At 33.8% G+C, this 55,368-nt stretch overlaps 6 protein-coding genes and 1 non-coding gene across 12 annotated transcripts; 4 read left to right on the top strand and 3 right to left on the bottom strand.

Annotated features, from left to right (window-relative positions):
* Nucleotides 1-4,125: 4,125 nt before the first annotated feature.
* Nucleotides 4,126-7,670, top strand: LOC7457347 (bifunctional L-3-cyanoalanine synthase/cysteine synthase 1, mitochondrial). Its single transcript, XM_002301326.4, has 10 exons — nt 4,126-4,477; nt 5,058-5,167; nt 5,247-5,304; nt 5,407-5,670; nt 5,825-5,962; nt 6,074-6,125; nt 6,421-6,500; nt 6,616-6,675; nt 6,946-7,026; nt 7,292-7,670. Exons 1-10 carry the CDS (start codon nt 4,292-4,294, stop codon nt 7,388-7,390), a joined length of 1,128 nt encoding a protein of 375 aa, XP_002301362.1. The 5' UTR covers nt 4,126-4,291; the 3' UTR covers nt 7,391-7,670.
* A 471-nt stretch (nt 7,671-8,141) lies between these two features.
* Nucleotides 8,142-8,229, top strand: TRNAY-GUA (transfer RNA tyrosine (anticodon GUA)). Its single transcript is given in 2 exon segments — nt 8,142-8,178; nt 8,194-8,229. It is a non-coding gene; the product is annotated as a tRNA-Tyr (tRNA).
* A 4,924-nt stretch (nt 8,230-13,153) lies between these two features.
* On the top strand, nt 13,154-25,579 carry LOC7497210 (ATP-dependent helicase BRM). Of its 3 annotated transcripts, XM_024594481.2 has the most exons (15): nt 13,154-13,525; nt 13,643-13,837; nt 14,700-16,007; nt 16,126-17,457; nt 17,674-17,786; nt 18,041-18,131; nt 18,263-18,349; nt 19,201-19,293; nt 19,372-19,455; nt 19,542-19,745; nt 21,036-21,278; nt 21,385-22,941; nt 23,029-23,559; nt 23,780-24,031; nt 24,749-25,579. In XM_024594481.2, the coding sequence occupies exons 2-15, from the start codon at nt 13,664-13,666 to the stop codon at nt 25,391-25,393; spliced, it is 6,714 nt and encodes a 2,237-aa protein (XP_024450249.1). In that variant the 5' UTR covers nt 13,154-13,525; nt 13,643-13,663; the 3' UTR covers nt 25,394-25,579. The 3 variants fall into 3 exon arrangements, with proteins under 3 accessions (XP_024450249.1, XP_024450248.1, XP_024450250.1); XM_024594480.2 differs by having other exon boundaries at nt 13,154-13,837; XM_024594482.2 differs by having other exon boundaries at nt 13,155-13,837; nt 18,044-18,131.
* A 165-nt stretch (nt 25,580-25,744) lies between these two features.
* On the bottom strand, nt 25,745-28,282 carry LOC7457348 (ubiquitin-conjugating enzyme E2 4). The gene is made up of 6 exons (XM_002302556.4): nt 28,062-28,282; nt 27,890-27,969; nt 27,220-27,334; nt 27,046-27,098; nt 26,808-26,936; nt 25,745-26,036 (listed from the first exon to the last, which is right to left on the bottom strand). The coding sequence occupies exons 1-6, from the start codon at nt 28,103-28,105 to the stop codon at nt 25,906-25,908; spliced, it is 552 nt and encodes a 183-aa protein (XP_002302592.2). The 5' UTR covers nt 28,106-28,282; the 3' UTR covers nt 25,745-25,905.
* Nucleotides 28,283-30,819: 2,537 nt separating this feature from the next.
* Nucleotides 30,820-37,224, bottom strand: LOC7457349 (AT-rich interactive domain-containing protein 2). Of its 4 annotated transcripts, none has more exons than XR_008058545.1 (3): nt 35,425-36,954; nt 33,563-34,609; nt 30,820-33,456 (listed from the first exon to the last, which is right to left on the bottom strand). XR_008058545.1 is itself a non-coding variant. In XM_024595567.2 (3 exons), the coding sequence occupies exons 2-3, from the start codon at nt 36,556-36,558 to the stop codon at nt 33,776-33,778; spliced, it is 1,968 nt and encodes a 655-aa protein (XP_024451335.1). In that variant the 5' UTR covers nt 36,559-36,570; nt 36,966-37,224; the 3' UTR covers nt 30,820-33,775. The 4 variants fall into 4 exon arrangements, 2 of the variants coding, with proteins under 2 accessions (XP_024451335.1, XP_024451336.1); XM_024595567.2 differs by adding an exon at nt 36,966-37,224 and having other exon boundaries at nt 30,820-34,609; nt 35,425-36,570; XM_024595568.2 differs by adding an exon at nt 36,966-37,223 and having other exon boundaries at nt 30,820-34,609; nt 35,425-36,551.
* A 9,126-nt stretch (nt 37,225-46,350) lies between these two features.
* Nucleotides 46,351-49,935, bottom strand: LOC7497211 (protein DETOXIFICATION 34; the record flags this gene model as incomplete). Its single annotated transcript, XM_002302558.4, has 7 exons — nt 46,351-46,593; nt 46,807-46,893; nt 47,036-47,154; nt 47,567-47,805; nt 47,920-47,976; nt 48,175-48,800; nt 49,423-49,935. Coding segments are annotated over 7 exons (1,737 nt in total), but the record flags the coding sequence as incomplete, so codon positions are not given.
* A 3,392-nt stretch (nt 49,936-53,327) lies between these two features.
* Nucleotides 53,328-54,389, top strand: LOC18096358 (mavicyanin). Its single transcript, XM_006386542.3, has one exon. It carries the CDS (start codon nt 53,599-53,601, stop codon nt 54,106-54,108), a length of 510 nt encoding a protein of 169 aa, XP_006386604.2. The 5' UTR covers nt 53,328-53,598; the 3' UTR covers nt 54,109-54,389.
* Nucleotides 54,390-55,368: the final 979 nt, after the last annotated feature.

Here is a 55,368-nt window from a genome sequence, read left to right on the forward strand (position 1 = left end):
ATGAAACTCAGTGTGTGCACAGTATTTGAGCATTGTATTGATGATATAAAACCAGAAAAGAACATTATGATTAGGGCATACGTCCTATCGACCCTCATACATGCAATGCCAGAAATATAGACATGCGTAAACACTCTGATAGTAAGAGCATCTCACTAGTTTCCCTTCTACGTGTTGAAAAGCTATGGAAGGTTTCTCTGGATCACCACCTTTTTCACTGCCAAAAAAAAATTAATAAACACATACAGAAATACTGACAAAATATTTTTGTCAGTAAATTATAATAAATGTTACTAATTGAAATATTTTCTCTGTATATATTAAGAAAATTATGGTGAAAAAAAATTAAAATAAAGCCAAACATTATGATGACGTGTCATTTATACCAATAAAATTACCGATGAAATTAATTTTGTCGGTAAAATCGTTGGTAAATTGTTCACTTCTCCCTGACACTGTTCATCATCGGTATTTTCCAGAGAGTTATGCAACTGTTCACTTTCCAGTTGCACTATTAATTACTGTTCTTTATAGATAAAATCACTAACAGATTAAAAAGTTGTCGGTGATATTTGACGGTTTATGAAAATTTTATAGTAAATTAAAAATTTAAATTAAATATTACAGATGGAATTACCAACGAAATGGTTAGAAATATTAATATTTAATTATCCGTCGATAAAGCTTTGGTAAAATGCCCCAATAAATAGAATCTCTCATTTCACAACAGACGAGCCTCTTCTTCTTTTTATTTTTCTTCTTCTTCCCATTATGTAAAAAATATCAACATCCATCTCTTTTTTTCTCCTCTTCTCTTCTCTCCTCAACTCCTCTTCTTCTCTACTCTCATATATGTCTTCTTCTCGTTTCTCTTCTCAGTATTTTTAATTAACATACTTTATGAATTTATTTTTTTTTCTTCTCAGCTTCACTCGCAATTATATTAAGATGAGATTTTTCTTTCTTCTTCTTTTTTTTCATTATATTTGTTTTTTTATTTTATTTTTAAATTTTTCTGTTCTTAATAATTGTATGAATGTTGTTGTGGGATTTTTTTTTCATATGAGATCAATGTTTTTGTTGTTTTATTTTTTTGTGTTATTTACTTGTTGTAAATTTGTTTGAGTTGATTTTTTTTTCCAAGCAACTCAATTCTGAGTACTATGAAATATTGATTTATATTAATTTAATTATTTTCTAGTTTTGTTAAATAGATTTTTTAAAAATATTTTTAAATAATCACCGACAGAATTACACGCGGTATTTTTTTGGTCATATGACAATCTTCCCGAGAGAAATACCGACGGAATAAAGCGGGTAATTTTTTTTTTCATGTTTTTTTTGTTAGTAAATTCATCAGTAATAATATTTTTTTATTATCGGCAAACAAAAATTATCGACAAACAATTTATTAACAGAGCATTTTTATCTGTAATTCTATCAATAAATTAATTACTAACAGAATAATAATATAAATATCAACAAATATTTTCATAAGTAAATATAAAAATTTCGATAGTATCTTTAGCTGAAAAGACAATGGCACGGGGCATCACTCGGTTCCTTCATGTTATTGAACAAATGTGGTTTCCAAAATCCTCTCACGTACGCACGTTTCTCCATGCTTGTCAACAGCAGGAGTATATAACTATTATGATAAGCATCTAGTTGGTGTTTACTGGTAAGAATTTGGGATCAAGAGATTTATTTTTTCTGTAGTTTCGGATTCGAGCACTGTGGTTACTTATATAATGGCCACTGGAGGTTTATATGGTCATTAACTTTAGGGCATATGGGATTAGTCGAGGTGCGCGTAAACTGGCCCGGACAACCACGTTAAACTAAAAAAATATATATATATATATATATATATATATATATATATATATATATATTATGGATCACTCACCGCTTGGCCACGTACACTGAATCAGACAGTCTCCTTAGGTTTGCATTTCCATATTTTTAATGAAGTTAAGACCACTACGTACTCTATGGGGTCATGTCTTCAATATAATTGGCACGCTGTCTTTGTAAGAATATTAATGCATAAGTCAAAAGTTAGATTTTCTCTTCGCGACTCAACTAACCATGCATGAAACTTTACATGTTTATAATACTAAAAAATCAATAAAAAAAAGTTTAATTATTTATAAAATTATTATTATTATATATTCTATTTAATAACTAAAGAATTCCTGGGGCGTCAAAATAGCAAAAATATCACTAAAGAAAAAAATGAAAATATTTCTCGTTTGCACTCGAATCGGAGACCCTGAGGGAAGCATTTGAAGCTTTGCAGCAGTCATAGATCATGTGTTTTTGTTGCCCTCATCGAAGTCTGTTTTGGCTCGGAGCATCAAGTGCTTGAATTTGCCAGGATTGGACACAAAATTGTCCTTGATAGAAACAATCTTCTGTTCTTCTTAAAACAAAGAAGACTTGAAGAGATAGAGAAGGTAAGGGAGAGAAAAGAAAAGGGAAGGGGAGAAGATTGGAAAAAGAAAGTCCTTTTTTTTTTAACAGAAATGAAATAAATCTCCCTCTCTTTTTGTTATTTTTATTAACAATGGATTCAATCCCATAACTACAAAAAGTTTTTAAGAGTTTTTTTTCTTGGTGTTGACAACGTTTATCGAAACCATCCCTGTGGGCACAACTTGATGACTAAAATTTAGGATTTTCACTTAAAAAATATTATATTAGAGGGAGAAAATCCCTCATGAGCAACTGGACACGTGTTTTTTTTTTTTATTAACATAGATATTTGAGTTAGTTTGCGTGTATTTTGAGTAATTTCACGTGCTTTGAAATTAATCATTTTTTTAATCAAAATTAATGACTGTTTTTTATTAACGTGGGTGTCCGAACCAGCTTACGTGTATTTTGACTAATTCCACGAATCCTAAAATTAACAACCATATAAATTTCTAGTAATCCCAAGGTTTATAGAAATTGAATTGATGATTTTAAAAATAAATCTAGATTTGATTGTTTTTTTATTATTAACGTGGGTGTTCGGGCTAGCTTGCGTGTATCTCGACTAATCCCCCGGACTCTGAAATTAACAACTATATAAGTCTTTAGTTGCTCTAAGATTTATGGACCCAAACCGATAATTTTTAGAAACTAAATTTAAATCCTAATTAATTAAACTATATTTCTTAATATTTAAATTTAATTATTTTTTTATTAATATGACCTTAATTAATTTTATAGATTCATTTAATCCTCATGTTACATGAGTTTCGAATTAGAAGTGTGTTTGGTATTGCGGTAGCTGTTGTGGTTGTGATTTGAAAAAAGTTGTTTTATAAAAAGTATTTTTAGTTGAGGTTGGTTTGAAAAAATAGGTGTTTGGTTAAAACTGTGGTTGAAATTGAGGTTGAAAAAAAAGTAGTTTAATGTGTTTGGTTAAGAATGTTTTTGAAATTGAGGTTATAAAATAATTTTAAATATATATATATATATATTAATATTAATAGTTTTTAATTTAAATATTATATATTTAACTACTGCTATTACATTATGAAATGAATAATACTTAATATAAAATATTTTTTATTATTCTATTAAACTATTTACAATTTCATCACGTATGAAATACATTCGACAACATCACGTATGAAAGACTACAGTTGCATTGGTTTCGTAAGTACGTAACAATATCAGGTAAAATATTGTCAAAAATAAAATTGGGATTACGATCAAATTCTATAAATATTACATCATCAAGCGATCTCCTTCTAATTTATATAGTGTTATTGAATAATGTGAAACACTAGTTTTTCGAATAAAACACAATTAAAAATAAATATTTTTTTTACTGGATCGGACCTGGTTTAATGTATTTTTATAACTTTGAACCGGCTCCGATCTTCACTGTTCACGTGAACTAAAATTCATTCTCTATAAGAGAAGAATGCAGGAGAAGAATGTGGGAGAAGCATATAAAACTTGCTTCTCATAAACTGAGTTTCGACCTCAGTTTTTAGGTGGGATCCATGTAAAAAAAAGTGTGGTTTAGAATAACCAAACACTGACCGCATTACCAAACGGGGTCTTACACTGGACTGTGATGGTGCTTTGAAAAATGGAATTACAAAATGACCATCTCTTATCTATAGAAACCAGAGTGTAGAATTCAAAAATCTTATAAAAAGGGGTCTCCCATCACTCCTCGATCTTCACACGCCACCCTTCATCCTTGTCCCTGTCATCCACTGCAACAAGTGGCTGTCACCCTAGTAACCTCCTGGGTGGGTGTTTGTTATTATTATCACCTCCATTAATGGCTGCTATAAGGAGCTTATTGAAGAAAAGTTCATCATCAATCCCAGCATGTAATGAGCTGATGATGGTTAGAAGATTGTTCTCTGCAGAAGCTGCTACTGTTGCCTCTGCTTCTTTTGCTCAAAGACTCAGAGATCTGCCAAAAGATCTTCCCGGGACGAAAATCAAGACACGAGTTTCCCAAGTATGTCCAACCCCGTTCTTCTCTTTGGATCGTTAATTTAAACCAAGAATACCTTTCATTACTTAATTCTTGTTGCATCAATACATGATAGTTTTCTACTTTGCAACCTACCATTTTGTTCAACTACAGTAGTATTCTTTTCCTGCTGTTTTTATTTTTTATTTCAATGTTTTTCTCCTCAAACCTGCTATATATATCTGTGATTTTATTTGATATAAAATTTAGTCCATTAAGAATTCTCATATTTAAACAAAAAGAAAGAAAAGGAAAATAGAAACGTCTTTCTGCGTCCACTGGATTGGCCGCTGTGCTGTCCCTTTTTTCTTCCTTGCGGCAGTTATGTCGCGCCACGTGCTGTCTGTACCTTTGCTTATTCAGCATCTGAAAAGACAGATCGTCTTAATGTTTGACGAAGACTGGTCGTCGACATAGGTCTCAGACAGTTCTACTTCTACCAAGTTGTTCGTTCGTAAGGAAAGGAGTGTGGATTTTCAGCATAAAATATTTTCTGATCTTGGATCAAGTTTTTGTCTCCAAACTAATGCTCTTTTTTTTTTTTTTTCTAATTCAAAATATTCAGCTCATTGGGAAAACTCCACTTGTGTATCTTAACAAAGTGACTGAAGGATGTGGAGCTTATATAGCTGTCAAGCAAGAGATGTTTCAGCCCACTTCTAGCATCAAAGACAGGTATCTCAGAATTCAAACTATTTCAGATGTTATCATTGACCTTAGAGATCAAATAAGAACCATAATGTTTATGTTACAGACCGGCATTGGCAATGGTTGAAGAAGCTGAAAAAAAGAACTTGATTGCTCCTGGGAAGGTTAGCTTATAGTCACAGCTCTGGAGTTTTTTGATATTATTGGTTCAATCAGATATTTTGATCTTTTGAATTTCTCCAACTTTTTTATTAATGTTGTATCAGACGACTTTGATAGAGCCGACTTCTGGTAATATGGGGATAAGTATGGCATTTATGGCAGCCATGAAAGGATACAAGATGATACTAACCATGCCTTCTTATACTAGCTTGGAGAGAAGGGTGACTATGAGAGCATTTGGAGCTGAGCTAATTTTGACTGACCCCGCTAAGGGAATGGGAGGGACAGTTAAGAAGGCATATGAACTTTTGGAATCCACACCAAATGCTTTCATGCTTCAACAGTTCTCAAATCCTGCCAATACTCAGGTGCTTAATTTCACAATAGCAACGACATTGCATAGCTTGAATGGTTTGTCGAGAGCAGTTTGCTTGAGTTATTATTAATTGATGATCGGGGGATTTAAACTCTCTTGCTTTGTAATTATTGGTTTGAATTCTGAATTTAAATGGAAAAAATCAGGTTCATTTTGAAACTACTGGCCCTGAAATATGGGAGGATACAGTAGGAAAAGTTGACATCTTTGTCATGGGAATAGGCAGTGGAGGGACTGTCTCTGGTGTCGGGCAGTATCTCAAGTCCCAAAATCCTAATGTTAAGGTATGCAATTTTAAATTCTTATTGGTGATTTCACTGCATCACTAACATGTGCCGTCATAAATTTTATTTTATTCCTCCCATAATGTTCTGTTTTTTCTTCTGTAATGGTAGATTTATGGAGTTGAGCCTGCTGAGAGTAATATACTGAATGGTGGCAAACCAGGTATGAATCTCGTTTCACTCTAGGTCTTTTTCCTTTTTCTTTTCTTCCCTTCTTAACAGGGAGAAGGAATTATGAAGTGTCAAACACTAAAACTAGACTTTTCTAAAAAAAAAAAAAGGCTAGAATATTTACTGATAAAAAGTATAATGTTGGTTCCCATATCTCTGAGCTGAAGCTGTAACTGTTAGAGGTGGCGTGAAGGAATTTAACATGATGGACGCTATGAATTTGATCTTTGTAATTTCTTGGTATAATCAGAGAAGTTGAGTCTCTAGTATCTTGTCAATTGAAATAGGTCCTCATCACATTACTGGCAATGGGGTTGGATTCAAGCCAGACATATTGGACATGGATGTAATGGAAAAGGTTCTGGAGGTAAGTACTGCTGATTTGAAGAACAGGGAAGAGGTCAAAAGAAACAAAAAGATAACAGCATTTTCAATGTCAGATTCTAATATGGAAAACTAACAGTGAAACACTTCAATGGCAGGTTAGTAGCGAAGATGCTGTGAATATGGCTAGAAAGTTGGCATTGGAGGAGGGTCTTATGGTAATAAATCTTAACGATTTTAAGTCTGTATAGTTGACACTTCAGTTGGTTTTCTGTCTTTGACAGCCTCTTTAGATGGTATACACACGCTAATGCACAGGGCAATGTTTAAATTTTTGGGATATGAATTGGATTTCTTTGAACTTTGGCTGCAATTTTTGAGTTCTTGAATTTCTAGTTTTTAAGACTTCCATTTGCTTTCGAGGTATGAGCAACAGAAGACTACTATTTGTTGTTTAAATTTTAGTTCGATATTTTTGGTTTCCATAGGTGGGAATTTCATCCGGAGCCAACACAGTTGCTGCACTTAGACTTGCTAGAATGCCTGAGAATAAAGGCAAACTTATTGTGGTAAGAACAACTTATATTCCAATTCTCAAAAACACAGAATTTAACAGTTGTGCTGGTAATTTACACTGTTTGCGGGATGGGGGCATGCCACAAGTAATGACTTCTCTACTCGAGTCATTAACCAATATATTTGGTTGTCGAAAGGGCTTAAGGTTTCATCAATTTAAGCAAATTTCCTCATCCTTGAATCGAGAATTCTTTTTTATGCAAGTAAATCAATTGAAGTATGAATGCTATGTAAGAGTTGTTACTGGTTGACTTTCAGACTGTTCATGCAAGTTTTGGGGAGCGATACTTGTCATCTGTCCTGTTTCAAGAGTTGAGGAAAGAAGCTGAAAACATGCAGCCTGTTCCTGTGGACTAATTCTTTCAGATATCTCGCACAATGAATGTCAATGGGCTCTTGTGCAATCATGTGTCTCAATGTAGTTAGTTGTTGAACCACGTGCAGCAAAACATGTCCACTCTGTCTATACACAGGGTTCAATCTCCAGAACATTTGTGGTGATAAAGTTTGCTTGTCTTTTAAATCTTGGCATCAGTTTCCAATGTCACTTGAATAGTATCATCTGTATTACGAGAAATCACAAGATACTCAAATTTTATTTGATCAGTGGAAATTAAATTATTTTCCTTTCTTCTCAGCTTGAACTGGAGGTTTTGCAGTGTTAACATTATCAATATAAATTGTATATCTTCAGCAATTCATAACCAAACCTTGTGGGGATCTTTTGAGAGTTGAATATGCTGATGTAATTCCTAGCCAACTCTTGGATACCACCTGAACATAAAATCTTATCCTGACACGAGCATAAAACTCTATTATAGAAAACGCGCTCAAGCAATTGCTCTTTGTTGCCTACACCTCTGGTTTCATGTTCGTGCCAAAACTTCTTGCAACTCAAAAATCATTCAGCTGGTCTTACCAGCATCAGTTGAATTAGTATATGTAAATCAATTAATTTTATCCCGAAAGCCTTAATTTTCTTTTATGGCTCTCTAAGACTTTAGTATTTTCAAGGCTAGGCCGAAGACTGTAAGGAATAAATTAGATAGGAAATTAGAAAACTATTGTTTTATAATATATATATTTGTTTTAACAAAGGTTATCAAATCCGACCTTAGCTCAGTTGGTAGAGCGGAGGACTGTAGTTGTAGCAATCTGTCATCCTTAGGTCGCTGGTTCGAATCCGGCAGGTCGGAATTTTTTACATTTGATTTTTCCTGCGTTTTAAATTACTTCCCCTCTGTTAAAACGCTTTCTAACTCCGTTTGCATGCTCACAATTTTACTCCTTTTACTTGTTCTCTCTCAAGAGAGAAGCCAGAGTCACAGGAAATGTGGAGTTTTTACAAGGAAAACAAAAAAAAAAAAATTCTTTATTAAATTTTCAAATATCAAAGCCCCTGGAAAATAGAAAACAAATCTTTATATTTAATTATAGAGTTAATATTAGTATACAACTAACTTTACAGAGAGGACTAGCTTATTGACTCAGGTTATGTCACTTGTCGAAATAATTTTTTTTTAATGAAAAAAAAAATAGTTATTGTTAACATGTTTCTTGAAAAAAATAAATTTTAAACATGAAATTAAAATTAATTGTATATTAAAACAAAAACAAATTATATCTACTTGGTTCATACAAAACTTGTCATCGATAGTTACAGAGCAGCAGAGAAACAAGAAATTGCCGCGTAACAACCGTTTGATGTTCAACAAATGGATCCCAACTTCCTCAGCCATTTAGCTTAAAATTACTATTCTAGGTTTTGCCCTTTCGTTGGAACAGCTCATCAGACAACTTCTATTTATCAAGGCTTTTCACTATAGGTATTGTATTATAGTTGCTTGTCTGCAGAATATAATTAATTCACAATTTATCCTTAAAAGATAGCTAAGATGGTCAATCTTGAATTTATTTTCTAATAGTCAGTAGTTGAATCTTTAAGGATCACTAAAAGCATATCCGGTTATTAATTTCAGGTCCGTAAAAATAATTAAGGTCCGTAAAAATAATTAAGGTCTATGCAAATTATTTAAATACCTATAATTAAAAAAAAAAAAAAAAACAAATGACCCTCTTGCATAAAGCTTAGTTGGCTACCAGCAAGAAAATAACTGAATCAGAGGCTCAAGAGTACGATTTTGTTGGTAGACGATTTTTACAATAACAGATATACATCGAGTGAAGGACCAAAATCTTCTAGTTAGGTCCTTTGCTAGACAGGCCGACAGTAGCTGCTGCTGCAGCTCTATCCAGTCCTTGTCCTCCTACACTACACAACGTCTCCGGTATCATACGAGGAAGTTATCCTCCATTGATCATCAAGAGAGTCTTTGAAATTGGATCCTCTGACTGGTGTCGGGACTGGACAATCGACCCAAACATTCGGGATGCTTGAAAACTTTTGTTTTTGTGTCTTGTAAGAAATATTCCTATTCAATAATGGCGCTGTAAGAAATAGCGCTACAGAAGTGAACAGAGAAATATGTTCCTCGAGAGTGGTGTGTGTGTGTTATTTACGTATTTTAGAGAAGTGAACAGATAAATATAATTGATAACAGGTATCCATGATAATAATAATAATAATTAAGAATACATTTATCGATATATTTGTGGTGTGATCCACGGCATCACTCGTACACTTTTGCACTTCCTATCTATCACTCTTTTATTGCTTGCCAAGGCAAGTATTATACCCCAGGGATAGACATGAAAAAAATAGTAAAAATCTAAAAAGGCACGGGATGCTTATTGTTGAGCCCATACCGTTCACGCACTCATAAAATAAAATAATGTGTATATATGTGTATTTTTCAATAATTTATTTTATTTCTTGAAGTTTTATTTTATATGAATTAATTCTAATTAAAAAGTAATTGCATTTGAATTCTTAGTCAAGAGTCAGATTGAAAAAAAAGTACTAGAATGAAAAAAACTTCAGACATGGATAACATGTCAAAGATTACATGAAAAATACATTTAGATGCTCGATCTTTAAAAATAACGATACGCAAACAATTTAGGTCCCTTTAAATTTTAAAAAATCAATTCTAATATACAAATTAGTTTGTGTTATTTTCCAGTCTCTAGTTAGAGAAGTAGGTGAGGGAGGGGTTGTTGAATTCCAATGATAAGAGAGGAAGTCGTCTTTCACTCAATTTTCGACCACCAAAATGGGTTTTCTTGGTATCCACGGGTTCCATGAGATGAGAGAAGCTTCATGGTGATTATCTAGAGTCTCGATGTTGCATGAAAAACCAGATTTGAGTCTACAAAGTCAAAACTAAACCGATTTGATTTCAAGTTTTGGACCATTTTTTAGGTATCTGGAGTTGGTAGAATGGTTTGTGTGTGTTATGAGAGTGTTGGTGAGGTATTTTTTAGTTGAAATCGCTTAAAGATTGGATTTTTTAGCCAAAAGACTAGGTGTTTGATTTTCCACCCACGAATGTGGCGGCTAAAATCTTAGTTTTTAGACGACACATTGCATGCTCTAGCGGGTGACATGTCACCTTTTTTTTTTTTTTTCAAAATAGGACAGTTGACAAGTCGTCAATCCATTTAAAAAAATTTAACAAGTAAAAATAAGCCAAAGCTCACAAGCGATCCCGAGCTCTTCATTTTAGTGGCCCACAATTGCACCCCCTAAAAGTTTTTATTCATTTTATTTTATATCATTTTATTTTTATTTTTTTATTGCTATTTATTTGATTTTTTATTTTGTTATTAAATGTTTTTTGTGATTTTATCCCTTGGTATTTTATTAATTACAATTTTATTAACCTCTCAAATCACGAGTTAGAGAGATTTAACCGGGCTGGCTTGAATTTTTTTTCACGTCCTTTTTTACAATTATTTTTTTTTAATTTGTTTATTATTATCATCTAATTTTTTTAATTCTATTATCAAATTAATCAAGTTTAATTCAATTATCAAATTTTTCTTATTTTATAAAAATACAAAGGTTTTCTAAACTTTTTTTTTTTGGTTGAAAAAAAAGTTTAGCTCACCACTTGCCATAACACTTGCCAGCAATCTAGTATCTATCAATTTGGGTTGGAGTTTTGAGAAGAAAGGGTAGGATTAATCCATATCACGTGACTCAAAAGCTAATTAACTATAAAAAATGAAATTTTGTCAAGTTAATCACGCCTACACACCAATAAATAAGGGCGCACCTCTGCATGGGAGAAAACATTTTCGGTTCAATTCACCTTTTAACCAAAAACAATAACTAAATCAACTTTTTTTTAAAAATAAATGAAAATCAAACTAAAACCAGTTTAAACCAATCAGTTTTGAACCAGTCCGGTTCGAACTAATCTTGCGTTAGAAATAATCTTGCGCTTGCAACAATCTTTCCCTTCATTAGACTCAATCTTTGACCTTTAAGACAAGCACAAAAAAGAAACATATTATTGCCTCTGATGCTTTCACCATCACCGCTGCTGGACCGAATCACCATCTCAAGATGGAAGATACGCTCTTGGTTTGCCCCTGCTTCGGGTGGGTCTGCCCTTGCTACCCCTCTTATATAGCAATTAGCAGTTATCCCAAGCAAATTGTAAATACTACACTGGCGTGGGCAGATCAATAACCACTGGACTCGATGGCCTCCTCGACATTCGACAGAAAAATGATATGCTAAATACACTTACAAGATACTCGCTACTAAGGTTATGAAAGAAGGCAACAAAATCAACAATAGAATATAACTCCGGATCTATGAATAGCAGCGCTCGATTACTGGAACCAAACAACACCCCTACCTTACTTATCGAGAAGGAGTACTGGGACCAATTCTTCAAAGAGAATGAAAAGACGAGGCTAGGAGAGTAAGAAAGTTGAAGAGAGAGTCTGTCTTGATGGTTGGGTGCGCGGCGACCAGGTCTGATCAGGGCGGGAAGAAAAGAAAGTTTAGGATCCCAGTCTTTTTGTCTATTTTAGAGAAACACCGTATGTTTCAAAATCACATGGAGAAATACTACACGTATAGAGAATTGTAGAGTATATATCGCTCTTCTCCTTTTTTTTAAAGCTTACATAGGTGTTTGCTACAGTTTTTGTTTCTGTTTTTATTTTGAAGTTTTTTTTTTATAAATATTCTTAACTTAAAAAATATATTAAATTAATATTTTTTTAATATTAATTATTTTGATTTTAATATACTGAAATCAAGAATAAGTAAATAAATCTAATATTTATCTTGCTTCACAATCTCAGACTCTCCTTACACGTTATTGAGTCGTGGATCCTGCTGGCAGGCTGGTAGGTTTCTCATGGAACCTTCTTGGATCGGTTTTGTAGTGGCATTGCACTATTTTTTATGCAATCAACTAACTAAGCTTTGTTTTTTCACCTGCGTGGTCGGCAGAAAAATAAAAAAAATTAATGAAACTAAAAAATTAAAAATTAAATAATAATAAAATACATTAAATCAATTAAAATATTAAAAAAAAATAATTTGGCTTTAATTCGATTTCGGAAGCTAAGGCCCAGTATGAAAACGCGGGCTAACCAACATTTCTAAAAAATTTAATTTTTTTTGTTGTTAAAAATTAATTTTTTTTATGTTTTTAAATCATTTTAATTTCCTGATATTAAAAATAATTTTAAAAAATAAAAAAAATTATTTTGATATATTTCTCAGTAAAAAACATTTTGAACAGTAACTACACTTTCAAACAGGCCCGGAGGCTCTATTTGTTTTTCTGTTTTAAAAACGCTTTTGAAAAAATTTAAATTTTTTTAATTTTTTTTCTTTAAATTAATATTTTTTTATTATTTTTAAATTATTTTGATATAATAATATTAAAAATAATTTTTTAAAAATAAAAGAATATCATTTTAATATAAAATATTTTAAAAAACAATTTAATCCGAAGAACTCCGAGAGAGCTAAACAGATATTTTGAGATCTCACGTTCCATGAACTAAAGGACCAAAATAGTAATTATAACCAGAATCAAAGGTTAAACCTCTACACTACCTTTTAGTAAACTTGTAACCGTAGTCGTCACGTGGACCCCACTCTAACAGAAGAAATAAATAAAATAGAAAAGCAGAAAAACTTCACTCATTACCAGGTACCAACCCCAATTTACTCCTTCCCGTTCAAAAAATAAAAAATAAAATAATAAAAACCCCCAAATAAAACCAATAAATCTTAGGGTTTGTTTGACTCTTAACACCCGGAAAAAAAAATTAAGACTTTCCTTTTCCTTTTTATTTTTCTCTCGAAATCCAATCGCGAGAGAGAAAACAAGTATCAGTGAGAGTGAAAAACAATCATCTGCTCTCGCTCTCTCTCTCTCTCTGGATCCATTCTTCCTCGTTTCACCGATATTCTCGCCTTTTTTGTAGTGAGAGAAAATTCGAAACCTAGAGAGAGAAAGTGGACAGACAGACTAAAAGCAAGCAAGGAAGCAAGCTTTGTTTTTTGTTTTTGTTTTTTTTTCCCTTTTCCCTCTTCTTCTAACGTTGCGATCGGAGGTAAAATCGGAGCTTTATTCAAATTCCTGGAGGGATTTTTTAACAACATTTTATCTTTCGATTTCTTTTTTGTCCGGGCATGAATTTTTTTTTTGTTTATAATTATTGATTAATTAGGGGTTTATAGAGTAAATTTGCATGCAATCCGGTGGTGGTGGAGGAGGTGGGCCCGGTCGGGTGGGACCGGCTGGGCGTGCGGGGTCCACTTCATCCGCTGCAGCATCACCTTCTTCTTCGTCTTCGTCTGCTGCTGTATGGAACCTTCAGTTGGGGTTCGATTCAGTACAGCAGCAGCAGCAGCAGCCTAGGCAGGTAAGGTTTTTTTTTTCAATTTATCAAACTTGATTAATTGATATGTGATTAGTGAATTCTAGTTGTAATTAATGTGATTGATTAATTTGAATTTTTGATTAATCATGAGTTTGGATGAGGCAAACTAGGCATGCATTTAATTTAGGAGAAGATTAGGTCATTTAAACTATTTTTAGGTGTAATTAAGCATCCATGTTTGCTTGAGGTTTTGTTTCAAGACTGAAGACTAATGACAACTAAGCGCGGGGTCGGCTACTGGGAATTTTGTATTACCATTTGGCATTCCTTATCTGGGCGATGTGTAATTTATAGTTGATCATGTCTCTTGTTTTCCTTGTTAGTTTATGTGGATATTGTGATTTTATTTTTCTACTTCTAACTTTAACAAAAATAAAGAAGACCCTTTTTTTGTTTAGGATCATGAAGTTATTCATCAGAAGTATTGTAGTTGATGTTCATGGTGGAGTCCATCTAATTTTATGGTTGCAGTTGCCTGTTGTGTTTTGTTGGCTTTCATTTTTGAGCTGCAATTTTGGATGGAGGAACTAATTTTTTTTTTCATTTTGTTTTGTTACTGAAAGTATATGGTGCATTTGACATAAAAATGGACCTGTAGATCCATCATGCATGCAGTTACAGTGCTTTCTCCTTTAGATTCTTGGCAATGTGAAGGTGCAATGGTAATTCTAATGTTCAGTTGACCATCTTTGTGCTTGTTTCTGAATCCGATTTTGTGTACTTAGTGAATTGAATGATTGTTGTCTTTAGTTCTAAGATTTCCTCATGTGCAAGGGGATTTTGAATCTTCTTTTTCAGGTGAACTTTTGGTACGTTTGTTTTATATCTCTAACTGTCCATGCAGGCATTACAGCAACAATTACTTAGAAAACCTGAAGGAAATGAAGCCCTTCTAGCTTATCAAGCTGGGGCTCTTCAAGGAGTTACGGTAGGGAACAATTTTGCTTCATCTCCAGGCTCAATGCAAACGCCTCAACAGTCCAGGCAATTTTTTGATTTGGCTCGACAACATGGTTCCTCTCAGGATGGACAGAATAGGAATCAAGGTGTTGAGCAACAGGCTTTGAACCCAATGCAACAGGCGTATCTTCAATATGCTTTCCAGGCCGCCCAACAAAAGTCGGCCTTGGCAATGCAGTCTCAGCAACAAGCTAAAATAGGAATGCTGGGCCCTACTGCTGGCAAGGATCAGGACATTCGGATGGGAAATTTGAAAATGCAGGAACTCATGTCCATGCAGGCGGCTAATCAGGCTCAGGCATCCTCTTCTAAGAACTCATCTGACCATTTTTCTCGTAGTGAAAAGCAGGTAGAACAAGGTCAGCACCTAGCCTCTGATCAGAGGAATGAGCAAAAGTCTCCACTCCAGCCTACTGCCACTGGACAACTAATGCCTGCAAATGTTACGAGGCCCATGCAGGCCCCACAAACCATCCAAAACATGGCAAACAACCATCTCGCAATGACTGCACAGTTACAAGCAATTCAAGCATGGGCACTTGAGCGCAACATTGATCTGTCACAACCTGCAAATGTCAACTTGATGGCTCAGCTTATTCCATTCATGCAGGCAAGGATGGCTGCACAACTAAAGGCAAATGAAAGTAATCCTGGTGCGCAGTCATCACATCTCCTTGTGTCAAAGCCGCAGGTTGCCTCTCCATCCATTGCAAGTGAAAGTTCTCCTCGTGCTAATTCATCCAGTGATGTCTCTGGGCAGTCTGGCACTGCGAAAGCCAGGCAAACTGTTCCATCTGGTCCCTTTGGCTCAACTTCCAGTGGAGGCATGGTGAATAACCCTAGCAACCTCGCAATGCAGCAGCAGGCTTTTCACAGCAGAGAGAACCAAGCGCCTCCTCGACAGACAGCTGTGCTTGGCAATGGAATGCCTGCTAACACAGGCCAAGGTGTGGATCAGATTTTGCCTTCAAAAAATGCATTAAACAGCTCAGAAACTTCACAGGCACGGCAATTCAGGCAACTGAATCGATCTTCTCCACAATCTGCTGGTCCTTCTACTGAAGGAGGCTCGGGCAACCGCTTCTCTTCACAAGGTGGGCCAGCTGTTCAGATGGCACAACAGCGCACCGGGTTCACTAAACAGCAGTCACATGTTCTGAAAGCACAAATTCTAGCATTTAGGCGATTGAAGGTCTGGAAATCTCTTTTCACTCGCCACTTTACATTTTTTTTTTAATGTACACGTGAAAACTTCAATTGACTCAATAAGCACTCAGCAGATCATACTTTTTTTTTTAATTGCTTGACAGAAAGGAGAAGGTACTCTTCCACAAGAGCTTCTTCGAGCTATAGCCCCACCACCCCTTGAGCTGCAACTGCAGCAGCAACTTCTTCCCGCAGGAGGAAGTAATCAGGACAGGCCAGGTGGAAAGATACCTGAAGAACAAGCAAGTCATCCGGAGTCCAATGATAAGGATTTACAAGCAATGCCATCTATGAATGGACAGAATGTTTCTAAAGAGGAAGTTTTTACTGGCGATGAGAAAGCAGCTGTCTCAACCATTAATATGCAAAAGGCACCGGCTGTGATGAAGGAACCCATGCCCTTGGTGGCTTCTGGGAAGGAAGAGCAGCAAACTGCTACATTTTCTGTCAAGTCAGACCAGGAGAGTGAGCATGGACTTCAGAAAGCTCCTGTTATAAGTGATCTTGCATCAGATAGGGGAAAGGGTGTTGCACCACAGTTTCCTGCATCTGATGCTGCGCAAGCTAAGAAACCTGCACAAGTGAGCACTGTGCCCCAGACAAAAGATTCTGGCTCCACCAGAAAGTATCACGGACCATTATTTGATTTTCCTTTTTTTACTAGGAAACATGACTCTGTTGGGTCAACTGGGATAGTTAACACGAATAATAACCTAACATTGGCCTATGATGTCAAAGATCTTCTTTTTGAGGAAGGCGTGGAAATGCTTACCAGGAAAAGGTTAGAGAATTTGAAGAAAATCAATGGTCTCCTAGCAGTAAATTTAGAGAGGAAAAGGATTAGGCCAGATCTTGTGTTGCGGTTACAGATTGAAGAGAAAAAGCTAAAGCTTCTAGATCTACAGGCGCGTTTAAGGGATGAAGTTGATCAGCAGCAACAGGAAATCATGGCAATGCCTGACAGGCTATACAGGAAGTTTGTTCGGCTATGTGAGCGTCAAAGGATGGAGCTGACGAGACAGGTACAGGCCTCTCAGAAAGCCATAAGAGAGAAGCAATTGAAATCCATCATGCAGTGGCGCAAGAAACTTCTTGAGTCTCATTGGGCCATCCGTGATTCACGCACTGCCCGTAACAGAGGAGTTGCCAAATACCATGAGAGAATGTTGAGGGAATTTTCAAAGAGAAAGGATGATGACCGAAATAAAAGGATGGAGGCATTAAAGAACAATGATGTTGAAAGGTACAGAGAAATGTTGTTGGAGCAACAAACTAGCATTTCAGGCGATGCTTCTGAGAGATATGCTGTTCTCTCATCATTCTTGACCCAGACAGAAGAATATCTTCATAAGCTGGGTGGTAAAATAACAGCTACTAAGAATCAACAGGAAGTGGAGGAGGCAGCTAATGCTGCCGCCGCAGCTGCTCGACTGCAGGCATGATTTATTCTTCTCTCCCTCTCTCTCTCTGCAACCCACCAATTAGATGTTCACATTTTCCTCGCACAATTAAGCTACATGCCTCATTTATCTTCAAACAAAAAATCCCCCTTTTTCTTTCATGATTTCTGATGCGTAAATTTCCTTTTCATATTCTTCATGTGATGTATTGTTTCAAACTGCCTTTTCATTTAGTTTTATTGTTAATTAAAGGGCCTATCAGAAGAAGAAGTACGCGCAGCTGCAGCTTGTACTAGCGAGGAAGTAATGATAAGAAACCGGTTTATGGAAATGAATGCACCCAGGGACAGTTCATCTGTTAACAAGTAAGTTATTTGTTTGAGTTATTTTTGTCATTTTTCCTACATTGAAGAGAGGAGTGAACTGGTCAAGCGATTTATTAAGTACTGATGGGGTAGTTGGCTCCAAGAGATGGAGGCTTTTATGCAATACAATATTATTCAAAATGTATCTAACAACCAATCTTCACATACATATAATTTGACTTCCATATTTTCTTCCTGCACAAAATTGGTGTTTGATTGTAATAGTTTAAAATTTTGTCATTCCCTGTTGTCAGCAGATATTACAATCTTGCCCATGCAGTGAATGAAAGGGTCATAAGGCAACCATCTATGTTACGAACAGGAACCTTACGAGACTATCAGCTTGTAGGTCACTAAAGTTTACTGTACCTTTTTATCTTATTTCTTTTTTTTTTTGCTATTTTTCAAGCCTTATTATGTTGTAAGTTTCTTAAGCTACTGATCTCTGTGTGTTTGTTTGGTCCTCCCCCCACCAGGTTGGATTGCAGTGGATGCTTTCTTTGTATAACAACAAATTAAATGGAATCTTGGCAGATGAGATGGGGCTTGGAAAGACTGTGCAGGTAAGTTTCTTGCTCAAGCTTCTTTTTTATGGAAGCTTAAGCCTTTAACCACATCCTTTTTGAAAAATGAAAAATTTGAAAACATATATGGATCCTTTGTTCTTGGAAAAACTATTAACAAGTTCACTTCTCACAAGCAACAGACCAATAAGGTCTATCGAATTTTTTGTTGATCAATAAGTTCAACTATAAATTTATTTTAAAGGATTTTATTTCTTTATATACTCTTAAAGTACCCTATGAAACTTTTCAATACCAATTGAAAATCCTAGAAATTTTCTTTACGAGGATAAAAATCTAATAAATTAAAAGATGAATCTGTTGTGTCAATGATTAAAAACATATAAATTAAATAATATCAAAGTATGTATCCTATGAAAAAGTTCACTTTTAAATAACGGGAAGTATTTAACAACCCTGGAACTTTAACTGATTATGTACAAAGGAACTTATTGCCATAACAATCTAACTCTAAAAGCCTGTTTTTAATATAAGAAAAGGAGTAACTAGATAAAATTGCAGGTTTTAACCTAAATTATAGAAGTTGAGAAAATTAACTGTGAAACCCTAAAAGCTAATGTTATACATGTCAAGAAAAGAAGAATGATGCATGTACCCATTTTTTCTTTTTAGCAAACTTGCATGTGAATGTGGGAGTAATTCTTATATATGAGGTGGTAGTTGTATAATGAACTTATTGGTCTTTTGCTTAAGAAAAGTGAACGTATTGGCACATTTCCTTCAGCTCTTTTGGCCGCTTGGTAGTCAACTAGAAAAATTTATAGATGACATAGTGAACATTTTTTCTTAATGTGGACTGGCTATTCTTTGATAATTTTGCTCCTATGCAGGTGATGGCACTGATTGCTTATCTAATGGAATTCAAAGGAAACTATGGACCGCATCTTATAATTGTTCCTAATGCTGTTTTGGTGAATTGGAAGGTTAGTTACTGTTGGTTCCACATTTAATGGTATGGTTTTTCTAGTGCTTTTTGATGTCTGACCGAGTTCACGCTGCAGAGCGAGCTGCACAGCTGGCTGCCATCTGTGTCCTGCATTTATTATGTTGGTGGAAAGGATCAGCGTGCAAAATTATTTTCCCAAGTAAGAAAACCACCATTACTTCATTTGTTTTTCGTTCTTCAGATTTATGATGAATTGTTGAACTTTCTTTTGCTGGCACTCTGTAGGAGGTTTCTGCCATGAAATTTAATGTTCTCGTGACAACTTACGAGTTTATCATGTATGATCGCACGAAACTTTCTAAACTTGATTGGAAGTACATCATAATTGACGAGGCACAGAGAATGAAGGACAGGGAATCAGTTTTAGCCCGTGATCTTGATAGATATCGCTGCCAGAGGCGCTTACTTCTCACAGGGACACCATTACAGGTCTGTTAAAGCTGTCTATTTTACAGTTACACAATATTGTTTCACAAATGCTTATCTGTGTGTCTGGGAAAACTTATCACCACAAAACAGTCTTGTAGTCTGGGCTTCCGTGGTCTGACTGCTATTTAAGTGATTGGGAGAGGATAGGTGGGAGTAAAGAGTGAAAGCAGGAAGAAAATTGGAGAAAGAATAGGTGATATTACTGCTGTTTAGAAAAGAGTGAAAAAGTGAGCCATGGAAGACAGAGACAAAATTTTCTCCTCGGGCTCATTTTCTTTCTCCAAAATGCAAGAAAATAAATCCTTTCAGTTTTTACTAGATTGATTTACATAGATACGCCTTTTTCACGTTTGATTTTATAGATCAGCATTGTTTTGCACGACAATTACATATTTAGCTGCAGTTCTTTGTTCCTTATTCACCTTTTCTTTTTTACATTTTAATTCCTTCCAAGCACAATAAGATTGTAATTTTCTGTTCTCTCCACCTTTCGTTTTGTGTTTTTATCCTGAATGCAGCCTTGATATCTTTCTTGTTAATATCGGTGTGCTGCTGTGCATTCACTGTTGTTCACAAAAAGGCTGTTGTTCTACTGAACCTTATGTTAACCAAATAATCATTCTAGCTGCATAAAACATGTTTATAAATCATGAACTACTACATGCAAGCATGGCCTTTCTAAATGACAATTCTGTTTAAACTAATTAAGAGCAGGTAAAAATGTTCCAACAGTGTACACAAGGGAAAAAATTGATGTTCAGAGATTTTTTTAATCAAACTGCCAACTTTATCTGACATGTAGCAGAGTAAATAAAAATTCATTTCAGGCTTATAGTATCCAAGCATCCCACCATTTCCTGATGCCAAGTTTTAAAAATGGAGAATTAGCAAGATTTGCAAAACCTGGCCGTGTTTGACTAGGATGTTTGTGATATACTAGTGTATCCATGTCCTTGTCTTCGCACTTCATGATTTTGTAGGAAAGCAAGGAAAAATTCCTTCCATCAGAGAACCTGTTACATCTGCTGATATGTTTCTGTTTGCACATATTATGATTCCTGGTTGGATGTCTTCTTACATTTTGGATAAGACTTGTGAAAAGGTTTCAAGGTAATGATCAAGAGATTGGAATCTCTGTGGTTTACAAATGAAAATTAGATGGTCTTGCTTTGATATGTATGAAGCTAGATTGTGATATTAAGAAAAATAATGGCTCAGAAATTCAATTTTAACTTCCTCGACAAGGTATTTGGGCAATGACTTTACATAGATTGATTTTTGTCTCTGCAGAATGACTTGAAGGAGCTATGGTCGCTACTGAATTTACTTCTACCAGAAGTTTTTGATAATCGTAAAGCATTTCATGATTGGTTCTCGAAGCCCTTTCAAAGGGAAGCCCCTGTGCATGATGGAGAGGATGACTGGCTTGAGACTGAAAAGAAGGTTATCATAATTCATCGACTTCATCAAATTTTAGAGCCTTTTATGCTCAGACGTCGTGTGGAAGATGTGGAAGGTTCACTTCCACCCAAGGTATGGCATTAATTTGTCATCATCAATCATGATGTTTTCACGTTGTGGATTCTAACATACTGCTGTGTCTTCAAGCGATGGATTCTAATATAGGGCTGCACTGCAGGTTTCCATTGTCTTGAGATGTAGAATGTCTGCTATACAGAGTACAATTTATGATTGGATCAAATCTACTGGCACTATCCGAGTTGACCCTGAGGATGAGAAGCGCAGGGTTCAAAAAAATCCAGCATACCAGGCTAAGGTGTATAGAACTTTAAATAACAGATGTATGGAGCTCCGAAAAACTTGCAATCATCCTTTGCTTAATTACCCGTATTTTAACGACTTATCCAAGGATTTCCTTGTTAAATCTTGTGGAAAACTTTGGGTTCTGGATAGGATTCTCATAAAACTTCAAAGAACAGGCCATCGGGTGCTACTCTTTAGCACCATGACAAAACTCCTTGATATATTAGAGGAATACTTGCAATGGCGCCGACTGGTGTACAGAAGGATCGATGGAACAACTAGCCTTGAAGATCGTGAATCAGCTATTGTGGACTTTAATAGCCCTGGTTCAGACTGCTTTATTTTCTTGCTTAGTATTCGTGCAGCTGGAAGGGGTCTTAATCTGCAGTCTGCTGACACAGTTGTCATATATGATCCTGATCCGAATCCTAAGAATGAGGAACAGGCAGTTGCTAGAGCCCACCGGATTGGACAGACAAGAGAAGTCAAAGTCATTTATATGGAAGCAGTTGTTAACAAAATTTCTAGCTGTCAAAAGGAGGATGAATTAAGAAGCGGAGGTACAGTTGATCTAGAAGATGACCTTGTTGGCAAGGATCGATATATGGGTTCTATTGAGAGCCTTATAAGGAACAATATCCAGCAATACAAGATTGACATGGCTGATGAGGTTATCAATGCTGGGCGTTTTGACCAAAGAACAACACACGAGGAAAGGCGGATGACTTTAGAGACATTATTGCATGACGAAGAGCGATATCAAGAAACTTTGCATGATGTTCCATCACTCCAAGAGGTAAATCGCATGATAGCCAGGAGTGAAGATGAAGTTGAGTTATTTGATCAAATGGATGAAGAATTTGATTGGATCGAGGAGATGACGAGGTATGACCAGGTACCCAAGTGGCTTCGAGCCAGTACAAAAGAAGTGGATGCTACTATTGCTGTCTTATCGAAGAAACCATCAAAAGCGATCCTTTTTGCTGATGGTATGGGTATGGCATCCGGTGAAATGGAAACTGAAAGAAAAAGGGGGCGGCCGAAAGGGAAAAAGTCTCCTAATTACAAGGAAATTGATGAAGAAACTGGAGACTATTCTGAGGCAAGTTCTGATGAGAGAAATGGTTATTCTGCACATGAAGAAGAGGGAGAAATTAGAGAATTTGAAGATGATGAATCCAGTGATGCTGTTGGGGCACCACCTGTTAATAAGGACCAATCAGAAGATGATGGTCCAGCATGTGATGGGGGCTACGAGTATCACCAAGCTGTGGAAAGCACTAGAAATGATCATGCACTAGACGAAGCTGGCTCCTCAGGGTCATCCTCTGACAGCCAAAGAATGACACGAATGATCTCTCCTGTTTCTCCTCAGAAATTCGGGTCTCTTTCTGCTTTAGAAGCTAGACCAGGTTCACTTTCCAAGAAGCTGGTATGTTTCTTCTATCTCTATACGTGTGCTTCGTTACTGACTTGGTTGATTTTGCTATCCATTTACTATTCCATTAATATTTTACAGCCAGATGAATTAGAAGAGGGGGAAATTGCGGTGTCTGGAGATTCTCACATGGATCACCAGCAATCAGGAAGTTGGATACATGATCGTGATGAAGGTGAAGATGAACAGGTTCTACAACCTAAAATAAAACGAAAACGTAGTATTCGGCTTCGACCTCGCCTCACTGTTGAAAAGCCAGAGGAGAAGTCTAGCAATGATGTGCAACGTGGAGATTCTTTTCTGTTGCCATTCCAAGTGGATAATAAATATCAAGCACAGTTGAAGAGTGATACTGAAATGAAAGCATTAGTAGAGCCCAGTGGATTCAAGCATGATCAGAGTGATTCCTCAAGAAGTAGACGAAATCTACCTTCAAGAAGAATAGCCAAAACATCTAAGTTGCGGGCTTCACCAAAATCTAGCAGATTGAATTTGCAGTCTGCTCCAGCAGAGGATGCTGCTGAACACTCTAGAGAGAGCTGGGATGGTAAAGTTCCAAGTACAAGTGGTGCTTCAACATTGGGCAAGATGTCTGATGTCATCCAGAGAAGGGTATGTACTTGGTCATTTATTATTTTAATTTATCTTGTCTTGTTAATATAATATAATTGGATAAATCATACTTGTCTAAAAGAGGGCTTGACAGGAGAAAATAAAGATCTGCTTGGCACTATATTTTTTGTATTCCTCTTTAATGTAGACTTTTTTTTTTAACTTGTCTTTCTAGTTACATCGTATTTCTGTATATTAACTGGAAGTTTCAATTGTGCAGTGTAAAAATGTTATTAGCAAGTTTCAAAGGAGAATAGACAAGGAAGGGCAACAAATTGTACCTCTTCTAGCTGATTTGTGGAAGAGGATTGAAAATCCTGGTTACATAAGTGGTGCTGGAACTAATCTTTTGGATTTACGTAAGATTGAACAGCGTGTTGACAGATTGGAGTATAGTGGAGTAATGGAGCTCGTGTTCGACGTGCAATTCATGTTAAAAGGTGCAATGCAATTTTATGGGTTCTCGCATGAGGTATGACTTCTCATCCAAACTTGCGTTTAAACATAATTCTTCTCTTCTTTTTAACATTTTCTTCTGGAAAATGCTATTGACAATATCTTGGATACCCTTTCGAAGCATGAACATGGTCATTGAAATTTTTTTATGGTATGACATTTGTCAATCATTCAGCTTGGAATTTGTGTCCAGCCATGTATCACACCAATCTCTGGAGTGCTCTGTTATCTTCAAGATCTATAAAATTTTTCCATCATAAAATTTTGGATATGTAATTTTAACATGTCCAATTATATATTTCTTGTTGGTTTTCTTTTTCTTTCACATCTACATAATGGATTGGTGCAATTGGGAAATTTATGGAAGCATCACCTCTGAATGTGGTGCAGTTCAACTTTCTATCTATTATCCCATTAAAGGAAAAGACAGAAAGGTTGGAAGCTAATGTGCTTGCAAAAAGCTTATCCTTTGGTTATGCCTACCTCATAGAATTTTCCTATGAATGAAAATTCCAAAATTCTTCCTCGCATCCATGAATAAAAATTCCCATTTTCTTTCTCGCATATCATTGAACAAATGGCTAATTGTCAGAATTATGGAATTATGCGATATTCTTCTATCTATTGCTTCAATTAGTTGCCTTAACTCCCAATCATGCCTATTGTCAAAGCTAATTCTCTTGGTCAAACTTCAAAATCATTTAGAATCTCAAGGGATGTTTACACCATGCAGGTTAGAACTGAAGCAAGAAAGGTGCATGATCTCTTTTTTGATATCTTGAAGATTGCGTTTCCAGACACAGATTTCCGAGAGGCGAGGGATACTTTCTCTTTCTCTGGTCCATCATCAACTTCCATTTCAGCTCCATCTCCAAAACAAGCTGCTCTTGGTCTAATCAAGAGACACAAGTCAATAAATGATGTAGAACCTGACAACAGCACTACCCATAAGCCAATGCAGCGAGGATCCATTCCTACTGGTGACGACACAAGGAGGGTCCATGTGCCCCAGAAGGAAACAAGGCTTGGGAGTGGAAGTGGCAGTAGTCGAGAACAATATCCGCAGGATGATTCTCCACTGCATCCAGGGGAGTTGGTTATCTGCAAGAAGAAGAGGAAAGACCGGGACAAGTCAGTTGTGAGGTCAAGAACTGGATCAAGTGGTCCAGTTTCCCCCCCTAGCATGGGCCGTAATATCACAAGTCCCATTTTGAGTTCAATCCCTAAAGATGCGAGACCGAACCAGCAGAATACCCATCAGCAAGGGTGGGTGAGTCAACCTCAACCAACAAATGGTGGTGCGGGGAGTGTTGGTTGGGCAAATCCTGTAAAGAGGTTGAGGACAGATGCTGGTAAAAGGCGGCCAAGCCATTTATGATTTTTCTCAAGCATAGTGTATAATTTAACGGAAAAATTTGTAGTCGAGTTCAGCCGCAGAGTGTACAAGTGGCCCTTCGTGGCCTGTGCCAGTGCTGTAAACCGGTGCTTTTAATATAGTTGTAGGTCATTGCTCCTCCATTGTATACTGCTCTTTGCAAGATTTTAGAAAGTCATAGTTTTTGCATGTGCGCCATGTAGTTATTGCTATGCCTCTATTTGATTGAAGTTTATCTTCATTTTGCTGATGGCTCCCATGATGCTGATGACCATAGGTGGTGGCACTTGCATGCATGCATGTAGCTTAAACTTAATCGCAAGAGGTGGGATTGCACAACAAAAACTAAAAGACTGGAACACAAAGTGAACATGCTTTTCTTTACAAAAGAAACAGACAGAGGCCATGGAATTCTTTTTTCCTGCCCAATAAACGAGATCGTTTGCTAGGATTGATTTAACAGAAGCTAGAAATATGTACAGATACAACAGCTTGGCAGGGCATGCAACAGCTCGCTATGGATCTGCTTGGCCTGCCATTTCATCATCAAGAGACTCGTACTCATCTTCACTCAACTCCTCGTCACTTGATTTTTCTTCTGGGGCAGCTCCAATGTCCTCTGGCTTGGCATATTTCTCACAGTATTCTGGTTGAGGAGCCAATAAAAGTAGAGGTAACGTTAAATGGGCACAAATTAAGTTGAATTGCAAAGCAGAGTACACATCCACGACAGAATGAAGGAATCAGATATCAATGTATAGTAACTTAGGTTAGATATGCAATCTGATTGACAAAAGAATACATCTCCTGGAGAATGATCAGGTAGAAGTTCATTTTGTCCACAACTTTGTTTCAAAAGAAGATGAATTACCAGAAAAAACAGGATGAAGCACTGCTCAGGGTTCGACAGTGATAGTATACCTAAATAATCAATCATAACAACGAGTTTTGTTCTACTTAAATTAAGCTGATTGATCTGGTTTATATCTAACACCTTAAAGAAGAAACGAAGCTTCTTGTTTTACTCAAATACAACACTCCATAAGTCTGAGGAGGCAGGTCAATCTATTGCTAGTTCAGTTTTCAAATTATGACACAACAAAGAAATCAATTGTGGTCATCTCAAAGGATCAGTCCTGAAATTCTTAAGAGCATCTATTCAATATTATGACTTGCATGATAATTGAGGTTTTTGGAAATGGTGAAAAGCTCAAATTTTCTAAAATTTGAGTCTTTAGAGACCATATATTTTAGGATGCTGTGTGTATGCCATAATGAACTAGTGCACTCCAAGGGTTTCGACCGAGCGGGTAGAATCATCAATGAAACTTGATTCAGAACAAGAAAATCAAGATCTTTTCTCATGTTTCATTACAGGAAAAGTTGACCAACCAATTTCAGATACTGATATCACTACCTTCAACTCTTTGCTCATAAGCAGGCTTGTCACGCATCATCAGAGCTGCAGCCTCACCATTCAATGGGTCTGATGGGTTAGGATACAGAAGAAGCTGTGGAAGAAATACTTCAAACACATTTACCAAATCTGGAGAACAAGTGTATCAACTTGTGAGACATAAACCCCAAACATTATAGCTCGACAGCAGCTTAAGCTTTTTTTTTTTTATCTGAAAAGGCCTAACAAAAATATTTACCAAACATGGGGCTCCAAGTTTGATTAATAACGTCTAAACAAACCGAGCCAGACCTGAAATTAGAATCCATGAACATGTTAAGCTTCAGTTAGTATTCCTCTATAAGCAAATAAATGTGGTGATTTACCAAGCTTAGAAAATCATAATTCTTGTTTTCATACTTAGTTTACTCACATTTCATCAACATTTGGATGGTAGATCTTATTAACAAAACCTATTGAGGGAGATTTATAAGGATAAGCATCGGGTAGCTCAACTCTTATTCTCCACACACCTCCATGATAAGGACCTGCAGCAATCCATCACATGAGAGAAAAGGGTAAAAGATGCTTATTTTTGCTGAAACCAAAAATATCCATACCCAGTTTGGTATATTAATTGGACATAAAGTTTCAACAAGAAAATGAATTTGAGGATTAGACTTGTTCTAAATTGGGCTAAAAAGGTCTGAGAAAATGCAGATTGTGCAATGAAAAAAAAAAAAAAATTCTCCTAGAAGTGAACTTCTTTCTGAAACAAAAGGCATTTAAGTTTTTAGGATATACAAACTGCAAAAAACAGTTGAATGAGAGAACTGTGCAGAAATCCAAAAATTAAAATTTTCACAAAAAAAAAAAAAACAAACATCTGAGGTGTTAATTTGCTAACTATATTCTATTAAACACAAAACACAGATGATATTTTCATTTATCAACATCTGTATAATCACACACACAAAAAAAAAGAATAAAGAATAACAGACACCCACAAAAGCAATCACTTTAATTATCCCATAGAAAAGACGATAAAAATGAAAATAAATATGTGCTAAAAAAAGAAGAAGAAAAAGGTTCTGAGGATTTACTTTCATTGGGTCCATTGAAATGAACATAAAACTCTTGCATACCGTCATTGATCAACTCCACCTTGTAATCACTCATCATCCTATTCAAAATCCAAAAAAAAAAGAAGTTAAAATCAAAACCAAAAACTGATAAAAAAGAAACAACTGCAGCTAACTGAATAAGAGGACTGACAATTTCATCAAGTCCATCTCTCTGCGTTTGCTCGGGGAAGACATGGTTCCTCTTGGTTTCTTCCTTCTTAATTACTGTTTCAAAGATATATATATTTTAATCAAGAGAGGGAGAGAGAGAGAGCGGAAGAAGAGAAGGCTATGGTTATGGTTTTGCTTGTACAACTGGAAGAAGCAACGACAATGGTTAGGACATCAATGTGTACTTTAAATACACCAGTAGCGACTCGCGAGGGATAATAATGAATAATATATATATATAAAAAAAAAAACACGGCTGCTAACGGTTATAGTCTTCTTACTTTTTTCTTTTGTGCTCTATTTTGTTTTTTCCTCTCATTTTTACCATCATTCTTTTTACTATTTATTTTATCATTACATGTCGTCCCTACTGGTAATAGCATCTTTGCGGTAAAAAATTTAAAGTGAAAGCGTATAAGCGTAAGTATAGTTGTTTTTTAAAATATTTTTTATTTAAAAATATATTAAAATAATATTTTTTTATATTTTAAAAATTATTTTTAATATTAGTATATTAAAATGATTTGAAAATACTAAAAAATATTAATTTGAAGTAAAAAAAAATAAAAAAAATTTAAATAATTTTAAAATATTTTTAAAACGTAAAAATAACAGTACTTAGTAAACTAGCATGAAAATCAACAGTTATCAAAAAAAAAAAAAAACTTAGTTGTTTATACTATAATGACATGAAGGCCATGGAAATTTATCACAAGTAAATGCGTTTAAAGTTTGAATTAGCCTAATTACCTCTCATTGTAGTAATTACTTTATATTAAAAAAAACATGGCTAGATGAATATTTTGAAAAAAATAATTTTAATATTAAATTTTTTCTTTTTAAAATTGTAAATTAGAGGAGTTGAAATCAAAGCATTTTTTAAGATTTAATTTCATTTAAAATTTAATTTTTAATTGTTTTAAATATAAAAGTTCTTTGAATTTTCTGGATTGAATTCAATTTAAAAGATTTCGGTTGTTAAAAAAATTAACATTTTAGAAAATAGTAAAAATCTGTAACCTTTCAGTGTTAATCCTTTCATGGGTGAACATGATAGTAACTCTAGGTTTTTTGTCCGCAGAGATAACTAAAGTTTGAGACGGTGGAAATTAAACTCTCCCAAATATAATAAATAAATGTCAGGAATAAATACAATGTATTTTGTGGGAAATTTAGGATGCCCTGTCTATGCTTTGGTCATTTTCGAGATTCCTCCTCGACAAAATAAAAGGAAAATAATAACCATCCAATATTTATACATTATCCTTAACCGTGGAAGTTTGAAAGTATAATTTAGAGTGTGCCGGTGGGCCGTGTGCTGACTGGGGAGAGTGGGAGACCATCCTAGCTAGGATCCTAGCTTTTTTCCCTTTTCCAAGAGCTACAAATAACACTACAGCGCCGGTGGGCTATGGAGTTGGGGAGATTCATTGATCACAGAGACAACACTGCAGCATTTAGATGCCCTCCCATGATCCTCAAGAGTTACTAGACCTTCGAATTTATTCTCACACCATTCAATGAACATTCTAACAGGCCAGCAAGCGAAAAAACTCAATCATTGATGAGGTCTTTTCCCAATCAGTGGGCGGCCGATATTGCATTTGACAAAATATATTCTCCTTGAAAACGTGTGGGGTAGCAAAAGAGTTTTTCAGCAGTGTTCATCAGGCCTTTTTCTCTTTCTCTACATCAAGATAATTGGACCTTCCAATTTGGTGATCACATGGGGATGCCAATTAACCTCTCCTTTTCTTGTCGTTGATCAAAAGATGAAAGTATTTTCCGCCAGGATTTGGAATAAGGGCATGTCCTGGTATATATGTCATGGTACATCCCAGCCTTTCTTATCCTTGCATCTCTCCCTCTCTCTACCTTCAAATGGGCCTAACAGACGGGGGTGAAAAGTTGGAGCACGCATTCATTCATAAATGGGGCTGCTTTTGAAAATATAGAGAAATCCAGCTACTGAAGCAAAGCACACAGCAGAATTTTTTGACCCAGACGGATACATATATATATAAGAGTCTAGTGAAATCATCTTGCATAAGATGCAATGCATCATTACGTTACATATTGTTTATGGGACGGAGCATGCAGCAGGCAATTCAAGAAAGGAATTCTAAAATTAAAATCTCACCGGTTTAGCTACATCTTTCATAATTATTTACTCAGCAAGGAATATGAACTGCCTATGCTTGGTCCTGTTCTTAAAGGGCTCGTATTCTCCCGTCTCCTTGTATAATTATGAAGACGAAAGCTTCGATTACAGTAGAGAAGCAGAGACTTTTATGGCGGTGAGGATTTGACATTGTTAATGATCTGCTCTGAAAATGATAGATATTAAAGTGGTCCACGCTTATGTGCGGTACAACAATGAAGCTTAAGAAAGGACAAACCAAATAATAAAAAGGAGAGAAAGACCATGAAATTATCTTTTTGGACCTTGCAGGAAGAGAAACAAGGAGAAGAAGAGGAGTTTACTCGATCTCTTAACACAAAAATTTCAAACGGTAATTTTGTTATTTTATTTTAACCAAACAAGGGTTTTTCTAGTTATTAATTAAAATATACTAATAATCCTGTAAATAATTTGATTTTTTTATTAATATTTTAGGATAAAAATTAAAGATGAACATTTTCGGTTCAGTTTTGAATTAAAAAAAAAACTAAACTAATTATTTTTAAAAAATTTAAACTAAAACCGGTTCATACCGACAAATTTCAATCTGATTAAATTTAGACATAAAGTGAAGCGGTTGACGGCACTAAACCATCATCTTCTTTCTTGATTTTCACAAAAACACCACAAACCAAAATGCACAAACAAATCATAAAGATCCAATCCAGACAAGAAAAAAAAAATATTGCCTAAATAAACACATCGCTGCTGGAGTTTAAGATGCAGGATTTACTTAAAAAACCTATGTTGCTAAGCACACTAACAATTTTAGCTTCTGTGGTAACATGCAAAGAAATGCCAAGATTATGCTATCATCTCCACAAGCATTTGAAATCTGCAGTGCTTCAACTGTGATGCTGGCGATCCAAACACAACTGCACAATCTTCATTCTGTGGGAATGAGAGCAACCCCACTTGAACAATGTCTACAGTCTGCACAAATAATCAAGTTCCATCATGGAAAGGAGAGGGCATAAAATGTTTCTTAGCAATAGTCATGGTTCATGAACCGGTAAAAAAAATAGTGTTCTTGAGCATGTGAGGTCATGGATAAAGAGAGATTAGAAGAGTGAGAGAGACAGAGGGTGATAAGAAAAGAGAGGGCGGCAGCTAGGTCTGATTAGGGTGAGAAGAAAAGAAACTTTAATATTTATACTCTGTTTTTTTTTAACTGGGTTTAGATCAAACCGGTTTGATTTGGTTTAATTCATTTAGTTTTAGTTTTTTAAAATCAAAACTGAACCAAATTTATTTTTAAAACTTTTTCTAATCAGTTTTTTTTTACAATTCAATTTTCTCGATTATTTTTTTTGTTTTTTCAGTTTAATTAATTCTTCAGTTTTTTCACTTATCCTAATAAAAATATAAAGTATTATATAAAAATTACATTGACCCGTAATTTTTAAAAATATAAAGAACAAATGAAAAAATAACTAAACTATAAAAAAAATCCAAGTAATTTTTAAAAAAATCAAGAGAAAAATAAAAAAACTAAGACTAAATTAGATAAAAATAAATAAATGAAAAATATTATTAAAAAATAAAATTAAAAAAAAAAATCTTCAAATAACATTAAAAGTAAAACATATATCAATAAAAAAAATATTAAAATTGATAAGACAAAACATTTGATTTTTGGAATGGCCAATGTGAATCCAAAACGAAGAGCAAAAAGAAGGAAAAGAAAAGGTCTATGGCATCCTTTGTTGTGCATAAACATCTAACCACCAGGAATTGCTTCCAACATTGTTGCAAACGACTACCTACTAAGAAGTGTCACATTCACTGTCTAAAAAAGGTATAGACGCGCTAACCACTTATTTTTTTTAATTATATTTATATTTATTAAAAAAATTAAATTAACACTTATTCAAATTTATTATAACTAAAAAACCATAACAAAAAAGACAAAAACACCCTTGAATATCAATTTTATTTTGAAAAGCAATTTTATTATTTCACTATACAATTAAAACATTAAAAGACCAAAAACCTCTAGACCCCTTTTTTTTTTTTTTTTTTTGCTTTTAAAGTATTTAAATCATTCCATTATGCATCTAAAATATAAAAAGATCGATAATAACAAATGAATCCTATGAAAAAACCTGTTTCGCCCGTAACTAGTTAAATGATTGTTTGAGAATTGCAAAATGGTCATTAAACAATGACCCCGATTAGTTCTTTTATTTATTTATAATTATAATATAATGCAAACGATTCATGAATTCTTGATATCTCTGTATGCATACTATTGATGGAGATGCCTAAAGGAAAACCATAATGAACTTGCCACGAGCTAAACCTAAGCATGCAGTTCAAATCTCAGGTCATACACTCGACAGAGAAACAACATGCAACACGCCATTGCCAAAACTAAAGACCCCTACCGTTTGCACATGCGACCTCGGTACATGCTTAAACCCCAGATAATCTGACAGCATTTTCACTCACTAAGCATTCCATTTTGCCAAAGCCAAAACAACAGTCGAAGCATTTACAACATAAAAACTAATAATTTGTTGTTTCGTTTCAAGCAAACTTGAAATCCACCCTATATTCAAACCAGCCATTTTCTTCCATTAAACTGTCAAATCCATTCAAAAGGAAGAACAAATCGGTGAATATCAACCTCGAAGTGTATCTCCGAAATGCGCACTTCCACCCGAAAAAAAACTAGAATGGAACATGATTCAAGTAAAAAAAATTGTTCTTTTTATTTACCTTTCTTCACACCTGCTACTGGTGCCACTCATCAAAGCACAAATGGTCTTGAAAGTAGACTTCCAAATTTATAAGCGGTTAAAAACATGCAAATTCAAGCATAACATTTGAAACAACCATCCTTCAATTGACTTCTCTCTCATCTTCAATACTACAAAAGTCGTGTGGTTTTCTCTATGCACCTAACATTTTGTTGTCTTCATGCAATTCTACAAGAATAAAACAGCACAATCGAAAATGCAAATGCCTGGGGCAAGACTAGGTTCCATTCATGTTTAAAATCTACTATATCAAGTGCATGTACCAAAAATAGATGAGAGACTACAATTTGAATAACAGTATACACTTTTCTAATATCCATCTCCATCTAACCAACCAATTTGACATTTCACTGTATTCCTAATGTTCCTACTGAAGCCAGCCTTGTCACCAAACAGCTTAAAAAGGAAAAGGTTTTGCTAAGTGAAGATACCTGAAATCGATGTTGCAATACATGAATGAACAGGGGTATGTCTCAAAAACCAGAAGAAATGAACCAAAAAGCACTTCAAAATCAATTTGGCTGGTTGAGCTCTTACAGTTTGCTGCTCCCACAACAACAGCTGTCATCAATTCTCTCCTTTAATTACCCACCAATGCACAAACTTGAATTGCTAAACATCCGCTTTTCAAAGCAGTGGAAATTCTGTAGCAGCCATTCAAAATTGCCAAATAGCAAAACCGAAAAGGAAAAAGGAAAAAAGGAAACTGCCAGGCTCTATATCTTGGTTAGGCGTCAACCGGATCAGACACTATTTAACATGTTTATGCTGCTTCTTTGCTGATAAGAGAGAGCCTGGTGAATTGACAGCCTCACGCCCAGAGCCATTGGTTAATAATTCACATTCTGATTCATCATCACTATTAATGTTACCTGGAGTAGACCTATTCTGGTTTGCTCTGCGCTGCAAAAGAAATACATTGTAGTAGTAGCTCACCAGATCTTCCCTTCTCCTACCAGGGAAACATTTGAATATCTCAACCCAAAAATTCTTATCGAGAGAGAGAGGATTTGACCTCACTGTAGCTCCAAACTTCTTTTGTTCTTCAACTGTCCAGGAGAGTTTAACTTCTTCACCCATCCTATCAAATCTCCACTGATTAAAAGCCTTCGCCAATTCACGCATCACTCTCAACCTTCGCTCAGTAATGTGAAATCTGACACATTCTATAGATTTCGGCACTTGGCATCCACATGAATCTGACCTTCCCTTACCAATAGGTTCCCTTTCAATAACAAATTTGTTAATTGAAGTTTTGAGTGGCCAAACCTGAGTCCCAAGCCACTTTGAGTCGCTTTTGGAAACCACACCAGTCCACTCTGGTACTTCGGCCTGAAAAACTGGCCCCACAGGAATTCTCTTTGTAATTGGAAAGTCAAGCACTGAATGTTCAGTTGAAGAATCACCATCATAAACCCCGTCCATGCATGAAGATGTTTCCCCAGAAGATGACTGTGAACAAACATGTGCTTGAGAAGATGTTCCCCCAGGAAGTGGCTTCTTTCTACATTTTAACCTCTCTCTAAGATTGTAACTAGATCCAGCATGATCATCATACCTACATGGATGCATCTTTGGATTTTTCTACAAAGTGGTAAAACATTGTGACTTACAATATGTAATGAATTGGAGATGCTTGGATTGTTATGGTGTTAAAATAAACTAAGCTACATAACGATATTTGCATGGATAAATGTAAGCATTAGATGATCAGCAAATTAAGGCATTAAACTTAATGGGACATCACAATCAGCTGCCAACCCATAGCAGGACACTTTCCATCAAACAAAAACATGCACGTGTGACCTAAAATCAATTTTAACATAGAAACAGCATAAACAACCAGTGACCTCATTTGTTAGCAGAGCCTATCAGGTGACAAATTCAAAAGCTGCAAGGGCCAAAATACTATGTAAATTAGAAATCCCCTTGCCAAATGGGTAAGATAGTATATGATGAGAATATGTCATCACCTGTAAACTGTTTGGCCCTAGGTGAATGCATTACACAACATAGTAAAAATCATTGCAAAAAGGCAAATGGCCAAGTATAGAATCAGATGAAACCATTATAAACTCATTCCACGCATAGTAGCATTGGATATAACAGCAACTCAATGGCCAAAAAGTTTGATAACAATGATCAGAAAAATGAGAAGTTACACTCTCTGTGCACTGTGAAGGAATGAGAAAAGGTAACAGAAGATAAGTGTGACTACGATAAATAATGTCTGTGCGTGCCCATCATATCTATATACAAGAGATCATAAATCCATATTCACACATACAGAGATGTAATTTTAACCAGTAAATAAATAACACAACACCATCTATGAAGGACAGTATGCTCTAAGTCAACTTCACTTACAATAGCAGGAAACATCAGTATGTGATAGATACCTGCCGAAAAGAGCGTTCTGCAATTGAGGTTGAATCAACATTTCTTTTCAGAAACAATGCTTCCCGAGTCAACAAAACCTGCTTCCAGCATTCCTCATTCCCATAAAATTTCCACTTTGACCACTCAGGTAATGATCCAACCACAGGATCACATGGATCCCTTGCAATCCCAGTAACCCAGTTCAGCATTCTAGGAATGGACTCTCGCTTCCTCTTACGACTAGAAACAGATTCGTTATAAGTTGCTAAATCCAGTTCCTCAACCTCACTGTTATCACCCTTATCTCCTTCCCCGTCTCCATCAATTTCCACCACCACCACACTCTTCACCTCATCCTCATTTTCCACTTTCTCATTTTTCCTGGAATCAGATATCAGTTTTTCAACAACATCCTTGCATTTCACATTCCAGTTAGAAAAGGAATCATCCACCATGACACTCTTTACCACATTATCACCTGATTCACCAACTTCCACGTAATCAACACCACTCTTAGTTAAGTCTATATGCAAAGGTTCTTCATCCTCGACAAACTTCTCACTCTCATAAGACTCCACCTCGGCATCCACGTTCAACTCCGATTTCAATTCCAAAAACTCCTTCTCTGGCATTTCTGATAACAACCCTTTGAACTCGGCCCCTAATTCCATTACAGCCCCAACCACATTAACCCCGCTATCACTCAACTCCGTGTTGAGTTCTACACTGTCAACAAGAAGCCTCTCTAACCACCTCTCCAATGCGTCTAAGTACTTAATGTAGACCAGTTTCACAGCCGGCACAAGGCTCAATCCAAACCCAGACTCTTGAGCAACCAAACCCCACAACCCATTTTTGGAAACGACATCATATCCACCCTTCTCTCTCACAACTAAAAACAGTTTAAGCAAATCTACAAACTGCCCATTTCCAAGCATTGGAGGTAGAGTCCATAAACAACTATCTAACCCACAAACCTCTTTGAAAAATGACTCTGAAAACTTATCAAAACAACTCCTGAGCTGGTAATTGAGTTTGGTTTTTACAACGGACCCTTTTGAATTCGGCTCAGGATCCACCCAAAACCTGTTCGGGGCTATCTTTCTTCGTGGGTTTTTTGTAGAATCATTAGCTATCATAGACCAACCTGCCATTGTTTCAAAACCCTAAAAATGGGTTAGTTGTTCTCTTTGTTATCATCAAAAACAAAAGCAAAAACAAAAAGTCATTACTAATAAGCAACAGTCATTAAGAGAAAAGGGTACGCTATTATATGCACGATTTTTGCAAACAGGTCGTATTTAGGAGATGGGTTTTGGCGGGAAATTGGGGGCTGATCTAGGGTTTTGAAACGCCTGAAAATAAATTTATGGTCCCGCCCTCTCTCACTCTCTCCCTCTTAAATGGATTTTATGTATTTAGAGAGAGAAGAGAGAAAGAGTGTGTCTAAATGGAGGGCTAGAAAATAAGTTTTGAACAGACAGAGACCCTAGTTTTCAAAATCTAAAAAGAGTAATGTTCTGGGGGTTAAAGAGAAAAATAGAAAGAAGGAGAGACATACCAGAATTTTGTAGGTTTTGTTTGTGTGAAACTTGTGTTGTGGTTGTGGGGTTTCAATTACCAACACTGGTGAGGTTGTGATTACTGTCTTGACCCTCTCTGGGGGATTGGCCTTTTCTCTTTCTTTCTTGCTTGACCCTCCCTCTTTTAGGAGTCTTTCCTTTCTCTTGTTTTTCTCTCTCTTTTTCTCTCTCTCTCTTTTTTTTTTTATAGGACTTCTTGGACTTGGTTGGAGATATTAGAAGCTCTAATTGAAAGAATAAAATAACATGAATAGAGTAGGGTTTTGAGGAATATGGCCACAAGGATCCTTTATTTATAGTGGTCATCATTGACTTAACCTTGGTTAATTATTAACTCTTGGGTTGAGTTAAGAAGGTGAGTTAATTATGGTTTTATCAAAGAGGTGAGAATATTCTAGGAACTAGAAATATTTTTTTGAAGGTCAAATATGGTTGTGGCCCCACCTAATTGCTTTTTGAGCCAATGAAAAACTTTATATAGTTTTTTAATAAATTTGAATTTCTTAATTATTACAAATAAAAAAATACAAACAAAACTTACTTATAGCCATCACATTTGATTCTTAGACGGTCTTGAAACTCAAATAAACCATTCCATGTAATTGGATGGTTTTATTTTATTTTATTGGTTTCTTGGGTGATATGTTTGACAAAGGAATGATACTTCGCTTAATTGAGTCAAGATGATAAATTAATTATCATATCAATATCGTTTAAGTAATTTAAGAAAATAATAAATAAAAATAACAATTTTAATTTATTATATGAAATGCCCACGTAACTTAATTTAGATAAATCTTATATATATAAGACTTTGAAAGTTGATTAATATTGTTAGATCACATGTGTCATTCGACTCTTATAAAAATAAAAAAGCAGGGCAATAAAACCAAAGTAATGTATTTATTTGTTGATGCATTTTAATTTGATCAAGCTTTGTTATTGTCAATGATCAATTTTTTGTTCGTAAAGCTTTATTACTCCTTGCTATATGCAAATAATCTTTTTGTAATAAGTTTCTTAGGATTCCAACAACATCATATTGTTTAGGTGAACTACTAAATAAAGTTCAATGAACCAAGAAAATAATACTCAATTATCCCTCTACAAGAACTGAATTTAAACTCTAAACTATGATAAATTTTAAAAGAAAAGAAAGGTTTAAAACCAGAAAAACAATGTTGAAAAATTTAGTGAATAAAAATGTCAAATTATACCAAAACATTGCAGAATTAACTAAACCCAAATATTCTTCTTCAACTCCTTTTTATGGAGAATTTTAATAACAAAAAACTGATGGACTTCCCCATTAATAACTTTGATTATCCATGATAAATTATAATTAAACATGAATATTTTTTTATTTAAATAAAGTGACTTTTGAGTTGAAAAATATGTTCATATATTGTTGAAAGAATTCTAGAAAAACTGATCAAGTTTTTCCTTTAATGGACTGAACAAATTAATTAGCTGAAAAAAATAATTCTTCATAGACTATGTCCTCTAAAATTTAGTTGGTAAAAAAATATCAAAATATTATCTTACAATAAAGCCAAACTCAAACCTAGGCCCAAGCTTGACTCGGAGCCTGAGCCCGGGCGTAAGCTAGGCCTGGCCAGCACACACGTGTGTATGTGAGTTTAAGTTTAAAATTCACTTTACTTAAGACCTCTTTTCTTTAAAAACCTTGATGCTTTTTTAGCCTAGTTTTAACTTCTAAACTTCTTACTTTATAAATACCAATAAAGTTTTTTTTTCCTATATAGGATAATGTATTTTTAGAGGGTTTTAGGTTTTACCAAAACATACCAACTAATAGTTCTTTGAGATTAATTTCTCATTCATCTATAATTTGTTTAAAACATACTAATATTAAATGGAAAAGAGCTTATATTAAAGATTAAATTTCAACAAAGTCTTGACACTAAAAATGAGTGGACTTTACTTTTAATTTGTTTTCAAATGTACCCTTAACCATATTTTTTAACTAAATCTCCTAACAATCCTCCGCATGAATAAAAATTGTCTTACTAGTTTAAAAATAGCTCAAAGATTATATAAAGATATTGATTTGATAGATCACTACATCAGTAGATATAGCTTTTGGCTTTGAACATTTCTTAGTGAAATACTGTTGAATTTACTCGTAAAATAGTGAATGCAATGTCTTAAACTATTTAGATTTTATATAAACCAAAACGATAATACTCACATAGCTCTATGCCTAAATATCCCCTTTGATTTTTATTATTGTGTTTATTTTGGTTATAAACAACTCTTGAATTCACAAGTGCTTTAAAAGAATTAAACCTTTCCATTTTGATCATTGTCTTATCGATTTTTTTAATTTTGGTCAAATTGACTCCAAATGTCAATTTTTATATTCAATTAAATCCATAATTGAATTAATTGGATCCTCAAACTTTGCCAACTTCTCCATTTTGGTCCTTGACTTGCCAATTCTTACAATTTTTGTCAAATTGATTCCAAATGTCTTTTTTTTTCTCTTTAATCAAGTCACGAATTGAATTAATTGGAACTCCAATCTTTGCCAACTTTAGCCTATTCTGAGTCTTTGCCAACTTTAGCCTATTCTGAGTTTGAAGTAGTGTAAAAAGAAGTTGATGGATATAGTTGACTTGGATTTGAGCGTATAATTATATTTTACTCCATTTATGATAATTTTATAAATTATAAACTTTATTTATTTAATTTATTTAGATTCGTGCAATTTAGATATATCAAGTTGGGCTAAATATTTTATGGATATTATAGATATTTATGGGTAAGGTTATATTGCTAATTTTATTGAGTTTAATTAGAATTAAAATTTAAGCTAATATCAAAACTTATTATAAGTTGTGACAAATAATTTAGGCTTAACAGAATATATAACAATAAATTATGTTTGTTGTTGCAGGATATACGGGCCAGATCAAATTATTTATATTTTAAAAATCTTTACCCACCACCCAACTTGTAATATTTTTTTTAATTTTTTTTATTCATTATCTTTTATAGTATCCATATTATTTAACTTCTATATAAGTCAAATAATATAAATAAGTTGGCTTTTTTAAGTCTATTTTACTCAGCTAAGGGTAGCATAGGATAAGAATTTCTTAAAAGGGGTTGAATTTGAAAAACATTTAAATTCAATGATAGAATAATGCCGCCAATAGATTTCAAAGACAAATCATGTGCCCCCAGGGAAAATAACCGTGTTAGATGAATTTCTTCTGTTCTCTCAAGTCAATTCAATTTAAGTCTATACTAGCTTTGTAACCTGCGCTGCTTCACGAGTTGATTTCTAAATTAATTTTTAACATAATAAAATAATGTGTTATAACGATTTTTTAATTAAAAATTCTAAAATATATTTATATTTAATGGAATAAATTTAAAAATATATAAACCAATAAACTAAAAAATAACTATAGTATTAATTAAATACTAAAATGGAAAGCTAACCTTTTTATAAAAATAAAAGACAGATGAGTATATAAATATTTTACTCGACTTTTTTTAAAATTTTTTTATATATATATATATATATTTATCTTAGAGTTTATTTTTTCTTACAAAAAACAAATTATTTTTGCTTTTTTAAATACACCATGCAAATATAGCTTATTTATATAAAATATAAAACGAAAATAATTAAAGATAAATCACATTAATCTTTTTTAAACATTATAAAAATACAAAATAATCAAAAATAAATAAATACTATTTAAAATAGATAAAATAAAAAATTTAAAAAATAGAAAGAGAGGTCATTAACTTAAATTTAAATAAAAAATTAATTCAAAGTAAAAAAATACATAAAAAAATGTTATTAAATTTTTTTAAAATCAAACTTAAAAAAAATTAAAACAGGACAAAAAAGGCCAAGTTGTCAGGTTCTCGCACTTAGCTAGCTACCCAGACCAAGGCATGCTTGGGCAGGAAAACCCAGGCCATGCACTTGGCTGATTTTTTTTTTTTTTTGTTTTTGATGGATTACTTAGAAGAATGATCCTAATTACAAGAAATAATTCCTTAAAAGTTAGTTAATGCTATTGAATGAACAGATTATAGTTTGACAAATAGAGTTATAAAATATAAATGAAGAATAGTAATTGAACAAAAAAAGATATTTGAAATCTAAATTAGTCAGTATAATGCATGATTTTTATATTAATGGGGCTCAAGACCTTTTTTAATTAGCCACCAATGAATTGTACAATGAAGTGAGGTGCATGGTTGTAAACAAGCTAAGATAGAGAGGATGGCCTATCCTAGGTTATTGTAACCACTTCCAATACTAGAAGGAGATTGGGTTAATATTATCATGAATTTTATTGAAGGTATGCCGATTTTAAAAGGAAAGAATATCATTATAGTGATAGCTAATCGATTCACTAAATATGCACATTTTATAGCTATCTCCCATCCATGTACTGCCTCAGGATATTGCACAAATATTCATGGACCAATTTTATATACTACATAGACAACCAACAATTATTGTTACCAATGAAGACAAGATTTTCACTAGCCTGTTCTAGAAAGAGTTATTCAAGTTGTTGGGGCCAAATTACATATGAGTTATGTGTATCACTCTCAAACTGACGGGCAATCTAAGAGGGTTAACCAATGCCTAAAAATATACTTAAGGTGTTTGAGTATGTATAGGCTGGAAAAGTGGTTACGTTGACATTAGCACAATGCTGGTATAATTTAAGTTGTCACTCTACTATTAACATGACTCATTTTCAGACACTTTTTAGCTATCCTCCCCCTAACAGGAAAATGATTAAAAAAATAATATAGATGATGGGTCAACTGCATTTCTAGAAATTGATGAATAATCATTTATATTCCTAGAAATCAACCAAACGATTATTGAAAAATTAGAGCAAAAGTATTTCATGCTTGAAAAATCATCTTCCAACATTTTTTCCGACCAACAAACACTTAAAAAAAACCCTAGATATTCGAATAAACCCATTAATAGGTTCAAATAATCCAAAAATAAATAAAAACCCAAAAATCAAATCAAATTTATAAAATTTATCGAGTTTAGATTTACCATCTTAGACAAGGTGAATACCAAATAACACACAAATAAAAGTTTTTTTTTTATTAAATGGAACCCATTGAAATCAAGAATTAAATTTTTTGTGGCCAAAATTGGTACCAATTGATAATTTTCTCTCTCTGTCTCCAAAATCCAATAACTCATTTTCTCCTCAAACTAGGTACTAAAAAACAAGTAAGATGAAGTTTTGGATCAAAATTTATTTTTTAAAAAATAAATGGATTGACAATGAACCATTTGAAAAGTAAATGGATCAAAATTAACTTTCAATGCCAACTTTAAAATCACCATCTATTTTCCCTGTTTTTTTTTTAACTTTGGTCTCCAATCTTTGAATCTTGTCCTTCTTAATAAATTAGGAGCAATTGACTATTAATTTTACAATTTAGGGATCGCATCACAAGGAAAAAAGGTTTGGGAACTAAAAAAATAATTAAGATCATGCTTGCAATCCACAGTGCTTTGCTTTTGTGTTTACAATGGCGTAGGGCTATAGTGAAAACCCCATGTCTTTTAGTTTTTGTTAATGATTGGGATTCATATGTTTCCTACATCTGTTGTTTTTGGTATGGTTGCTCAAGGAAAATTGAGCACTAAAAAATCTTTCTTTCTTTCATCTATCTCTCGCTTTCTTTGAAAAATGAAACCTAAACAAGTTTCTTTATTGCTATGTGCTTAGTTTTAGATTCATTACTAGATAATTGGCTTAAGCTGCGTCGTAGGTTGAAATAATTTTTTTAATGTAAAAAAAGAATGTTCAAAGTTGCTAATATGTTTTCTAGTAGCAATAAAAAACTTAATTATTAACTCAAAATATGATGCATACATTTAATAAAATAGATTGAGGATCATATGCACTAATAATTTTTTTAAAAAAAATTAATGCTAATTAAAGACTAAATTGTGAAGTTGAGAAATAAACTCAATTAAAGATATCAGATCATATGCCATAAGAAGACCTTTAATTTTTGTTAACTTAATTATATAGCACTAATATATTTTATAAGAAAAAAATAATTTAAATTTCATTGAAAAAAATAATTTGCTACTAATTTTTTTCTTATTATTATCTTTAATTTAAAAAATCTATCAATTTATATTTATTTAATAAAAACTAAAAGGATTCAAAAGAGATACCCAAAAAATTCAGGACTATTTAAAATAAGAATATAAAAAAGATATATCTCTAACTAAAACCAATTTGTCTCATTAATGTATTCAATTTTTTCTTAAATTTTTTATCCAAAATATTTATTTCTTTGATAACAATCTATCATGATTTAAGAAACAAGTTTCAATTCTAAAAAAAAAATTAACACCCGAAAATTTTAATGCGAGTACATTAAAAAAACATAATAATAATATAATGTTTGTGTGTTGTTATTAGAAACTTTTTAAAAGTGTCATTAAATCCAGCTTAGTTGGTCATCTTGTCACCTTTCGATTTCGACCCAAATCCTTGCTTAACATGAGTTTTAAATTGTGGGAGTTGATTTAATGTGACCTGATTGACTTGACAGGTCTAAAGTCAACATAGAAGACTGATATAACATGGATTGACTTGAAAATTTTCAAGTTGATATCCTTTTGTTAATATTAAGGAAGCGATATATGAGATCAATCTAGGTCAATCAGTCAAACCCGTAACCTGAATCATGAACCCAACTGGATTTATTAAGTTCATTTTTCTAAAGCTATTTTCATTTAAATATATAATAACAAAAATTGATGACCATAGGAAAGTAACCAAATAAAATTAAAAAATAAATTGAATATGATGGGTTGTAAAAAAGAATGATGATTTAAAAGCAAAACAAAAATTAAATGGAATTTCATAGAATAATATCTAAAAGACAAATTATTTCAAAATAAATTATATATATATATATAATTATTTAATTTTTAAGAAATTAAATATCAATTGTTGGATTTATTTTTAAAAGGCTAGGTGTTCAAGTTTGGAAGGCTAGGTGTGCCCAGGCTTTTAAAAATAAGCCCATGTGTGTGGACTTGCTCGACCAGGTCTACATGTTTTTTCCCGATTGTTTTTAAAGGAATTAGATTATGCTTTATTGTCTTGCTCAAATTCCAGCCACCATGAAGGTGGTCAAAAAATCAAGGAGATAAGTGTTTGATCTAAAACTTTATTTTCAACATGTTTTCATCTAAAAATACTTTTAGAATCTTAAAAAACCTTATCAACTAAAAAATCTCTAAAAAATAATTCAAAAATACAAAATCAAATAAAAAAAAAACCCCTTGATCTATTTTTTTCAGTAACATAAAAACCTAAAAACTCCTCAAAGAAACTTCTCACATCAAAAGGAATACTTTGACACTAAAATCAAATTCTTTTGGACTTTTTCTCTCTCATTCATCATTTTTCAATGACTCCTTTTGTCCTTTCTCAAATTCAATGACTAAAATATAAATAAAATAAAGTTTTGAATTAAATTGTTTAATTGCTAAACTAAATGGACCAAAAAGGAAGTTTGAAAATACCTTACGGAAAAATTAACCAAAAAGGGGCTGACAATGCATTGTCTTAAAAAAAAGCACCCATTTTTTCTTTTTCTTTTTCAATTCCGGTCTCTTTATTTTTAATATTTTTTAAACAATAAAATTAGATGTTTTTTTTTTTATGAAATTAAGCATCAACCCAATGTTAAGATATTTTTTTGAGACCGTGATAACAACATATAAAGTATATACAAACAAATTACCAACTCCAAATCCTAACCAATATAATATTAAAGGATAAAATAAATAAATAAAAACTCGATGACAAAATCCAAAAAATAGGATTAGGGCTGACACCATATTGTTTTTTTTTTAAAAGCTGTTATTTTTCTTATTTCAATTTTGATCTTCTTGCAAACAATAAAATTAATTTTTTTTTTATGAAATCAAACACCAACTTGATATGGGATCTTTTTTTTTAAAACTATGATAATCACATAAAAAGCAAATCAAAACAAACTATAAACCTTAAATTTTAATAAACAAGGTATTAAAGAATATAATTAAAAAATAAGTAACCAAAGGAAAAAAAAACTTGAATGAAAAAAAACCACTATTCAAATCTGTAGTATTTTCTCTCACAGATTATAGTACATTATTAAGGCATTTTAGTTATTTTTTAATTTTAATATTATGCACAAAAGAATCATAAAAAACTTTTCATGCTTGATTAAAATCAGACCTTGAATCTATTTATCTACTTTTATGATTTTTTTAAGTGAAAAGAATTGAATTTTTCATCAACATACAACAATGATTTTATATGGATTAAAATCACCATAAAATTATTGAATTTTATTGAGATGTTTTTAAGCAGTACCATAGCAAAAAAAGAAAAAAAACTATCATAATTAAAAACTTATTTGGAAAAATAACACAATTTGAACATTCACATATGACATCTACAACTTCTTTAAATAACTATATTTTATTAAAAAAAACTATTTTAAATCTTGATTTTTTTAAAAAATAAATATTATTTTAAAGAATGTATGTGCCATTAAAAACAAATGAAGACAAAGAATGTATGGGCGAGATTGCAATTACTGGAAGCTAGAAACGGGGTTCACAGTAATTTAGTAAAATATGTAGTTAGGTCCGGAATGATGATATAAGGAATTAAAAAGGGTGTCAAAGAAAAGGGCGGGAAGGTTATAAGGAATTGCAACGGAGGGATCCTTTTTTAGTAAATATCAGAAGCCACCCTAAACTGGATGCCAGCAAAGAATCTAGAAAACAAAACAAGAAACGCCGTGTTTGGAACGAGGGAAAGTGGGGCAGAAAAGAAAGTAGGAGGACAGAAAACGGTCATTTTCAAGCAGAAAATTGGAAACTGAAGAGAGAATCTTTCCTCCAATCCACGGAATCGTTCTTCTCTAACTTGCAGCGGAAGTGGGAGGATTTTACTTTAATTTTTTTTTTTTAGAATATGATTTTAAGTATTAGATCTACAAATCTACCCTTAATTCGAAAAACTAGAGAAATTTATGTGGTTGCGAGCATAATCTTACTACTAAAAGATTCCCTTCCTTTTTCTTCTAGTTCCCAAACCAAGCGAAAACAACTTCTTGATTCTCGTTCCTCCATTTTCTTTCCATCCAAACACAAAGGAGGGAATTTTTATTTTATTTTTTATCCCTTTCGTTTTCTTAATCTTCATCCCAAATAAAGTGTGGTGGTATTATTCTTCCAGGCAAGTAGGGTTATATAAGGCTTGAATCCGAATCTTATCCATTTTAGTCATAAGAACAGGACAATACTTGCAAGAAGCATTTGAATTTTGATGAAATTAAATTCTGGAATTGTTTAATACACCGCCTAAATTATTGAATTGGACAACGGAAAACAAATACAAATTTCTAAACATACAAGAAAATTCTTTAGGCATTTATGGTGCCAGGAGAAATTTAAGTGGTCAAAATGTTGATTTGATTCGAATCGCCGGATAGTTGTTGCTCTTCTTGTCCACCCCATTTTCGCATTCGTTCAGAAGCTTGTTCAACCTGAAAATTCAACTCTAAATCAAAGCCGAGGAACAAATAAAAAAGAGTAGAAACAGATGATCAAACATTTAATCATCTCTCTCTTTTTTTCCCGCAAGGTTAACTGATGGTGCATGATCACATGGAACAATAGACTAGAGTCATAAACATGGATGCAGCAATAATATTCATGTCCACAAAATCACAGTCAGGAAGTGTAAGCAAGTTACTCACCTCCTTGTTCCAGTTGGTTTTATAAACAATAAAAACAAGGATCAATGTCTGCAGGCAAGTCCCAATAATCATGCCTATCCAAATTCCCTGTAAGAAAGTAGTATTTAATAACAATACTGAACTACTCCAGTTTATTAACCAGGTCTGATCCATACTATATAGTTGCAGTTGCTTAACATTCCAGTTTAACTATGTTGGTTTGATCGTAAAGGTGATGAAAGAAGAATACCTTGACATGCAATTTTGTTTTGTAACCAAGAAGAAACCCTAGAGGAAGGCCGACAACGTAATAACAAAACAAGTTTATATAAGCCACCAAGGCTTGCCAGCCACCTCCCACAGCAACACCTGCATGTGATGTAAGTTATACGTACTGGCGAGGTTAATGTTGTTGTTTTCTTCAGAAAACAGTATCTCGGTATTCATCTCTCGTTTCCCTGTTTATTTTATAGAAACTTTCTATGAACAATTAAGGAAACATGCTTTTTAGATACAGTTTTATCTCAAAGTAGAAAACAAGTATCTTGGTTGGCTTATCTTGAAAATATTAAAAAGACATGAAAATGTTTTTCGATTTTCTAAGAAAATGGAGAATTAGACAAGAAAATAATTTTCATTTTCAGTTAATAAACACCCTTTTTTTAGTTTTCTATTTTTAATTTTTTTTTGAAAAATGAAAAAAAAATTCACAAGTAAACGCAACCTAATTATTCCATGGCTATCTATAGGGATTTTATATATATTGTTGGCATATTTATACCTGAGATTACTGGCTGAATGCTATTTAAGATCATGGTTATACCAAGAAGGTATGCTAAATTGGCCACCGCTTTTCTCATCTCTTCGCTAGCAGTAAAAATTATAGCAAAATGGTTCCTAGTTGCCAGAATAATCACTGCACAAAGGATCCCAATAAGGAGAGACTCAATGCATGTGACAATGACAGCGTATTTTGCAGCTCTCGGATGGCCTGATCCTAGCTCATTAGAAACTCGAACACTGCGAAATAAAGGAAAGCCCGTTGTTTCATGAGGAATGTTGACATCCAATGAAAGGGAGATATATAATCCTAATGCAAAAGGAAGCCAGAAAATGAGGTGAGGTTAGCTGTACCTTATAGCTGCATTGATTCCAATAAACAACATGCCTTCCCAACCATTGATGTTCATGCTGAGAAAGAAATTGAAGCCAAGATCAACGAACCAAAAATAGTCCCACTAACATGTCTCTAGTAATCAAATAGGAAATCTGTTTCTGCTTCTCTCAAGGTGCTTTTATTTGCTTTGGAAAATGTTTTCAAGTTTTCATTACTACTGTAAGATATGGAATGTGCACAGGAAGTGTTATTTCAGCGAAGGGGTTTCTCACCAGATAGAAAGGGACCCAACTGCGATGATAGGATCTTCAAGGTGTCCAGTAAGAACAATTATGGTCATAAAATACCAAATCTCCAGGCAAAGCATCACAGCTGAAGCTATGGAGAGCCGAACAAAAGCCCAAATGTCCTTAAAGGCTAACCAAGACAATCCTTTCCATCCGTCCTTGCACCAACCAACCACATAAGCTAACTGAGCCAAAGCAATGCCCCAAGATGAGATGTCATAAGCAATGGCAGCACCAGCCAAACCCCACTTGAATACGTTTATGAAGAGATAAAGCACCCCAATGTGTATGATCAAAGCTGCAAGGCCAATCCATGCCAAAACTCCAACCTTGCTTTGTGCCTGCAGGAACTTTTGAGTAGGGAAATTGATGGCTAACGAGAACATTTGAGGGATAACTTGAATAGTAAATTTTCCAGCAAGTTCTGCGATATCTTTTCGTTGTCCAAGCAGTTTTAGTACTGGAGTAGCAAATACATACAGCGGCAACAAGAATAAGCAAGCAACAAACAGAATTATCCATGATCTTTGCATGTACACTCCAAGTAAATTTACTTGCCCTGCTCCAAATGCTTGTCCACATAGCGTTTCAAGAGCACTGCCCATACCAAGCTGCATTTTAAATAAATCTAACAATTAGTGGATTGCTAGAACGGTAAAATGAAATCAAATGTGCGACACACCCTTTACATGGTCTCACAAATCAGAAGCTAAATTCCATTGCTTAAAGATGGATTTCAACAAGATAAATAAGTAGTCAATCATAAAGGTGCTGATCAAGAATTGGCTCCTTTTTTTTCCTTTTTCTTTCCTGCCAATGAAGTATGTGCTAGAAACTATGAATCTTGCCCCAACAGGTTTTCCCTAATCATTAACTTTCAATCAGATAATAAATGGTGTTTAGCCTACCGGTTCTCTCCCTTGTAAAGCATGAGAGGTGGGGTAAGAATTACTTTGAGCACCGCCCTTGATACCTTATGAACCAAGCAAAGGACTTTTATCCTTACTCTTGGCATCTATAAAGTTCATCTATAAATTTTAAACAGAGATCCTACCACGAATTTGAACCAAATGCAGAAAAAGATTCGAAAGGTTCAATGAATGTAAGATTAGGACACCCAACTTTGTTTTAGTTATCAAAACCAAACATTGGAAATTAAACTATAATGCAAATTCACTGCTTCAACAATAAATGACTAGAAGAAAACAAAAAGAGGATCCGAGGGAAGCTGACCAGGAAACCAAAAGAGAAATTTGCAATGACAGACAGAGAGATTGCAACCGCAGATAGCTCAATATCTCCAATGTGGCCAACGAAGATGTTCGTGAACGAGTTAACTCCGTAATTGCAAAGGATATTGAATGCTATGGGGCCTGCAATTGCCCATAACTTTGAAGATTCCAACAAACATATGTATTTTGCGTCCCCAAAGCCTATTGCAGGAGGATAATCTCCTCCCTGATCATTAGTGATCAACGTTGAAGGTGCAGGGTGGAGATCCGCAGTTTCAAGGAAATGGTGGTTATCCCTCACAAATGAATCACTTCTTGAGACACCATCAATAAAGGGAGAGGCACTAACTGACCTTAACTTTTCACTGGGGGGTGATCCAGCAGAGGATGAGCTACTGCTCTCCTCTGCTTTGGATTCTTCATTTCCTTTAGTATTCCCTATTTTTACTATACTTTCTGCTTTTCTTGTTTCTAAGATTAAGCTCAAGTTCTCTTGCTCTCGTTGATTATGTTTTTATTTTTATTTTTATTTTTAGCAAGCATAAAGAAGGATGTACCAATTTTTTCTAGAATGCTTGCTATAAACGAGGCTAGCCATGGAAAGAAACAAGAGGATAAAAATATGAGAGAAAGGGGGGGAATTTGACTTAGTCTTTGAGTTTAGGCGTCTAGTCAGTTTTCATTTATTTGCCAACAAAGAATGCTTGCCTAAAGTATCCTCGATAGACATGGTATGTGATGCTTGCCTAAAGTATCCTCGATAGACATGGTATGTGATGCTTGCGTAAAGTATCCTCGATAGACATGGTATGTGAGTCCCCATCTAGAGTTGTGCATTCATCATGTCTTGTCTTATTACCCTGTTGCTTAATTGTTCACGGCTAGTTAATTAATATATGCATATGGAAATCATGTCTTGCCTAGAAAAAGATTGTTTTTCTAACTATTTTTACTGTCTTTTTACGAGCTTGTTGTTAGAATGGTGATAAGGTGTCCTTACTTAATGCATGTTTTCAAAATTGCTTCCTCAACTCGTAAATTTCCGCCGTCAACCAACTCACCTCTCCACCTGCACCTATCCTTTCCTCCTCCCTCTACCAACGCAATAACCTTGTTCTGTCTCTCTTTGCCTTTCTCTTCTTTCCTTCTTCCCCCTTCCCTTTCCTCTCTCTCCTTCCTTATCCCCTTACCTTTCTCGCTGCCTCTCTCTCCTCCGCCAACACAACCACCATCTCTTCTCTCTATCTCCTCAACTCTCACCTTCGCCTTCTTTCCATTCTCATCCTCTCTTTTTCTCCCCTTTCCCCGTGTCTTTCCCTCCTCCCCCTTTTCCTTACAGGATATTTTAGGTATTAAGTGCAAAATTGACGAATCTGTCAACCACTTAACGATTATGGACTAATAAATTAGTTTTTGAAACTAGATGAATTGTTTAATTCATTTTCAAAAAATTATAGGTACTAATTTATAGTTACCTCTCCTTTTCTGCTACAATTGTTCAGAATGATTTTGATATAAGCCGAAGTCATCATGAGTTGCAATATCTTTTGTGATCTTTGAAAGTTGAAACATGAAAATGTTAATTATAATATGAGATGATATTCTGGAATCCAATATATCAAGGAATTTGAGTTTTTGAGTGTTTGAATAATAAATAATCATATATTTATGTTAATTTTTTATTATTCATAACTTGGGGTAAATAGGGTTAGTGACATAAATTTAAATTTATGTAAAACAATTATTTTTTATGGGATTTAAATACCTATTAATGATTAAGTCAATGATTTTATAGTGAAGAGTTATAGTAAATGAATAATAAAATTCTACGAACAAGAATGTTTGTTCTTAGTTCATGTATGATAAATGCTGATAATATATTGCAAAAGAGTGAAGATTGTCCTCCTTGTCTGAGTTGTTTAGAGAATATTTATAATCTTTATACCTTGAACTTTTTTCCTCTTATTCGAGGGGTTATAAGTCTTTTGCTTCTTCTCATCCAAGTGGTGGTGGGAGTGGACCCTTAAATCAACATTAATGTTGATGTAAGTGTCTTTTTACGTGGCATTAATGTTGATGGGAGTACCATGTGTTTATAGAAAAACAGCTCTATATCATTTTGTACATAATATTAATGTTGATGAGATCAACCTTTATAATTAACATTAATATTAATTGATATATGGACAACTCTTAAAGAACTTTTTGCCTATCTAGGGTGTAGAGAGATGATGATCCTAGATTTCTATGTTGGGTGCTAGGATAAAACACCAGTATGAGGGAATGAATTCTAGTATGAAATATATTTATCCATTAGTAGCTCCCCAAGTCTTTTCATATCTAATTCACAAAGATTTTGAAAATACCACTTGTTTTTTAAGAGAGATATTTTACCTTCCTTATGTGTTTTGTCTGCCCAATATAAAATTGTTGGGATTCTTGTGGCCAGATGTCACATTCTTAATGGAAAGGGTCTTCTCAAGAATAAAAAATACAGCTCACCTTTAATGCAACAATTGAGTAGGCTTTTAGGGATTTAAGATGACATGATGAGTCACTTATTCAACATTAAGGGTGATAAATTATCTCCTTTATAACCCTAGCTCTTTATCTCCTTCTTTCTTTTGCCTTTTCGCAGTTTTTGTCAAGTTTGATTTTGAAGATTTCTTGAGTAAATCATTCCTTTATCTTCACTTTGCACATCTTTCCTTTCCTTTTCTTTAGAAAAATAGACTCTCATAGGAGCAGATTTGGTTTTAGGAGCGAAGACATCACTTCTTTTAGTGCTTTAAGATATCATTAGGGGAGGGAGAGATAACTTCAAACTCTTGAGGATGATGCTCTTTAACACCTTGAGTGTTGGGGAGGTGGCCTTTGTCAATGGTCAGCAACCTGAAGCTTACATGGCTTAGTTGCCTTCTAAAAGATAAATGATTGGTAAGGAGGCAATGAATTTTACTCGGGGGTGCTTTGAAGCTACAACCCCCTGTGTATGTATGACTTAGGGTACTCTTTCCTCTCTAAGGGTTTGTTAGCGAGGTTTTCAGGTATTATAGGTTAGACTTATGACAACTACACCTTAATAAATGAGTGATCTTATCAGTATTTGACAAGTTTCTCAGGCTTGTTGGCATTTAGCCTATCATAAACCTTTTTAGGGTTTGTTACCAGTTGGTCAAATGAGATCGAACGCTAAGTATTTGAGATGCTAGAAAACGAGACCATTCATCTTAGTCATAGTCATTTTTCCTCACCGGTTTTACTAAAGAAAAAAGATGGCTCATAACATTTTTATATAGATTATAAAGCATTAAACAAAGCCATGATCAAGGATTGCTTTCCCATAATGACTATGAATGATATGACTGATAAGCTACACGATGCCAAGTGTTTTTATGAAATTGGATCTCCAAGCCCAATGTCATCAAATTCGAGTTCACTTGGAAGATGTGCACAATACTACTTTTTGAACTCATAATAGACATTATAAGTACTTGGTCATGGCTTTTGAATTGTGTAATGCATCATCAACATTCTAAACAACCATAAATGTCATTTTTTAAACCGTTATTATATAAGTTTGTTCTTGTGCTTTTTTATGATATTTTGATATATAATCGTTCATGAAAAATGCATTTAGAACACATTAAAGTTGTCTTTAAAATTTTACAAAGCCTATATATGATATATTATTTTTTACAATTTGGTCTTGAATCTTTTAAATTTTTTTTATTTTTTTTTGTTAATGTTATTATTCTTTTCAATTTAACCCTAAAATTTAAATTTTTTTTGTTTCCCTCTAATTTTTTTAATTTCAATTTTAATCTTTATTTTTTATTTTTAATCTTTTTGTGTAATATTTTTTTAAAAATTTCGTCCTTTAATGTTTCAGGGAATTATGGCAGCTTCAACAACGCGAATCCGAACTCAGTATGTACACATGAAATTAGGAACTTCTCCTTCAGTGATATGGATTGCGTAAAAAAGAATATACAAATCCGGAAATCCGTATCCTTGAAGAATCAGGATTAGATTCGCACTATAAATACAGGATACCTGAGGCGATTTATCTCACAAACCCATTCAAACAAACCTTAGAAGTTAGAACTCTCTCTCAGTGCTCTCTCTTTACGCACCAGCTTTCTTGCAACCCATATTCATTGTCTTCCAAGCGATCATGGCTAATTTCAGGAAAACAATACTGGTGGTTTCTTTCTTGACGACGGCTCTTTGCGGAGTCTCCATGGCTACCGTTTACCAAGTCGGTGACTCTGCTGGTTGGACAAGCATGGGTCAAGTGGATTACCAAGATTGGGCTGCCAACAAGAATTTTCACGTTGGTGATACTCTAGTCTTCAACTACAACAACCAATTCCACAACGTGAAGCAAGTGACGCATCAGGGTTTCGAGTCATGCAATGCAACATCACCAATAGCTACTTACACCAACGGCTCCGACACAGTCACTCTTGAAAAGCTTGGCCACTTCTACTTCATATGTGGTTACCCTGGTCACTGCCAAGCAGGACAAAAGATTGACATCCTGGTCGCTCCGGCAACTTCAAATTTGGGTCCTGCTCCGTTATCTCAGATCTCACCTAGTAGTGCTTCAACTCTTTCTTTTAGTAATCTTTCATGGGCTTCGGGTGTGCTGCTTGCAAGCTGTCTCTTGGGATTTGGCTATTAGGAAGGTTTTCGAGCTGCCTGCTTTTTACCAATCCGGAGGGCTTTTTTTATTTTTATTTTCTTTTTCGTTTTTAGCCCAAGACTTTTCTTTTCTTTTTTCTTATTATATTAATTAAGTAGCAAAACATGATTAATGGCAGATTCAAAGTATATGTTTCCTCTCTCTTTTTTTCGCTATATTAATTTTCTTTTTTATAAATGAGATTCATCATTAACTGCATGATGTCTTCAATGAAAATACAAGTCGTCCAGGACAACTGATGGCAGTATTGTTTCTTATTAGTTGATGGTAGATGGTCTCCCAAAACAGCACTGGTTGTGTTATTTTTCTAGTAAATTATTTAGATTCCAATAGTATTCTTAAAAAAGATTTAATAATATGAGTTATAATCTTGACCAATCAAATAAATTGATTTTATTTGAATAAGACAAAAAAAAAATATTTCGTCTTACTTAGCTTTATTGAAAAAAAAATTATTTTTTAATTATATAGAATGTGTTTCATTTTTATGAGGTTAATATGATTCATCTATAATTTTTTTATATATAGATTAAACTCATTTTTTAAAATAAAAACATTTATTTTTTTACAATTTTTAATCTGTGCAGCCTTACCCAAAAGTTTCTCCTTTTATTTTATTTAATAAATTTTATGTGTGTATTGGTTTATATGACATATTGATTTTCATAAATAAATTCATTACACATAACTGAATAAATGATTCATATTGCGTTATTAAATATCTTGATTTATATCCATCTCTTAATTTTTTTAATTTTTTTTAATTATTTTTAATGATTTTTTTTATTTACATAAATAATTATTAATTTATTTAATTAGATAATCGTATGAGTCTTTGAATTGTTTTAGAAAACAACTTGTATACTCAATGTTTTTTTAAAAGAAAAATTTACGATTATATATATATGTGTGTGTGTGTGTGTGTGTGTGTGTGTGTGATTTGTGGTTCTCAGTGCCTGAAAGTTGAAAAATCGTGTTAGAATTTTAGAGTTTTGTTTTTCCTCAAGTAGCTTATGATTTGTTTTTTAATAAATTAGCACAATTTTAAAAAATATAAATAAAATAGCATATTGAGTTATGTTATTTCAATGTAATAGTGTGACTTATTGAAATATAATCAAAATTATAAGTTTTTTTATTTTCAATATTTATTTCTTTTTTGATCAATTCTTTATCAGAAATTTTATTCCAAAATTTTTAGTTATTAAAATAACTAACGTCATTTTATTTATAATTGTT

The sequence above is a fragment of the Populus trichocarpa genome, chromosome 2 (assembly GCF_000002775.5).
Source record: "Populus trichocarpa isolate Nisqually-1 chromosome 2, P.trichocarpa_v4.1, whole genome shotgun sequence".
NCBI classification, from domain to species: domain Eukaryota; kingdom Viridiplantae; phylum Streptophyta; class Magnoliopsida; order Malpighiales; family Salicaceae; genus Populus; species Populus trichocarpa.

Bases quoted from the DNA above. Each gene is read 5' to 3' on its own strand.
- LOC7457347 (XM_002301326.4), top strand. From the start codon at position 4,292: ATGGCTGCTATAAGGAGCTTATTGAAGAAAAGTTCATCATCAATCCCA. The intron at 5,671-5,824 runs GTGCTTAATTTC...GGAAAAAATCAG, and splicing joins CAAATCCTGCCAATACTCAG to GTTCATTTTGAAACTACTGG. The intron at 5,963-6,073 runs GTATGCAATTTT...CTGTAATGGTAG, and splicing joins CCCAAAATCCTAATGTTAAG to ATTTATGGAGTTGAGCCTGC.
- LOC7457349 (XM_024595567.2), bottom strand. From the start codon at position 36,558: ATGGCAGGTTGGTCTATGATAGCTAATGATTCTACAAAAAACCCACGA. The intron at 34,610-35,424 runs GTATCTATCACA...ACCACTTTGTAG, and splicing joins CAGAACGCTCTTTTCGGCAG to AAAAATCCAAAGATGCATCC.
- LOC7497210 (XM_024594480.2), top strand. From the start codon at position 13,664: ATGCAATCCGGTGGTGGTGGAGGAGGTGGGCCCGGTCGGGTGGGACCG. The intron at 18,132-18,262 runs GTAGGTCACTAA...TCCCCCCACCAG, and splicing joins CCTTACGAGACTATCAGCTT to GTTGGATTGCAGTGGATGCT. The intron at 19,294-19,371 runs GTTAGTTACTGT...TTCACGCTGCAG, and splicing joins CTGTTTTGGTGAATTGGAAG to AGCGAGCTGCACAGCTGGCT.
- LOC7457348 (XM_002302556.4), bottom strand. From the start codon at position 28,105: ATGTCTTCCCCGAGCAAACGCAGAGAGATGGACTTGATGAAATT. The intron at 27,970-28,061 runs GTCAGTCCTCTT...GATTTTGAATAG, and splicing joins GAGATGGACTTGATGAAATT to GATGATGAGTGATTACAAGG. The intron at 27,335-27,889 runs GTAAATCCTCAG...GGATTGCTGCAG, and splicing joins TTTCAATGGACCCAATGAAA to GTCCTTATCATGGAGGTGTG.
- LOC18096358 (XM_006386542.3), top strand. From the start codon at position 53,599: ATGGCTAATTTCAGGAAAACAATACTGGTGGTTTCTTTCTTGACGACG.